Raw genomic sequence first — 72,089 nt, 5'->3', positions numbered from 1 at the left:
TGCTTTTTAACTTGTTTAATAATGACCTTGAGGTTGGGATCAAGAGCAAAGTCTCCATCTTTGCTGATGATACGAAAGTGTGTAAGGTAGTAGAATCCGAGCCAGATGTAATTTCTCTTCAGAGGGACTTGGAGAGAGACTGGAAACGTGGGCAGGTAAATGGCAGAGGAGGTTTAATACAGATAAATGTAAGATTATGCATTTGGGAAGCAAGAATAAACAGGCGACTTAACAATTAGAAGGGGAGAAATTGGGGGAATCCTTGATGGAGAAGGATTTAGGAGTGCTTGTAGACAACAGGCTTAGCAATAGTGCCCAAAGTCAGGCAGTAGCTGCAAAGGCAAACAAGATCTTATCTTGCATTAAACGGGCAATGTATGGAAGGGAAGTAAACATACTTATGCCCCTTTAAAAGGCATTAGTAAGACCACACCTTGAATATGGAGTACAATTTTGAGCATCACTCCTTAGAAAAAACATTATGGAACTAGAGAGAGTGCAGAGAAGAGCCACCAAATTAATAAAGGGGATGGACAATCTATTGTAGGAGGAGAGGCTAGCTACATTACATTTATTTACATTAGAAAAGAGGTGTTTAGAAGGGGATATGATAAGTACAGTATATACAAATATATTCGGGGACAGGACAAGGAGATTTTAAAAGAACAATTTATCCCAAGGACAGTACAAAGGACTCTGGGTCATCCCTTAAGGTTGGAAGAAAGGAGATTTCACCCGCAACAAAGGAAAGGGTTCTTTGAAAAAGGGCAGTTACAGTGTGGGATTCATTACCCATGGAGACTATGATGTCAGGTACAATAGATTTGTTCAATAAAAGTTGGACATCTTTTTAGATAGGAAACGTATACAGGGATATCAAATAAGTAAACATGGGAAGGATGTTGATCCAGGGAGTAATCTTATTGCCCATTCTTGGAGTCAGGAAGGAATTTATTTTCCCCTTATGAGATATCATTGGATGATATGTCACTGGGGTTTTTTGTTTGTCTTCCTTTGGATCAATAAGTAAGTATAGCTTTAGGATAAAGTATCTGTTGTCTAAATTTAGCATACAGTACGTTGAACTTGATGGACGCATGTCTTTTTTAACCTCATCTACTATGTAACTATGTAACTATATAATATATGACCTATAGCTCTGAAATACAATAGCTGTGTTTATCTTACCTCTGAACCAGGCTTCCAAATCACACCAATTTACAGGAAGATTGTATATTGTTCAACCAGATCTCAAACCCATTGATGGTGCAGTAGGTCTTTGCTGGAAATGGTCAGCCAGGCAATAGTGCTGCAGGGTAGCAATTGAAGATCAGAAGACATCTCTTGAGGATTCCCTGTGAGTTATTAAGAGGAGACATACAGGTACAGTAGGACTTGAGCACAATGTCTGAGGCTGTAACTGCTTCAGAGACCTTTATACCTTTCGTGAGCAGGTTTTTCACTTGAGACCTTTTGTGTATTTCTGGATGATGAGAACACCTGGGGCTGGTATTGTATAGAGAATTCCATGATGTCCCCATGTGGGCAATAAGGAACAGTTTGATGACAAACAAGGCAAAGTTCCATGAATACATTAACCAATGGGAAAACTTTGCAGAATTTAGTATGTCTGATTAACTTTTCCATTGCCTGAGAGATCAGCAAAATGCTATCAGATATATTTGTGGAGCAAGAAGGCCATTATACACCCGAAGTGGTGCTGCATTGTATATTTATTTATATATAGAGCCAACCAAATCCACAAAATGGTGCTAGAGCTATTCTTTAGCTTTCAAATGAATAGGAGTAACATCATGCTAATGCTTAGCACCCTTTTTCTGACCGGGGCCCATCTATTCAGCTCTTTACATATATATTACACAATGCAATATATTATTGTTATTATTAATAATAATAATAATAAAAAATAAAAAATAATAATTGTATTTTAATAACAAGTGTACAGTATAATGTGATTTAATCAGATTGTTCTTACTGTCACTGCGATTGAGCAAAGCAAGAGATAAAATATATTGTGGTGGCCTTTCCCGCCATCTGATACGCATGACGGAGGTTATCTTGGAGTTGTTGTACATATTTATAGTGCGTCATATTCGGTACCCCATTGGTAGATACTCGTAGACAAATATCCACAGGTAGTCGTGCCTCTCTACCGAATATCAGGAAATAGGGTGTTTACCCAGTTGATTCATGTCTGGTGCAATTGTAGGTATTCACTAGTGGCTCAACATGCTTGCTCCAGCTGGCCTTTTAGGATGGTTCGATTGAACCTTTCCAAAAGGGCGTCTCCTTCAGGGTGTATGGGAGTTGTGCGAGAGTTATCGATATTGAGCAAGTTCAGAAGCTCCTTGATCAAGTTGTTCTCGAAGTCTCTCCCTTGATCAGAGTGCATCGGATTTGGCAACCCGTAATTGCTGAAGTGCTTTTCCCACAGTACTTTGGCTATGGTGAGCGCTTTCTTGTCCTTGGTGGGAAACGCTTGGGGCGTATCGGGTGTAGTGATCAGTCTCCACCTGGACATTCCCGATACCCTTTGAGTCTGCCTCGATACAGAGGAAGTCCATACAGACTATGTCCATGGGACGAGAGCTCTTTAAATGGCCAATTGGGGCTGCGTGTGGGCAGGGCTTTTCGCTGTATGCACAGCAGATATTTAGCCAATGGCGCTCCACTGATTCCCGAACCTTGGGCCAGAAGAACCTGTCTCTTATTACGGCGAAAGTCTTGTCCACTCCCAGGTTTCCGTGATCATCATGCAGAGATCGTAGGACAGGGTACTGCAAGCTTCTGGGCAGGATGAGTTGTTTCCTATCGGGATGGTTATGATACTGTAGGGGACGACCCGGTGGAGAAGGCCATGATCCATGCGGACCTTGTACCATTCCCTCATGATAACAGCGACTGTGTCGGTAGGAGCATGTTTCACTAAGGAGGGGTTATTCTCTTGGATGGCCAGGCGTATGGCTCTGGCCACCGTGTCTCGCATCTGTATCAGCAACTCTTTCCATCTCATGATGGTATCTTGTGTGATGGACATGCCTTTGGGATGTTGGGTCTAGTTTAAGGCAAGCTTAAGGCATGTATCTAGCATGTACCTGGGTGTACCTGGGTCTTTTGGCGATTGCCACTGGTTTGTGTTAGTATAGTCGCAGTCTCTGCTGTACATATGACTAAATGCACCCACCCTACGCGTTTCGTAAAGCTAAACTCTACTTCCTCAGGGGTTTCACAGATTGGTACAGCAGGTACCTTTTTTGTTAGCGTGTAAGACTTGTTGTTTATTTGATGTAGTGCCAATGTCTACTCTGATCCATCTGTCTCCTAGGTTACAAGCTCTCCTAGAACAGAAACGTGGTTCATTTTTAAACAGGTGAGACATTGTCTGATCCTTATGTAGTATGTGCTAATTTCTTTCTATGATAGCACTGCTATTGGGTGACTGCCTATTGTATGTTGGTACACAGGGTATTATTTTATCTTTCATTTTTTTTAGTTTTGCTGTTAAGAGAAGTTCTCTGTCCAGTTAAAGCTGCAGTTCAGTCAATATCCTGCATGTTTGTTTTTTTAAATAAATTAGTTCTGTAGAAAGAAAAAATACTTTTAGCATTTTCTGTTTTAAAAAAAACAACTTTTAAAGACCAATTTTCTTGTATTCTATTTTAACAGCCATTTGCTAAGGCACAGCCCCTTCATGTCCTGTCACAAGCCCTGGCACACCCCTTTGTCAGCTCTGCCCTCCCTCTAGCACATGTCAGTGCAGGAATGCTCATGAATATTCATGAGCTTCCACTGACAGACAAGCAGATTATAAACAAATCCCAGCTTTTAATATGTCACCAAATTTCGACCTATCAATACACGGAGAACGAATTGACCTGCAGCTATACAGTTCTTTAGGTAATTAGAGATTGCACACATGAAGCTATTGAAGTAAAAAACTAAATGTAAAAAAAAAAAAAAAAAAAAAAAAAAAAAGACTGAACTGCAGCTTTAAGACACTTTTTCTGCACATTCTTCTAATTTAGTTCTTGGGTTCTCTCTACTGATAAATGTGTTAACCATTGTTGATGCATTTTTTCTAAAATGTCTCATCATCTCCTGATAACAATTCTCAGCATCGCCTCTTTTTACCATCACACATCACAGTATAAATTGGTCTGCATATAAATCGACATAGTTATATGTATATATGCTATAACTCCTCCTATTACCCCATATAACCGCTCCCTATAACTCCTCCTATTACCCCATATAACCTCTCCCTATAACTCCTCCTATTACCCCATATAACCGCTCCCTATAATTCCCCCTATTGCTTCTCTCCCTCAGACACTCCGTATACGACATTGACAACTAAAAAATCCCCAAACACATCCCCAAACCGATCGAGTCAATTTCTCACTCAGCAAACCGGACACACAAAGAATCAGACAGGGACATGTGCGGTAGAGATATATATATATATACATACAGTGCTATTTCGGCTGTGTACCAAAATAAATTCAAGTTACAGTTAAATAATGAATATGGGCTTAAAGTGCAGTCTATCAGCTTTAATGTGAGGGTATGCACATCCAAATTGGAGGAAGGGTTTAGGAATGACATCTCTTTAATATGTAGCCCCCTCTTTTTCAAGGGACCAAAAGTAATTGGACAATTGACTCAGACGCTGTCTCATGGACAGGTGTGGGCTACTCCTTCCCCGGCATCCGGATCCAGTAAGGAGTCCGCGTCGCTTCACAACTACGGCAGCGGCATTTCACTGCGCAGTGAGACGCACATCTAACTGAGTGACAGGACTCTAGAGACGGCTACCAGAGAAGGAAGGGATGTGACCTCCTCGCCTGGTCTGAATCAACGTGACCGGATGCATTTGCTGTTGCTGATGTGGTAACATGTCCCAAACATGTCATGCTATTATATGATTTAATTGATGTACGTGTAATACTCACCCGCTGATATACCAATATAATTTATATTTTACTACACTATGAGGTATTGCGCTGTTTTCTCTTTTTGTTTTTTTGCACTAATATCATTATCCAAGTCTACCATAAAGAGAAGACTTCACAAGAGCAAATACAGAGGGTTCACCACAAGGTGCAAACCATTCATAAGCCTCAAGAATAGAAAGGCCAGATTAGACTTTGCCAAACAATATCTAAAAAAAAGCCAGTCCAGTTCTGGAACGGCATTCTTTGGACAGATGAAACTAAGAACAACCTGTACCAGAATGATGGGAAGAAAAAAGTATGGAGAAGGCTGTGAATGGCTCATGATCCGAAGCATACCACATCATCTGTACAACACGGTGGAGGCAGTGTGAGGGCATGGGCATGCATGGCTTACAATGGTACTGGGTCACTAGTGTTTATTGATGATGTGACAGAACACAGAAGCAGCTGGATGAATTCTGAAGTGTATAGGGATATATTGTCTGCTCAGTTTCAGCCAAATTCAGTGAAGTTGATTGCACGGCGCTTCACTTTACAGGTGGACAATGACACAAAACATACTGCGAAAGCAACCCAGGACTTTTTAAAGGCAAAGAAGTGGAATATTCTGCAATGGCCGAGTCAATCACCTGATTTCAACCCGATCGAGCATGCATTTTACTTGCTGAAGACAAAACTTAAGGCAGAAACACAGCGTTTGATGATGTCAACCCGTTCCAGACTTCAAGCAGTCATTGCCTGCAAAGGATTCTTGACAAAGTATTAAAAATGAACATTCTATTTATGATTGTGTTAATTTGTCCAATTACTTTTGAGCCCCTGAAATAAGGGGACTGTGTATGAAAATGGTTGCAATTCCTAAACGTTTCATACAATATTTTTGTTCAACTCCTTGAATTAAAGCTGAAAGTCTGCACTTCTATTGCATTTCGGTTGTTTCATTTCAAATCCATTGTGGTGGCGTACAGAGCCAAAATTATGAAGATTGTGTCAGTGTCCAATTATTTCCGGACCTAACAGTAATTATGCCATAATACATACATGTAACAAAACAAAAAAAAATAACAACAAAAAGAGTTAATCAGTCTGGATCACGCAGATCTGTCTGCCCCGGTTTTTATCAGTTTCTTTGTAAAATAGGTTAGTTTTTTTTTTTTGTACATCTAAATAGTGTATGGTTTTCAAATTGTGTTATAAAGAACATGTTATGGTTGGGGTTGGGCGTGCAGTGTTGACCAATTCCATCATCTTCTCCAATTTGGGGGTGCTACCTAACCAAAGGAATAAGATGTCGTTGATGTAGCACTCCCAATGGAGAATGTGGGTATTGAATCTGTCATTTTTAAAAAATAACTCAATTTAACGGAGTGCGGTAATGTTACATACGCCTATAACATATATTATCTGTAACTGTCCATCCAATGTCTTTACATATAAGGCATAACCCTGTTCACTTAATGTAACCGTGTATTGTTATTATAACTCTGTGCTCAGGACATACTTGTAAACGAGAGGAAACTCTCAATGTATTACTTCCTGGTAACACATTTGATAAATAATGAAATAAATACCACAGATTAGATTGTAAGCTATGTGGGACAGAGATTCTCCTCATACTATGTTTCCAATGATGTGTGTACCACTTATAATGTATATTATATTTAGTACAGTGCTGTGCAGAACATTAGTTTATTATGAGAATAAATCATAAGAATTATTGTAATGGTGGCTGTAAGAGATATGTGCAGAGGTATGCAATAGAGACCATTTTTAAAGTGAAATTAAAATAAGGCTTTATTGCGCCTGTTCCTTTAAACACTGCAAAAACCAAACATCAAAGAAAAATCTACTCCACTTTGGAGAAATCACTACACATTTTAACTCCAGCCCTATCTAACAGGGTGGGTAGCTAAGCTGCTTACCACCCCACACATATATATGTATACACTCACAACAGTGCAAAAAGAAAGTCTCTTATCTGTATCTGGGGTTTCTGTAGAGGAAGACCTCTCTGTTCTCCTGGGTCAGCACCCTTGTGTGCTATGGCACTCTCTGTGTTCAGGTATAGAGGGACTTGTCCCCATTTCTTGCGAATGCAATCAAACCCCTCTTTTCCTTGGTTAGCTCCCTTGTGAGCTAAGGAATCTCCTTCCTGTTTCTCAGAACAGGCTTTTTCTAACAGTTTTAATCAGCCAGGTAGAGTCTGGTTGACTGCTGGTGTGCAACTAAACAGCACACTGCTGGATTAGAGGCACGTTTTCTCCAACAGTGATAAGTCCCTGTTACTGTGACATTAACATTTTTGTTGAACATGTTGAGCGTTTCAGAGATAGGGGCCTCTTCTCGTAGCGCCGAAGTTGTCATTGCAAAACTGCGAGGTTTGCCATGTTCAGAAATAACGGTATGAAATGTGAGAAAACAATCTATTCTCTATTCAGTAGGACCAGACAATGAGGAGACGTGGAACACAATCAGACCGATTATTTCCTCACAGGACAAATTTAGTGTGATAGAAGGTTACATGAATAAACTCTCGTAAACGATTGAAAATTATAATATTGATTAGGGGTGTGGCTTATTGCATGCCTAATACAATGCATAGCACATAGTAATTAATAGTGTCTAGGTTTATTGGGTTCATACATTTCTTTGTGAGGGTTTTCACCCTGCGGTTTTCCCTCGTCTTTTTGTGCAGTAATAACGTTCTAATGTGAGACAGGTCCTACACTTCCATCTGATTGTACTCACCCTTCTTCTGTTGGGATTTCCCATTTTTATTACTACAGCCATTTATACAAATGATTGAACTTTAATTGTCACAGAAACAAGCTCAAATGTTGTTCTCTCTATTGAGATGTATTTAAATAGAAGAACTTCTCCTTAATTAGAGGCATTTTCCCAGAGCCAACTTGATCTCCTGATTTCTCAGACTATATATAATTGGGTTGAAAAGGGGAGTCCCCACGGTGTACAGAAGGGATAGGACCTTATTTACATTAAATGACTGTCCTCGGGATGGTACCATGTAAATAGCTATTATAGTCCCATAAAATGTGCCCACGACTGCCAGGTGGGAGCTGCAGGTGGAGAAGGCTTTCTGTTTCCCAGTGGTGGACGGGATCCTGAGGATGGTGAGGGAGATGGAGACATATGTGGAAGTGATGAAGACAAATGGGAAGAGTACTACAGGGATGGCTAAGACAAAATCTTCTAGTTTCACAATGGAGGTGTCTGAACATGACAGCTCCAGAAGAGGATCAAAATCACAGAAGTAATGGTCAATGATATGGGGACCACAGAAATGTAACTGGCACATAGGAATAACGATGGATATCATTAACAGAAATGCAATCAGCCAAGTCCAGGTAACGAGGTGGAGACTAAGTCTGAAGTCCATGATGGAGGTGTACCGCAGTGGGTTGCAGATGGCCACATATCGGTCAAGGGACATCACTGTGAGAAGAAGAGTCTCTACAGCTGTTGAAATGCCAAAGAAGTAAATTTGTGTGATGCAGCCAGTAACATGTATGGTGCCCCCACCGTTCAACACAACATATAGCATGTTAGGGGCTATGTTTGTGGTGAGTAACATGTCAGACAAGGACAGGTGACAGAGGAAGATGTACATGGGAGATTTAAGGCTTTGGCTGTTTGACACCAGTATGATAATCAGCAGGTTTCCAGCTAAGGTCATGATGTAGATCACGAGGAACAGAATGAAGAGGGCGACATTGAAGGGTTGGAGACTTGGAAATCCCAGGAGCAGAAATTCAGTGACTGTTGTCTGGTTCTCCTGAAACATATCCTGGAGAGAAGAGAAGGGGCAGGACAAGAAGAGAAGATTTAGTGGTTCTTTGCATCACATAATGTCTGTTTCAGAAGGTTATAGTTTCACATAATACTAACTAAGCATCAGAAGAAGATAGGAGGTACAGAAACTCCTCTCATGTTGGTTCATTACAATAATATTAATACATTTACTTATGTTTTATATTATAAAAACTGAATGATCTCCTAGTGTAGAACGGCATCAACCTTACAAGATAAGACCACTTTTTTCTGAAGATACTTAAAAAAAAATAAAGATTTGAAGTTACTGTACTGTGAATATCTGGCCTCCATGGTACCAAGCGGTTTCTAAAAACAGGGACAGTAGGAGGGGAAGGATGGAAAGGATGGAAAGGATGGAAAGGATGGAAAGGAAGGAATGGAAAAAAAGGAAGGAAAGGAAGGAAAGGAAGGAATTAAGGAATAAAAAAATGCAAACCTTATCGGTTGTCTTGTTCTCCTCAAACATATCCTCGACAGAAGAGAAGTGAAGAGATGATTTAGTACTGTAGCTCTTCACAGCCAATAACATCTGTTTCAAAAGGTTATAGTTTTACATAATACTAACTAAACATCTGGAGAAAGTGGATTTGAGATCCAGAAAGTTACACCCAAGAAAACCTCTCATGTTGATCCATTGAAACAATAATATCAATCAAAACATTTACTTGTATGTTACAATATGTTATCACAGCTGAAGGATCTCCTTTTTTTCCCCTATTTTTTTTTTTTTTCAACAAAAGTTTTTTTATTAAGCACTTGATACAGGCATACAACAATTTTCAACACATTGTCTGGAAATCAGTATCCACAGCACTTGTTTTAGGTAACATCTGTAATAACTGGACAAACTGGGAAGACGTACAGACAAACCGACTTACAACAGGAGACGAGGGGGATGGGGAAGGGGGGGTTCTGCAGTCTTGAGTCTCTCCGTCAAGGTGCCTATATAGCTGGTCCTACTTGTGGGGGATCCGATCGGATTTGTATTTGCCTATTTTGTCCGTGTCCCGTCCTGTTTGTGGTCAGCCCTACCTGTCTCTTGCTGCCTATTGTCAGTTCTGGCCCATCCAAGGAGAATGCATTTCCTATTATCAGAGCAGTATTGTAGTGGCATCTATCCCTGGGATATCTGATTGGGTCAGCCATGGGGCCCACACTTTGAGAAATTTTGTGCCGGAGTCATTGACCATGCTCGTCAGCTGTTCCTTTCGGCAAACGTACCAGATTCTATTCCGAATTTTTTGGATATTGGGTTCTTCCGGTTACTTCCACAATGCGATTTCGCACCGCAGGGCCGTGGTAAAATGTGCAATCAATTTGTGTTCAGATCTGTTTAGTCCCTTGGTGCGCCTGCCCAATAGGAGCAGCCAAGGGTCCAAAGGGACCTCTCGGCCGAGTAAAGTCTGCAGCCAACTTCTGTCTTCCCAAATCGGGGCCACCTTGGTGCAACCCCACAGCATATGTAGCAAGTTTGCCTGCTCCCCACATTGTTTTGGGCACAAGGGGGGGTAGTCCTTGACAAACGTAGCAAATCTTTTCAGGGTAAGATACCACCTCATGAGGACCTTATATGCATTCTCCTTCAATGTGGTGCAGATAGTGCTCTTTGCTGCTGCCAGAACTATAGTGTCACAGTCCTCGTCCTCTAATGTCTCCCCTAAGTCTTCTTCCCATCTAGTCCTGTAACTCAATTTCATTTCAGCGTCTTTTGCAGGACAGACCACCTCCCTGTAGATGCCAGAGATAAGTCCCTTGGTACCTGTCCCTCTGGTACAGAGCTGCTCAAAATGAGTACGCCTGGGGCGTTTTGGAATTTTATTATAAAATGCTCGGATCTGGAGGTATCTAAATAATTCTGAGTTTGGTATGCCTTTTTCGGATTTAAGTTGTTCAAATGATTTGATTGATATTCTACCCTCCAGATGTAAGAGCCTTGTGAGGCCTTTCTGTTTCCAGATTGTGAAGTCCTTACTCAACAGACCAGGAGCAAAATCAGGGTTCCCCAAGAACGGGGTTAATAAGGAGTGCTGCCCTGAAAGGGCATATTTATATCTGCTGCTCTCCAAAACCACCAACGAGCTGCCCAGCGCGGAAAGCGGTTCACTGACGTTATTAAACACTTTTTAGGAAGCCAAATTATGTCCTGCAGCTCTACTGGTGCGCAGCACGCTTTCTCCAGTTCTACCCATCGCCTAAGGCTAGGGTGAGTATGCCAGAGAGTAATTTGGGATAATTGGGCTGCTCTGAAGTATGAGAACAAGCAGGGTACCCCCAGCCCCCCTCTAGTCGTGGGTCTAACTAACGTGCTTAATTTTATACGTGCAGTTTTATTACCCCAGACGAATTTCACCATAGAGGACTGCCGACGGAGGATGTCATCTCTTACTAACTGTATGGGTAGTGTTTGGAATAGGTACAAAATTCTGGGGAGAAAATTCATTTTGACACTCTGGATAATACCTATCCAGGATATGCCACTCCCTGACCATCTTTTGAGGTCCTCCTTCAGGGTCCTTATTATTCTGTGGTAATTTGCCTTATACAGGTCTCCTTAGTTCTTTGTAATATTAACCCCTAGGTATTTAATCTGGGTGGCTTGCCAATTGAAGTTGAAGTTTATCTCGAGTAGTTTTGCTGTCGGCTTGGGCAGGTTTAAGTTTAGGGCTTCTGATTTTGTTTGGTTAATTTTGAAACCAGATAATTTGTTAAATACCCCTAACAGGTTTAAGACATTCGGCAGCGAGGTAAGGGGCAGTGACAATGTTAAGATAACATCGTCTGCATACAGGGCCACTTTATGTGACTGTTCTCCTATCTGAATTCCTGCTATGTTGGGGCTGAGTCGAATATGCACTGCTAAGGGCTCGGTGCAAAGTGCAAAAAGGAGCGGAGACAGGGGGAAACCCTGTCTGGTGCTACTCTTTATCGGGAATTTCTCTGACGGGAAGCTCTGATGCTTGACCCTCGCCGTCGGTCCCCGTTAAAGAGCCAGAATGGCACCCAGCATTCTCTCCCCAAAGCCCATCTGTTCAAGCGTTGCCTTCATGTAGGGCCAATCTACTCTATCAAAAGCTTTTTCTGCGTCTAGACTCAATACCAGTGACGGAATATTCTTCCTCTGTGCCAAATTGATTAAGTCTATGATCCGACTGGTATTGTCTGACGCCTGTGTACCACATATGAACCGTACTTGATCAGGGTGGACCAGCCTAGGCATAACCCGATTAAGACGGTTAGCCAATAATTTGGAGAATATCTTGGTATCCGAATTAATGAGGGAAATGGGTCTATAACTTTTGCAATCTGCTGGGTCCTTCCCTTGTTTGTGGATAACTGATATGGACGCTTGCAGCATTGGGCAAGGGATAGGGGCACCCTCCAAAAAGGCGTTATATAGTTTTAGTAGCTGGGGGGCCAACATTTTCCCAAATTTTTTATAATAGAGGTTAGAGAAGCCACCGGTCCCGGGGCTTTGGATGCCTTTAGTGACTTTAATATCTCCGTCAGCTCCTCCATCGAGAAGTCTTCCTGTAGCGCCTCCCTTTCCTCTCTGCTTAAGCTAGGTAGTTTAGCATCTTCTAGGAATGTCTTTAGGTGTCTACTAGTGTTTGGTCCCTGGGTGACTTGTGCCCCATCATATAGTTTTTCATAGTACTTTTTGAATTCTGCTTCTATGAGTTTGGGGTCCGATGTGAGATCACCCCTCTCATTTCTAATCGCCTGAATGTGGAAATTTTGGGCTCTGTTATTAAGTTTTCTGGCAAGGGGAGTATCCAGCTTGTTCGCCTTCTCATAATATTTCCGCTTTGTCCAAGACAGCTCCCTCTCAGCCCGGGAGGCCAGCAACAAATTTAGTTTGGTTTTGGTGTCTAGCAGTGTCTTTAACGATGCCGCTTGTTTCTTATCTTTATGTAAGGAGGACAGGACAGATAATTCAGTTTGTAATTGCTTAATTTTCTATTCCTTCTCCCTTTTGCGCCTGCGTGCTAGCCCGATGAGTACTCCTCTCAGAGTTGCCTTATGGGCCTCCCAAAGGGTAGATTGTGAAGTGATACTGCCGGCGATCTCCTTAAAATAATCCCTGATGCTATTTCCCACGCTCTGTTCAATCTCGGGGATTTTTATCAAGAGTTCGTTAAGTTTCCAGTTCGCTCGTGGTCTGTCCAGTCTATAGTCAAAGCCCCGCAGCTCAATGGGCGCATGATCGGACCATGAAATATCATGGATACCCGTGTGGGCGATCTGAGAAACCATGCTGTTAGCCACAAAGAGGTAGTCTATCCTGCTGTATCTGTCGTGTGGGTGGGAGTAGAAGATTAACCCCTTGTCACCTTGGTGCTGTTCCCGACAAATATCTGTGAGATTATTCATCTGTAACCCCTGGAGCCACGCGGAGCGCGCCCTCGGTCTCTTATATCCTCCTGGTGTACATCTGTCCAAGGTCGGGTCCAGTTTTTGGTTGAAGTCCCCGCCCACCACTACCCCTCCCTGTGTCAGTTTTTTAAGAGTAAGGAAAAATGTGGTCATGAAGGCCTCCTCGTGTTCGCTTGGTGCCTACACCGTAGCAAGAGTAACAGCCTGCCCCTGTATGTCCCCCACCACAATCAGGAATCTGCCATTCTTATCTCTCTTAATGTGCGTGACAGTCAGGGGCAGGCGACTGTGGATGAGGATCGCTTTTTATTAGCAGAGGCTGCATACCCTTGCCTGTACCTGTCGTCTATATATTTTGGAGAACAGTTTTTTGAAAAGTGTGACTCTTGGATCATGATGATGTCTGGATCCAATAGTCTGTCATGGCAATTTTCCTTTTTTGCGGGCTGTTAAAACCCTTAACGTTGTGGGAAATTATTACTATGTTCCTACCCATTTGTAGAACCTTTGAGCGACTCTATATAGCCGACCCTCTGACTGCATGCGGCTGCCCTGTGTGAGGAACGTGATACCTGTGTCTCCCTCTTTTTTTTTGAGGTACCTGGACTGCAGAGGGGAAAAACAAAGGAACACACATGAGGGAAACACATTAACATGGACGTATAAAGCAATGCTGGTGGGTGTGCGGGTTTCATCTCCTGTCACTGGTGTGGACCAGTCAAACACAGTGGGACATGTTGCGTTATTCCATTTATCCCACACTGTCCATGATATCTCCTTTGTAACAGGGCATTGGGCTGCTCTGGCTACTATATCCATATGTTGGTGCCAGAGTATACTGTATGATGGTGGGCTATATATGCATTGACGTTGTGGCCATAGTAGAATCACTTGTCAGCCAATGATCTACACTGGCGACACACTTTATTCGAGCTCGGCTAGTCCCACGAATTCAGGTATACCCGGGTGTATTGAGGTTTGTGACTGTTTTCTGCCCGAGTATATTGGGTTATTTTCCAGGCAGGGATTGAAGCATTTTATTCCCGCTGGCTGCAATACTGCACAGTATATATATATATACTGCATTACAATTCATGAATTTATGCCATCTGGTAGACACGCGAAGCATTGCAGCCTATTAAATCCTAATCATTATCATTTAACAGATCAGCCGCCCGTCAGCCAGGCATGAACCCAGGATGGGAAGGCAAACGCAACGGGGCTTGTCAGAGGTGAGGAGCGGCGCATTCCAGGTATCTGCCAGGTACATACTGGGTATTTGCTCGAATAAAGTGTGTCGGTGCAGTATTTGGTATGTTTTACTCGTGATTCTGGTTCTTAATGCCCAGTCCGTCGTGCTGCATTACTAGTTACTTACAGGTAACTGTTTGACTGGTCCACACCAGGACAGGGGTATACTCTTTGATTTGGGCTGTGGTGCTTATCACGCCGTATACCCGAGCCACCAAGTGGACATACGCATGATGCACTTTAATTACCTCATCTATTTCCACTGTCACTACTGTCTGGTTCTAATTTATTTTATTAACTATTGTTATTAAAAGGATTTTAAGACAACCATATTGCAATACACATTGGACCAGTACTTTGCTTCTTACTGCACATCCACGGCTAATTCAGGTACTACTCCCCTTCCAGACATAGAGTGCATTTTTAGGGACTTATCCAGACGGCAGTGTCTTTGCTACACCTGGTGTTTTTTCACCCATTGTTTAGTCCAAAGACGGCACAAGATTTATCGGAGAAAGAAAATCCCCTCTCACAGCCAGATTATTCCACAAACGATTTAAAAATCCAAATCCTCAACGGATTGTTTAACAGCATCAAGAGTGGAAACCGTTATAACTCAAAATGATAAGACTCTTTGACAGTAGAACAAGAGGATTTAATGCTGATGTGTTTTTTTTTTGTACACTTCTATTCAGAATGTTTCATAATGTTTCTCCCTTTCTGCAATGTTTAGGATAGATTGTAAGGGAGACAGATAAGAAGCAGGAAGTCAGGACAGCAGGAAGTTACAGTAGTCGAGAAGGGAGAGAATGAGGACTTATGTCAGAGTTTTAGCAGTCAAGCAACAGAGGAAAGGGCGTATCTTTGTAATATTGTGGAAGAAAAAAACAACAGGTTTAAACAACTTTTTGAATGTGAGAGGAGAATGTGAGAGAGGAGTCAAGTGTGACTCCTAAGCAGTGTGCTTGGGCTACTGGGTGAATGATGATACTTCCAATAGTAATGTGTAAGGAGGTAGTGCGGCCACGTTTGGGAGGAAATATGAGGAGCTCCGTTTTTGACATTTTAAGTTTAAGTCGGCGGAGGACCATTGTCACGCTTGTGCTCCTACACACAAGCACAGAGAATGGAAGGGAACCGATAGCGAGGTGGGGAATCCGCAGGAGAGACGAAAGGGAGTGAGTTGCCACAAAGCTGGGGATCGGCGCACGTAGTCACGTGAGCGCGCCGCGCGCAGGAGAATGAGCGACACGTCCGGAGGTGCAGAGCCAAGCTCAGGGACACGACTAGTCCAGCTGCATGTGTGCGCATGCTCTGGCAGCAGAGCGGGGATGCGCGCATTCTCAGGCACCAACGCGGGGGAAAACTAACGCTTCAGCACAGGAGTCTGGAACAGGCCTCTGCGTGGAGATAAGCAGCAGACCTAGGAACTCAGGAACACAGGCATAGCGTGGGAAGTAGCAGCACTGACCTCTGCATGGAGTGTAGCAGCAGGTCTCAGGAAACACAGGAACACATGCCTCTGCATGGAGAGTAGCAGCAGGCCTCAGGAAACACAGGTACACATGCCTCTGCATGGAGAGTAGCAGCAGGCCTCAGGATACTCAGGTACTAATAACGAGAATTAGAGAGGAGCAGGGGAGGATAGAATCCAGAGCACAAGGACACATCAACAAGGGAATAGCTTCTTGGAGGACGTCCAGCCTCCTTAAAGGCATAGTGCCAGAAACAGCAGAGTGCAGCAAAACTAAATACAACGTAAGGGTCCTTATTTGAATACTTTGGCCAAGGTATTGTAAGCCTGCTACCACGTCAAGGTAAACCCTACGCAGCAGGTACTACACTACCCTACAGTAAACTAACCTCAGTGGTGGAATGAGTGACTGTCCCAGTCTTCCGGAATCCAAAGGAGATGAGTACAGGTCCCAGAGGAAGTTCAGGCAGGAACAGAATAGAGAACTGGGGTAGTTCTTTGCAGGACCCTGGGAAGGTAGCCACTGAATGCTTTTAAAAGGAAGTGTCAGCTGTTAGCAATGAGAAAGTCAGAGAGAGGCTTACTTCCTGTCAGGAGGAAGAGGGCAGGATTTGCCAGGAAGCAAGATGGCGTCGCTTGCTTCAGAACACTTAAAGACACAGGATCTTGACTCGGAGCTATAGGGTGGTGATCAGAAGTTAAACAGGTAAGGAAGGAACATGATGCAGGGGGCGTGTTCCGCGCATCATAACAGCCATCCAGGATGATATCGCAGAGAGACATTCAGAATTTTTGGTATATACAGCAGATGAAAGGTCAGGGGTAGAAAAGTAAATTTGTATGTCATCAGCATAGAGGTGATATTTGAACCCAAGAGATGTGATTAGGTCAACTAGAGAGAGTGTGTAAAGAGAAAAGAGAAAAGGTCCCAAGACAGAGCCCTGGGCATCCCCACAGAGAGATCGAGAGAGGAGGAGGTGTTAGCAAAAGAGACACTGAAAGTATGATGGGAGAGGTAAGAGGAGATCCAGGATAGAGTTTTGTTACGAATACCAAGAGTAAGGAGAATGTGGAGGAGAAGAGGGTGGCCCACGGTATCAAATAGTGCAGCGAGGTCAAGTAATATGAGCAGAGTGTAATGAACTTTGTCTCTGGCAGCATGGAGGTCATTAGTTATTTTAGTGAGGGCTGTTTCATTGGAGTGAGCAGTGCGGAAGCCAGATTGTAGAGGGTCTAGGAGAGAATAGGTGGTATGAAAATGGAGCAAGTGAGAGAATACAAGACGTTCAAGTAGTTTAGAGGCAAAAGGCAGGAGGGAGACAGAACAATAGTTAGAAAGACAAGTAGGGTCAAGTTGGCTGGTTTTGAGTATGGTATAACTGTTGCATGTTTGAAGGAGGAGGGAAAGGTACCAAAGTAGAGGGAGGAATGAAAAAAGTGTGTGAGTGTAGGGATTATAGTAGGAGCAAGAGGTTTTAGGAGATGGGAGGGAATGGGGTCAAGATGGCAGCTGGTAGAGGGAGAAGAGGAGATCAGCATCTGTGACAGCAGAAAAAGAGAGTTGAGGAAGGCAGGAGGAGAGTTAGAAAGAGATGTAGGATTGGAAGAGGATACATAGGGGATGTCCTGACGTATGGATTCCACCTTTTCCTTGAAATAGTCAGAAAAGTCCTGAGGTAAGATGAAGGAAAAAAAACAAGCAGCAGAGGGTGATCTGATTAAGGAGTCAAAGACAGAGAAGAGTCACGTGGGTTAGACTTGTGTGTGTTGATTAGTAAAGAAAAGTAGGTTTGTTGAGCCTGAGAGAGGGCAGAGTTGAAACAGGATAATATACATTTGTAGTGAAGGAAGTCTGTGAGAGTGTGAGATTTCCTCCAGAGGCGTTCAGAGGAACGAGTGGAGGAACGCAGCATGTGCGTGTGGAAATTTAGCCAGGGTCTGGTGTTAGAAGGGCGAGAATGGTAGAAAGAAAGCGGGGCATGTAGATCAAGAGAGGAGGATAGGGCAGAGTTGTAGTTCCTGACCAGGTTGACAGGGTCTGTGGCAGAGCTGAGAGAGGAGAGGGAGGACTAAAGAGTGGAATCAAAAGCTGGTAGGTTAATAGAGTGCAGGTCTCTGCAGAATCATGTAGTAGGGAAGGGGAGAAGCGAGAGAGAGAGAAAATGAGATGAGATGATGGTCAGAGAGAGGAAAAGGGGAAATGGAGAAATCAGAGAGCGAAAAGTTTAGTGTAAATCAGGTCTAGACAGTGGCCATCCTTGTGGGTGCTGGCTGCAGTCCATCGGTGAAGGCCAAAAGAAGAGGTTAGAGAGGGAAAGAGGGAAGCCCAAAGGAGAGAGGGGTCATCAATATGGCAGTTGAAGTCCCCAAGGAGAAGTTCAGGGGAGTCAGAGGAGAGAAAGAAAGAGAGTCAGTATTCAAAGAGAGAGAGAGAAAGGCAGAAGGGGGGTGAGTAGGAATAGGTGTTGATTGATGACTGCCATGTGGACAGGGAGAGGAGAGAAAAGTGTGGGAAAAGCAAGAGAGGGAGGAATAGGAAGGGTTTGGTAGCGGCAGAGAAAGATGAGGAGGAGCCCCACACCCCTGCCATCAGGGTGTGGAGTGTGGGAGAAAGAAAGGCCATCATAAGTGAGAGCAAATTCCAGAGCAGAGTCGGACAGAGAGAGGCTAGTCTCAGTTATTTATTTATTTATAAAATATTTTACCAGGAAGTAATACATTGAGAGTCACCTCCCGTTTTCAAGTATGTCCTGGGCACAGAGTTAAGACAAATAATACATGGTTACAAATACAGTTACATAAATGAACAGGGTATGCATTATATACAAAGATTGAGCAGAGAGTGAGATAAAAAGAAGTCATGCACAGAGGGGAACTTGTTAGAAAGGGAATTCCAAAGGGCACAGGAGAAAGGGAAAGAGGAGGGAGGGTGGCAGGGGATGGGTATGACGTTATAGGGGTTGACACCAGAAGGAGTAGAGGTTGCATGTGGGAGGTGAGGACTAGCCCATATAGGAATAAGGCAGGGACCAGGATTGGGAGAGATATCCCCAGAAGCAAGGAGGAGAAGCATGGATAGAAAGAGGATGTGTGGTGAGGATTTGTAGGGGTGTGTTTTGGTGCAGGGGGTATAGCTGTGTAGTGACAGAGGGCACAGGTAAGAAAGGAGTTCATGTGAACTGAGAAGGGGTGAAGGAAGGAGAGATGGAGATATAGGAATAGCTTTAGAGACATAATGAGGCTGGTAGAAAGAAGTGCGTATTTTGAAAAGTAATGAGGTCAGAGAAAAAATAAATAGTAGAGGCGGCATCACAGCAATAGTTTAGTGCTGAGATGTGATGTCTGGGGTAGATAATGTCCTCCTTTCCAGCGCAGTTTGAATTCAGGACTCAGGGCCAGTAGGTGTTGTATTGTCCACTTGTTCCACTCCTGTTGAACTCCCTGTTAAACTCCCCACTGCTTGCCACTTAAAAAGGGCCACTTTAAAGATGGGCTTCTTTACATGTAGACTTCTCCACTCCCCTGCTCCCTCCTCTGTGTTAAACTCATGGGATCTCTCTAAATAAGTGTCGCTCGTCCTGAGGAAGAGAGAAAACTCAGAAATCTTGTCCTATAATGTCAATTGTTCGTCCAAATAAAAAAAGGTATCACCTAATACTGACACACTCCTAGAAAATACATTATAGGGCAACTCCTTCTATTTTATAACCCTGGTGCAGATTGTTGTGCTGATTTTATTCTATGTTTGCATGTTGGGAGACTTTGATAAATGGATATAACAATCCCCTTAATAAAACCAATACTAGGACAGACCTCCTACTACATGGAGTAATCTATTTGTATTGTAAGGAGAACATGTCTTCAAGAGGTGTTAGATATTAATTATTTTATTACTGTACATAAATCAGTTTGAGTTTAGCAGAACTGTAAGACTCAGATAAATGGATGCAGTGGTCCCCTTTCTAACACCTACCCTAGGACAGGTCTCCTACACCATGTATTATACTTAAAGCGTCATCTTCTCCTACTGAACTTTCAGCCAGGAGAGGAGCAATACTGGATTTGGTAATATCAAACAATGTAGAAGTAATAACAAATATTCAAGTCCTGGAACATTTGGGTAACAGTGATCATAACATGGTCTAATTTGAAATAAATAATCAAAAAACAGATTACTTGGGTTCCACAAAGACCTTAACTTTAGAAAGGCAGATTTTAATAAACTGAGGTCTAATCTACAAGTAATACACTGGGATGATATTTTAGCAGGGAAAATGTAGAAGATAAATGGGCAGTCTTTAAAATATTGTTAGAAAAGCACACTTATCAGTGTATACCCTTGGGTAATAAGTATAAAAGAAATAAGTCAAAACCAATGTGGCTAAATCAACAGGTAGGGGAGGAAATGGACAAGAAAAGGAAGGTGTTTAGATTCTTGAAGTCAGAAGGGACGGAGACATCGTATCAGAATTATAATGAATGTAAAACAAATTGCAAGCAGCCAATCAAATTAGCAAAAATGGATAATGAAAAAAGGATTGCAATAGAAAGTAAGGTCAACCCTAAAAAGTTTTTCAAGTACCTTAATAAAAAATATCAGGAAAGAACATATAGGACCCTTTCAGTGTGAGATGGATAGACAGATTATTGGAGATAAGGAAAAAGCTGAGGTATTAAACAAATATTTTGCCTCTGTGTTTACCAGGGAAGAATCAATTTCATAGTAGTGCCGCAGGAGGAAGCCACAACCTCCATATTAATGAACAATTGGTTAACTGAGAAGAAGCTCATAAGCGACTTGAAATAATTCAAGTAAATAAGGCACCTGGCCCCGATGGCATACATCCAAGAGGTCTCAAGGAGTTAAGTTCAGTAATAGCCAAACCATTTGTCACGGGAGACTCCTGTGGCGGGTATGATCTCGGTGGCTGAAACAGCAGGAGCGTAGTAGGGGTCACAATCAGAGGGTCCGAGGCAGGCGGCAGACAGCGCAGTCGGGTGACAAGCAGAGGTCGGCAACGAGGAGACTGGAACAGGACAGGGGAGCAGGGACAGGTCTGGGAGCAGGGACTGAGAACAGGGAGCAGAGGCTGAGAACGGGGAGCAGGGACTGAGACTAGGGAACAAACAGGGACAAGCCAGATTACCAGCAAGGGCCTTTACTGAGAACAGAATCAAATACAGGTACAGGAACAGATCAAGATCAAAGTCAGAGGCATGTGCATAGGAGTCTGACTTGAGGCAAAGTCAATGGGACAAACAGGAAGCAGAGCTATAAGACAGAGAGAGGAGTAACAAGAGGACAGACAGACAGAGGAACCCAGAGGAAACAGAAGGCAGCAGCACACCCAGTGGACAAAGAAGAACTATGGCTAGGCAGGAGGTCTAGGAGACCCTGAAACCATTACATGTAATATTCAAGGACTCTATTTCCAAAGGCTCAGTACCACAAGATTGATGTAAAGCAGATGTGTGCCTATATTTAATAAGGGAGCTAGATCAAAACCTGGGAATTACAGACCTGTAAGCCTGACATCAACTGTGGGGAAGCTACTTGAAGGTTTAATACGGGATAATATTCAGGAATACCTAATGGAAATCAAAATTATTAGTAATTGTCAGCATATTTTATAAAAGATAGATCATGCCAAACTAAACTTATTTGTTTCTTTGAGGAGGTAATTAGCAATTTAGACCAGGGTAATGAAGTTGATGTAGTCTAATTAGACTTTGCAAAGTTTTTTGATACGGTTCCACACAAGAGGTTGGTGTACAAAATAAAGAAAATTGGACTCATTAAAAATATACTGTATGCACCTGGATTGAAAACTGGTTGAAGGACAGAAAACAGAGGGTTGTCATAAATTAATCTTTTTCAGGTTGGGCTAAGGTTGTGAGTGACGTACCTCAGGTATCGGTACTGGGACCCCTGCTTTTGAACTTGTTTATTAATGACCTTGAGATTGGCACAGAGAGCAAGTCTCCATCTTTGCTGATGTTACTAAAGTGTGTAAGGTAATAGAATCAAAGCCGGATGTAATTTCTCTTCAGAGGGACTTGGAGAGACTGGAAACTTGGGCAGGTAAATGGCAGATGAGTTTTAATACAGATAAATGTAAGGTTATGCATTTGGGAAGCAAGAATAAACAGGCGACTTAACAATTGGATGGAGATATATTGGGGGAATCCTTGATGGAGAAGGATTTAGGAGTGCTTGTAGACAGCAGGTTTAGCAATAGTGCCCAAAGTCAGCAGTAGCTGCAAATGCAAACAAGATCTTATCTTGCATTAAACGGGCAATGGAAGGAAGGGAAGTAAACATACTTATGCCACTTTACAAAGCATTAGTAAGACCACACATTGAATATGGAATACAATTTTGAGCACCACTCCTTAGAAAAGACATTATGGAACTAGAGAGAATGCAGTGAAGAGCAACCAAATTAATAAAGGGGATGCTAGCTAAATTACTAGCTAGCTAAATTACATTTATTTACACTAGAAAAGAGGCGTCTAAGAGGGGATATGATAACTATATACAAATATATTCGGGGACAGTACAAGGAGATTTCAAAAGAACAATTTATCCCAAGGACAGTACAAAAGACTCTGGGTCATCCCTTAAGGTTGGAAGAAAGGAGATTTCACCAGCAACAAAGGAAAGGGTTATTTACAGTAAGGGCAGTTACAGTTTGGGATTCATTACCCATGGAGACTATGATGGCAGGTACAATAGATTTGTTCATTAAAAGGTTGGAAATCTTTTTAGAAAGGAAAGGTATACAGGGATATACCAAATAAGTAAACATAGGAAGGATGTTGATCCAGGGAATCATCTGATTGCCCATTCTTGGAGTCAGGAAGGAATTTATTTTCCCCCTTATGAGATATCATTGGATGATATGTCACTGGGATTATTTGTTTGTCTTACTTTGGATCAATAAGTAAGTATAGATTTAGGATAAAGTATCTGTTGTCTAAATTTAGCATACAGTAGGTTGAACTTGATGGACACATGTCTTTTTTAACCTCATCTACTATGTAACTATGTAACTATGTATGTAATATATGACCTATAGCTCTGAAAGACACTAGCTGTGTTTATCTTACCTCTGAACCAGGCTTCCATATCACACCAATTTGAAGTAAGTCTTTATATTGTTCAACAAGATCTCAAACCCATTGATGGTGCAGTAGGTCTCTGCTGGAAATGGTCAGCCAGGCAATACTGCTGCAGGGTAGCAATTGAAGATCAGAAGACATCTCTTGAGGATTCCCTGTGAGTTATTAAGAGGAGACATACAGGTACAGTAGGACTTGAGCACAATGTCTGAGGCTGTAACTGCTTCAGAGATCTTTATACCTTTCGTGAGCAGGTTTTTCACTTGAGAACTTGTGTGTATAACTGGATGATGAGAACACCTGGGGCTGGTATTGTATAGAGAATTCCATGACGTCCCCATGTGGGCAATAAGGAACAGTTTGCTGCAAACAAGGCAAAGTTCCATGAACACATTAACCAATGGGAAAACTTTGCAGAATTTAGTATGTCTGATTAACTTGTCCACTGCCTGAGAGATCAGCAAAATGCTATCAGATTTATTTGTGGAGCAAGAAGGCCATAATACACCTGGAGTGGTGCTGCATTGTATATTTATTCATATATACTGGAGCCAACCATTGCTCAGATCCACAAAGTGGTGCTGGAGCTAATCTTTAGCTTTCAGCTGTTTATCAAGCGGCGCCAAACCATAAACAGACAACAATTAGAAAGGTATACTTATTGTCCCGCAGCGAGAGTCCAATGGACTCCCAAAATAGACAGTAGAGAAAATATATGTTGTGTACCCCCGTGATTTCTTCTCCTCTGTGGATATGAATATAGCAATCTTAGAAGAAAGCATGAGCATTTTATGGTAAACACAAGACTGCCTGCTCCTGTTTGTACAAGTTGAATGCAGCCAAAAGCGTGGACGCAAGCAGTATAAGTATGATATACAATCAGTGAGCCCACACACCACTGAGGAAGCCTTTGGCGAAACGCGTTTGATTGATTTTGGACGTGGACGTGACGAACGTCAGTTTGTGTAGCTGGTGGAGCCCTACCTGCCACGAGGAGCACAAAGGGGAATTTTAGTGCATAAGGTCTGTTTTTTCTATAACATCCTGCATTCCTAGCACCTCTCCTTCCCTGTCACAATCTAGGGTTGTGCATTTGGGTGTTTACATCCATTATTCCTGTGTGGCTAGGGCTCGTGCAAAGTTTATTTGTGTCAATTTAGACAAGGCTATTATCATATTATTGTATTATGTGTATTTTTTGTATGATGAATGATTTTTCATGATAAAAATATATGTATTAATTCTGGTTTCTTCTGGTTTCATTTTCATGCGCTCCTGTTTTTGTTTTTTGGATTTTGGACGTTGTAAGCCACCGTACTTGGAAGGACCAGGACTCTGCCCAATCAGCACGAGAAACGGTGACGCATGCGCAGACCGAGTCCCAAGTGAGGGACGCAGCTAGTGAGGTGAACCAAGGCTATGCGCAAGCATTGAGGAACCTCTGCATGCAGTGAACCGGAAATTGGAAGCGGCGAAGGCGTTCACGTGGGCAATACCAGGACTGGGTATAACGTGGAGAGACTGTACCTGAGGAGATACGCTGGAAGCTTATCCATAAAGCATACACACATGGCCGTTTGTGAGTAGGATTTTAACTGTGTATGTTCATTTAATAAAACGTTATTATGCCATGCTGTTTTTTTTTCTCCTCTAAGACACTGCTGAAGAGAATATGGAGAAGTGCATCTGATGAGAGGAAGACACAGGCAAGGGTCAAGCTCCATAACTCTAAGGTTATTCTGATTTTCTACAATATCAACGTGTATTATACCTTTGCCTTTGTTCTTTGTTTTCTCTATATCTCTCGTCGACACATATTGAGGAGAAGAAGCATACTTAAAGTCTTCGCGCTGGAGGACTCTGCTTTTTATCTACAATCTTTAGCTTTCAAATGAATGGGAGTAACGTCATGCTAATGCTTAGCACCCTTTTTCTGATCTGGGCCCATCTATGCAGCACTTTACATAGATATTAAACAATGCAATATATTACTGCTTTTTTTATTAATAATAGTAATAATAATAATGGATAAGAGTTGATTGAATGGGATCTGAAAAGCTAAGGACAATGGAATGACCATGTGGAGAAGTTGTCTTTGTCTTCTGATTTATTTATATATATGTAGCCCCCTTCCCCTATGACTAAGGGAACTGCGCGTGCTGATATACCTGTTGCTCACAGGAGGCCTAAGCCGCCGCCACTGGGAGCCTGGAGCAAGCTCTTTCTCCTCTCGGTAATGCGCCTCCACCCATGAGGGATCCCAGCATTTGCAGAATAACCCCTCACAGGAACCAATTGCAGTGAAGAATAATACACAAACAGGTATATAACTAATATTTACTGACACACGCACATACAATAACAATAACAATATCTCAATGCAACCCACACACAACACCCAACACACGAGTGGGATTCCCCCAAAGTACTGAGGGTGTCGTAGGCACCTAAACACCTGGTGTCCATAGAACAGTCCCACCCAAAGTGTGAGGTAACACTACACCCCATTGTGCTGTGATGGTGCACGGTGGGTACCTCCCTGGCTATGACCAGGGAATTATGGGGATCCTCTAGTAGCAGAGATTTAAACCTAGACATGCTCTCCTGTCCGTGCAATACTACTCAATGCTGACCTTTTTGTCTTCCTTCTCCATGGTACCTGTCCCCCGCTCCACTGCTGTGTGAATACGAGATGTACAGTGTCGCCGGTGCTGGTAGGTTTAACCATACTATGAAAGCTTGAACAAGATACCCGACTAAAGTGGGAGAGGTATTTAATGTGCCAATGAGCCCGGCACGGCAAGTAAGGATTTAACCCCCAAATATGGAACACACACTGAAAACCAATGGCCTTCATTAGGGTAGTTTCCCCGGGAAGGGTGGTTAGGCCTCCCATGTGGGTAGCTGGCAAGGTTAACCCCTTAATTACTATAGTGCTTACTAACTGCTAAGGTAATTAAGGGGTTAGTGGCCAGTAGGTAGTTTTTTTTTCATTTTAATGTTACTGCCCATGGAGGACGAGGAGGATGAAGATGAAGATGAGGATGAGGTAAGCCTTCATCCTTACAGGGGTAAGTACAATGTTAATTTATTATATGCTGGCTGGGTAATGTTTTAGTTTTAATGGGCAAATGCACTATTATCCAGATCTGGATAATAGGGAATTTGCCCATTACTGTACTGTATATGTTCGGAAAAAGGTTTGTTGGGGGTGGGTTGTAGGGTGCCCATTCATTGCCATTGGGGCTATCTTTCTCCCATTTAGGGCATAGGTAACCACGCTGGCAATCACTGGGTGTCTTGGATAGTATGGGTTGTTGTATTGTATTTTTTAGTGTTTATTGGGGTTAGAGGGGATGGGTGAAGGTGGGATTTGGCCCATGGTGTGTGGTTAGGTATACCGGGTGGGTAGCGGGAAGAGTTAACCCCTTAATTACCTTAGCAGTAGTAACATGTGTCTATCTCAGGCTCTACCTCCAACCCCTTGGATTTCAACTGCGTTGTCTGCAAGGCCCTGTTCTTGGGCCCCAACTCTTCTCAGTGTCATTAATGATATTTCTACAGCTTGTAGACTCTACTTGAAGCTACTATCTAGAAGCCACTGCTTCTTTCCGAGGGGACCCTGAGCCATGGTTGTTCCCTGCATCAGTGGAGGGGGAAGCCGTAAAAGCCACGGTGGATTCAGAATCTGGAAAAACCCTTATCCTACAGGGCCTACTCCCAAGCGAATTACTGTCTTATGACTCTCCTATGACTCTCCATGGGGTTTCGAGTGTATCCATGGCGATACAAAGAGAAACCTGATGGAGGACATCCCCCTACAGGTCAACGGTCGAGAGTCTAGACTTCAAGAAGGAGTTGCTCCCTGACTACCTGCCCCTGTTCTACTTAGCCGAGGCTGGCGATACTTTGGAACATTGTTGGCCCCTGCTCAAGAGCAGCCTACTTCTTCTGTACCGAAGAAACCCGGTAACTTGTTCCCATTTTCTTCAGAGATGTTCCCCCGTAGACATCGGATTCTGAAGACTCGTAAACAAAGACGTTCTGAAAAAGAGCACTGATTAAAAAGGTCTGGAACTACCGGTAACCTTAGTCAGACACCCAGACTACAAGTAATTACGGGGAAGGACCAGGAAGAGGGAGAGACAGGTGGAGGAACTTTGCCAGACATGGCACTTCCTGACTTCCGCCAGAGGCAGAGGGATGACCCGGCCCTGGCTAGGCAATATGAGAAGGTCGTATGGGTAATGATAAAGTAGTAGATGAACAAGGTGCAAAGGTGTTTCCACATTTCAAACTTGTAAATGACATCCTATATAGGGTGAATAAGGTTTCACAAACATGGGGAGGTCATTCAACAAATATTGGTCCCTAAGGTCCTTATTAAACAAGTGTTTACACTAGCCCATACTCTCCTGTGAGGGGGGGTCATCTGGACAGAAATTAGACCAAGGAGCACATCTCATCCCGGTTCTACTGGCCAGGCATACATGGTGATATCCAGAAATGATGTCAGACATCCTGAATGCCAGTTGACCGGCCAAAAGGGACACAAGCCGGCCACCTTGATTCCTCTGCCCTTGGTCTCAGTCCCATTCGAGAGGATTGGTGTAATCTGGTAAGACCTTTAGAACCCTCTGTGAAGGGACATAAATTCATACTAGATGTTGTGGATTATGCCACCAGATATCCTGAGGCCTTCCCTATGAGAACTGCAACTGCTAAATAGGTGGCTCACAGGCTGTTAGAGCTGTTCTCTCGGGTTGGACTAACAAAGGTAATGTTGACCGACCAGGGAACAAAATTCATGGTGAATATAATGTAAGATGTCCTGAAATGATTAGAGGTTACATCCATCATGACGTTGGTCTACCAACCTCAGACTTATGGACTGGTAGAGAGGTGTAACCGAACTTTAAAAACCATGCTTAGAAAGTTTGTAGACACTGAAAAGCGAGCTTGTGATGATCTTTCCCTTTCCTGCTGTTTGCGCTACGAGACATTCCCAAAGCCTCCACAGGTTGCTCCCCGTTTGAGCTCTAAAATGGTCGCCAACCCCGGGGTATTCTAGACCTATTAAAGGAAACCTGGGAGGAGGAGCGCTCCCCCTCCAAGAATGCCCTTCAATACTGTATGTAATAGATCTTAGAAACCGACAAGATATGTTAGGTTAGTTTGCTAAGGAAAATCTTAGGTCTGCTCAAGAACGTCAAGGGAGGCAGTATAACCAAAATGCTCGCATAAGGGTCTCCCAAACTGAGGAAAGTGGCAGGGTCCTTTCCAAGTTCTCCGCCGCATCTGGGAGGTGAATTATGAAATCTCTCAACCGGGGTCCAGGAAGGGTAAACAAATCTACCACGTGAACCTACTGAAACCCTGGAAAACTATGAGATCTCTATTCATCCGCCCTCTGGAAGGGGTGACAGATCTGGGTCCACAGCCTCCACAGGGTAGTACTTGTAATGTCCATCAGGTCCCTATGGGAGGTCAGTTAACCACGGAACACAGGGCAGACCTACAGGAATTGTGTAACCAATTCCCAGATATGTTTTCGGAGTTGCCAGGGCAGACTGATTTAGTGTCCCATAGGATTGACAAAGCGTAAAAGTACGGTCCTGTCCCTACAGATTGCATGAAGGCCACAAAGCCCTTCTAGAGAACTAAATACTAGACATGTTGGAATTGGGCGTGATTGAGGAGTCCCACGTGAATTGTGTAGCCCTATAGCCTTGGTCCCTAAACCAGATGGGAAAGTGAGGTTTTGCGTGTACATCCGAAAGGTAAATGCGGTATCCACATTCGATGCATACCCAATGCCAAGTGTGCACAAATTGCTTGACTCCCTTCATATAGCAGAGAATATCTCCACCATGGATCTCATGAAAGGATAATGGCAGATACCATTAGCGGAGGAATCAAACGTCAAAACTTCCTTCGCCACCCCTCTCGGTTTATACCAATTCGTCACTATGCCGTTTGGGCTACATGGGGCTCCAGCCACCTTCCAAAGATTAATGTACAAGGGGCTATGACCCCATAGGGCATATGCCGCCATCTATTTGGATGACATCGTTGTCACAGGAGACCAGTACTTTTTACAACTTTTACCACTGGGATCTTGAGTGGTTTCTGGTGAATAGCAAGTGATGACGTGTGACAATGGGATGAATGGATCAGATATGTGTATGTTTGTATGTATATGTTCATTTATATAGTGACATCAATGTACACAGTGTCACGGGGGACCAGTACGTTTAACACCTTTTACCACCGGGATCACTGTCACGAGACAGGATACAATAATTGAATAAACGAAAGTTAATTCTGGCAAGCCAGCAAACACACAACATACACAATACCAATATACATTCACCAACTGGAGTTCTAATGGGGAAGTCCCTAGGCTCAACTAGGTGCACAAGCCTATCCTGTCCGCTTCATGTTCCAGGCTTCTCCTCATTCTGCTTAGGTCAGTGCTTGTGTGGGCTCTTTTGCACAAAGCACTTTTGAATCTCCCGCCTGCGTGTCTGGGATCAGCTCCAAACTTTGTCTTGTCTCCATGTCTCTGATCGGATGCTTCCCTTTCATAGACCTGGGTCTTCTATTTTTTGCTGGATCAGAGCCGCTGACCAACCAGAGCACGGATTGTGATGGTGCACCAATCAGATAAGGGGGCCGGCCCAAGGACTCTTGACTACCCACCAGGGCGTGAGCTACGGGTGAGTGGGAAATTAGAACTGGCCAATGGGAATCGAGCCTACGGGGCATAGACCTCAGCGTCTAATGGGAACAAACACGCCCGCCTGCGTGTCTGGGATCAGCTCAGGCTCATTCTAAAAATCCCAGTGAATTTAAGATTATGGGCATTGAGACTATACCTGAAACAAAACTGGGTGGTGATAGATTTAAAGCACTTTGTGCCAGGGAATCCTTCTGGATTTATTCCCCTGACACGCTCTCACCCACAGGTTTAAACGAGTGCATAGATACGAGTTCACTGGTCTGAATCTGTTCTTCTTTTGCTATCTGTGTTCTCCCCGATCGGGTTACTACTTCTCTGTTCTTATGGGGTCATCCCCATTTTGTTATATCCAATACCACTATTTGTGGGTCCAGATGGTATCTCCATATCCCTGGGGTTTGTTGTTTTCTACCTTCCCCTTTAGTATATAGTTGCTTATAACCCACCCCTATATCTACATGGTTCATTCAATTTTATTCAAACATATTGTCCCTATATAGGTTTACACTTGTTTAATAGTTTTTAAACTGCGTTTATTCATTTTTAATTTATTAAATAAATTGTTGAGTTAATCCTTAAAGTCACCTTCACATATTAGATTAGATTAGTTTAGGTTAATATAGTTATCATTAATGGGCACCATTATTATATGCATCACCTGGTATTGCCAGTGGTAATTTATATACACTTATCACCAATGTATTTACATTAAGCATTTACACTGGTTTATTTTTGTTAGTTATGAATAGTACACCTTGTATTCTATGCCGTTTTATTATTTATTACTTTTTCGAACACTAACATTATACCATCCCTAGCCGTTTCGAATGTGTGTTGAATCAGCAGCGCTGATTCCAGCCTTTTTTTGAGCATTGTTGCTGTGTTTACGTGGACTTTGCCCTATATAAACTGGCTATGTTACACCAAGTAATTATTTCTCCTGAGGAAGTCCCGCAACGTGACGAAACGCGTAGAGACGTGGTGACGTCATCTTAGACGGACGTGTGGAAGGAGGTCCTGAGTTCCCTGATACTGTCTTCAGCTGATCCGCCTTCACTTCCGGCAGTGTACTACACATGGAAGTGTTCTGAGCATTGGAGACGCTGAAATGCTGCAGGACTCGTGGCAGGAGTGGCAAACAGCCACATCAGGTGCAAAGTATCATTGTCGGACCTCCCCGCTCCTGTAGATGACGCCCCTTACAGATTCTCTCCAATGTTTGTGTTATTTTAGCATCCTGTAAGTGTATCTCCTAGGGACACTTTCCTTTAAATAAATTCACCCTATTTGTACACAGTTACGCGCTATGGAGCTTGCACTTTTTTTGTGTTTTGTTCTTCTAGGTGTATAGTGGGGGGCCACACCACTTTTTCTGAAGCAGCAGGGAGCTCCTGGGATCATTGTGTTGTTGGGATCCTCCCCTCCTCTGAACCATCACTAAGTGGAGACATTTGGACTTTATATTGTTATGTTTATTGCATCTTTTGATTATATTTACTATTAGAACATCACATTCACAATTTATGTGTTTATATTTTAGTTTCACATTTATTCACGTCACTTAGCAGCGCTACTTTTTGTGTGTGTTTATAGATATTGTGATGTCCACACCCCGTTGCAGTCTCTTTTATCCAGATCAATGGCAGGGAAACGTAGTGTTGATGCACAGGAGGGTTTATTTGCCAGGTACAAAGCAGGAACAAGGTTAACTTATAACATAAAACAGAAACAAAAAACCTAACTCCTTTTCAGAGTTCTGACTAATACAGCTTAGTCCCTAACTAACTGTGGGGGAAACTAAGCTCTTTCCCCACTTTAGACACTGTACATGCAGCTTCCCTTTGCAGTATCTCACACGGCTGTCTGTGTGTGTGCCTTCAGATCGGCACAGCAGCAGCACAGGAAGCTGTCTGTGCTGCCTTTTAACCTTGCAGCTCATTAATTAGGGCTCAGGTGAGAGTGAAGGGAACACACCCTGGAAGGTGCTGGGTCCTAAGTACCTCCCCTCAAACACCTTTTGCTTCAATATATCACATATCCCCCCCCCCCCTTGCTCAATCATTATCGGGTGAGCACTTGAAAATAGGGAGGTGTATACTCGGGACAATGCATCAGCATTTCCATGTTTGGAGCCTGGCCTGTGTTCAACTGTGAACTGGAACCCCTGGAGACTCAAAAACCAGCGAGTTACCCGAGCATTCTTTTCCTTATTTTGTTGCATGTACTTAAGGGTGCATGGTCCATTATTAGGGTAAATTTTCTCCCTAACAAATAATATTTTAGAGTCTCTAATGCCCGTTTGATGGCCAAGCCCTCTTTCTCAACTACGGCATATCTCTTCTCATGGACTATTAGCTTTCGGCTGATATATATGATGGGGTGTTCCTCCGTTCCGACTCTTTGTGACAGGACCGCTCCTATCCCTACATCGGAAGCGTCACACTGAACCTGAAAGTCCCTGGTAAAGTCCGGGGTGATCAGGACGGGATGAGCACATAAGGCGTTTTTTAAGCTTTGGAAAGCTTTCTCCTCCTGGTCAGACCACTTCACCATGACCGAACTCTTCCCTTTCATTAGGTCGGACAGAGGGGTTGAGAGGGTGGTAAAGTCTGGTATAAAGCGACGGTAGTAACCAGCTAGGCCGAGGAAGGCTTTAACCTGTTTCTTAGTTATTGGTCTCGGCCACTCCCTAATTGTCTTCAGCTTTGCCACCTGCGGTTTCACAAGCCCTCTACCAACCGTATACCCTAAGTACTTGGTCTCTTCTAAACTGATGGCACACTTATCAGGGTTTGCTGATCAGACCCGCTTCCTCCAAGGAGTCTAGAATTGCATGTACCTTTTCCAGGTGAGAGTCCCAGTCATTACTGTGAATGATCACATCATCCATGTAGCTCGAGGCATAGTCTGTATGGAACTTCAACAACCGGTCCATCAATCTCTGAAAGGTTGCTGGAGCCCCATGTAGACCAAAGGGTAGGACCTTATATTGGTATAGACCGCCTGGTGTGGAAAATGCCGTTTTTTCTTTAGCAGCCTGTGTTAGAGGTAACTGCCAATACCCCTTAGTCAGATCAAGGGTAGTTAAGAATCGGGCATCACCTACCCGGTCTATCAGTTCATCCACCCGTGGCATAGGGTATGTATCAAATTTGGAGACTGCATTTAGTTTCCTAAAATCATTACAGAACCTGATCAAGCCATCCGGTTTCGGAACCAACACGATAAGGCTCGACCAGTTACTGAATGATTCCTCGATTACGTCGAGGTCCAACATTTTCTGTACCTCCTCTTTAACGGCCTGTTGCCTAGCCTCAGGTAATCTATATGGCTTAAGATGTATGACCTTCCCAGGTTCTGTATGGATGTTATGTTCAATAACCGAGGTTGTCCCGGGTACAGGGGAGAAAACTCGGGCATTGCGCACAAGAAACTCCTTTACCTCCTGTTTCTGAGGGCCAGACAAGGTGTCAGCAATTTTCACTTCAGGAACAGAAGGTTCCCTAGATGGTACAGTCCGAACTAGAGTAACCAACGCTTCCCTCTCTTTCCAGGGCTTTAAGAGATTCACATGATACAACTGTTCTGGCTTCCTCCTTCCGGGCTGTCTAACTCTATAATTGACCTCTTCTACTCTTTCTAGGCCTTCGTAGGGTCCCCGCCAGGTGGCCAAAAATTAACATTCTACTGTAGGTACCAGCACTAACACCTTATCTCCCAGCCCAAACACCCTAAGTCTGGCATTCCTGTTATAAGAGTTCTGCTGTGAACTCTGGGCTTGCTGCATGTGTTGTCACACAATCGGTAACACTGCTGCAATGCGATCCTGCATCTGGGAAATATGCTCGATTATGCTACGGTGGGATGTCGACTCTGTTTCCCAGGACTCTTTGAGCATATCAAGTATACCTTGTGGGTGTCTCCCATACAACAACTCAAAAGGGGAGTAACTTGTAGATGCCTGAGGGACTTCTCTTACGGCAAACATTAAATACGGCAAGAGAAAATCCCAGTTTTTACCATCTCGTTCTATTGCCTTCCGTAACATATGTTTAAGAGTCTTGTTAAACCACTCCACTAGGCCGTCGGTTTGCGGGTGATAGACCGAAGTGTGTAAATGTTTGATACTCAACAACCTGCATAGCTCTTTCGTAACCTGGGACATGAAAGGGGCTCCTTGGTCTGTTAATATTTCCTTGGGGATCCCGACCCGAGTAAACAACAACATTAATTCTTTGGCTATGCCTTTAGCGGATGTATTCCGGAGGGGAACCGCTTCCGGATATCTTGTGGTCTACAATGACTAGAATGTGTTGATGGCCCCGTGCTGACTTTGGTAATGGGCCTACCAGATCCATTCCGATACGTTCAAAAGGAACTTCAATAATGGGCAAGGGTATTAACGGACTACGGAACGATTTTACTGGTGAGGTCATTTGACACTCTGGACATGTCCCACAATAACGTTCAACGTCTTTGTGTAGACCCGGCCAGTAAAATCGCGCTTCTATTCTATCAGTGGTTTTCTTTACCCCTAGGTGTCCTCCCAGGATATGGCTATGGGCCAGGTCCATTACCTGACTTCTAAAGGGCTTTGGCACCAGTAGCTGCTCTAACCTATCAGGGTCTTCTTTTTCTACCTTATAAACTACTGTAAGTCATTGTTGTAGACAAAGTAGGGTGGTGATGGCGTAACCTCATGGTTAACTGGTACCCCATTTATGCTCACTACTGTGGCTTTGGCGTTTACTAGCGTCAAATCGTCAAGTTGGGCAGAGGCAAACTTTACGGGAGCAACCTGTAAATCCTGAAAATCTAGTTCTGGGGGGTCCTCAACCTCAGGTCCTTCACCTGCCATAACCTCTAACAGAGAACCAGGGTCTACTGGGTCGGGAATACAAAAAACAAAAATAGGAGCGCATGAAAATGAAACCAGAAGAAACCAGAATTAATACATATATTTTTATCATGAAAAATCATTCATCATACAAAAAATACACATACAGTAATACAGTAATATAATAATAACCTTGTCAAAATTGACACAAATAAATTATGCACGAGCCCTAGCCACACAGGAATAATGGATGTAAACACCCAAACGCACAACCCTAGATTGTGACAGAGAAGGAGAGGTGCTAGGAATGCAGGATGTTATAGAAAAAACAGACCTTAGGCACTAGAATTCCCCTTTGTGCTCGTCGTGGCAGGTAGGGCTCCACCAGCTACACAAACTGACCGTCGTCACGGACGTGCGTCGCTGCGTTATGACGTCACCAACATGTTTCATGTCACATGAAACTTCATCAGGGCTTGGCCATAGACACTCAGAGAGGCACTAATATACCTCCCCTGGTTCCTATATTAACCAATAGGGAACCATGTCTATTTCAGGCTATCAGACCATCCAATCAACTGCTCACATACTAATTGACAAATCAATATAACTAAATGCTAACAGTAAATTAGAAAAATGATAATAAATACATAACACTTACAAAATAATACCCACACAACTACATAACATGACAAAGCTTAAAATGATCAACTATAATTGATTTAAAAATGACACATAAATAAAAACGATTTGAAATACTTTGAACCAAAGCAATGACTATTAATTAGTCTATTGTTCCTCATGATGCAACATACTTATAATGAATTAATGTGTAAACATACAAATATTCAGAGCTATATGAGCTCTAGACTCCTTATAATTACATCATTGTCCATACCTTAAAAAATAAAATAATACTGTATATATTATAAAGAACAAGAGATAAACAACATTATCGCAGCTTGTCCTGATTAACCTATGAGTGTCAGAGTAAAACCTCGCAGGACACCCTTAAGAAGGTACAAAGATAAATCCCCCCTTAACTAGATTATTTTTTTTTAATTAAAATTAGAACCATATGGACATAAATCTACATTCATCACACACTGAGTACTTATGTAATCCATAAAAATTAATTATATGTTACTATCTAATGTGATAAAAGCCTTAGTAGGAGAAGTTAGAGATGACATGTGTTTATACATACATCGCAGCCTACTGTATAACTAGATGAGTCAGAACTATGCTCGCAGGACTCAATAGCCTTATATCAAAATCTGTTCCATATTATCATTAGGTGAATAAATTTCACAAATAACCATATTATATATATTAGCACAAAGCCTAGGACAATAACCTCATTAACCCCCTGGAGAAACAATGAACTTAGTGACTATTCTCATACTACCCCAGGGGAATTTGATATCATTTTTGAAGTTATTTGGAAGTTATTGTAGAAAGTTATTTTAGAAAAGGGGCCAATTCTATCTGCTCATTTAACCCACCGGGTGACTTGCTTTCCAGTGTATAAATCCAGAATTGTTCCCTTTGGAGCAGGAAATTCTCCCTATCACCCCTCCTGGGATCTCTGGATACTACTTCAATTCCCCTAAAGCGTAGGGTATCCACCTCTCCTTTATGGTGGGTTAAAAAATGTTGAGCTAGATTATGGATAGTTTTGCCCTTCTCTAAATTTAGTCGTGCATTTTTAATCCCATTAATGTGCTCACCAATACGCACTTTAAGTGGTCTGATGGTTTTCCCTACGTAAATTAATGGACATGAACAATTGATAACATATACAACAAACGTAGTTGAACAGTTTATAAAATGGTTCACCACAAATTCCTTCCCATTGTTGCTATTACATATCACTTTATCCTTGCTCATATGTTTGCAAACCACACATCTGCCACATGTATAGTTGCCCATTGGTTAAGCAAGAAAGTTGCCACTTACAGTAAGATTTTTATTGTTTTCGCTAGTGGCCTTCTTCAGAGCCCTAGGTGCCAGACGATTTTTAATATTTTTGGCTTTTCTGAAGGCAACTTTGGGCCTAGAGGGCAACGTTTCCTTTAGAATGGGATCCATTTTCAGGATATCCCAGTGTCTATTAAGAATCCCTCTTATCTTATTTTCCTGTCTGCAAAAACCTGTCTCGAAAATGGGTGCATCACTAAAAACCTTTTTCTTTTTAACAAGTTGTTTAGATTTTGGAATAAGTAATTCTTTCCGGGAGAATCCTCTACACTTTTTAATAGATTTACTTATAAGTTCCTCATCATATCCTTTTTCTTTAAACCTAGTAGCAAAACTTAGTGTTTGTGTGTCAAAATCAGTGATTTGTGAACAATTCCTACGGACACGCAACACTTGCCCATACGGAATATTATCTAACCAGAAGATGGAATGGTTGCTGTTGCGGTCCAAATAGGAATTGACATCTACTGTTTTGAAAAACGTTTTGTGACAATATTGTTATCCTGAATGGTAATTTTCAGGTCTAGGAAATTAATTTCACTATTATTATTTTCCCCACTGAAAGTCAGATTTCTCTCATTATTATTTATACTTCTAATAAATGAATCCAGGTCATCCTGTGTACATGACCAGATGATCAAGATGTCATCTATATACCGTCGATAATATTTAAGATATTTTCCATAGGCATTGTTGTTCCAAATAACATCTAGTTCCCACTATCCCAAAAACAAACCAGCGTAATTGGGAGCGAAACATGTCCCCATGGCCGTCCTAGTGGTCTGGAGATAGAATTGTCCCTCAAAAGAAAAATAATTATGATGAAGTATAAAATTAACACTATCTATAATACATTTCTGTTGTACATCGGTTAAAGAATTATCATTGTGCAAAAAATGGGTGATTGCTTCCAAACCTTGGTTGTGACGTATGCAGGTATAGAGAGAGGCTACTGTACATCTAAATTAACCCAGATGTAATTCTCCTCCCAAGTAATATTTTGTAAGGAATTTAATACATCCATACTGTCACGTAAAAAAGATGGTAGTGCTGCAGTAAGGGGTGCCACAAAATAATCAACATATTGTGATAAATTAGCAGTGATGGAATCAATCCCCAACACAATGGGACGGCCAGGGGGACTCTCTAATGTCTTACTGCACCGACACACTTTATTCGAGCAAATACCCGGTATGTACCTGGCAGATACCTGGAATGCGCCGCTCCTAACCTCTGGCAAGCCCCGTTGCATTTGCCTTCCCAGCCTGGGTTCATGCCTGGCTGATGGGCGGCTGATCTGTTAAATGATAATGATTAGGATTTAATAGGCTGCAATGCTTCACGTGTCTACCAGATGGCATAAATTCATGAATTGTAATGCAGTATATATATATGTACTGTGCAGTATTGCAGCCAGCGGGAATAAAATGCTTCAATCCCTGCCGGAAAATAACTCAATGCACTCGGGCAGAAAACAGTCACAAACCTCAAAACACCCGGGTATACCCGAATTCGTGGGACTAGCCGAGCTCGAATAAAGTGTGTCGCCAGTGTATGTATCTTTGGTATGTGATACAGAATGGGAACACGTGGACAGACCTTATACATATAGGAAAATTCTTTACCTGACAGTACCCCTAGATTGAGTGCTTTACTTAGGAAATCTTTAATAATGCATTGATATTTCAGTGTGGGATCACCTGGTAATTTTTCATAGGAGATACTATCATTCAGAAGGCGATGTGCTTCTTTAATATAGTCCTCCCTATTTTGCAGGACTGTCCCACCCCCCTTATCCGCTTGTCGTATGATAAGGTCACCATTCCAATGTAATTCTTTTAAAGCTCGTCTTTCTTGGTGGCTTAAATTGTCATTAACCATTCATAAACGTTTGTTTTTACACATTAACTGCAAATCCTTTTCTACAAGTTTACCAAAAAGCTCCACATAAGGACCCTTGGATTCATAGGGATAAAATAAACTGTTAGGTCTATATGGTGTATGCATAATGGTTTTAGCATCTTCACTTTCCAAATAAAGACCCAACAGACCCTGCAGAGTATCTATATCTTGTGATGCTTGTGAATTCCCACAGCTAGAGTTGTCTATATTGTCAATAGCCCTAACCCTACTGTTATCTTCCACATGTTCCAGCATATCACAATAGAATGATGAATCTACATTCATTGCCGCACCTATTACACCTTCATCCATCAAATCATTATCAATGATGATTGATGGTGTAAAGGTATCCCCCATTATCTGTATAGATTCCTGTCGACCTCCACACAATTTGTTATATTTTTAAGGCTTTGTGCTAATATGGTTATTTGTGAAATTTATTCACCTAATGATAATATGGAACAGATTTTGATATAAGGCTATTGAGTTCTGCGGGCATAGTTCTGACTCACCTAGTTATACAGTAGGCTGCGATGTATGCACAAACACATGTAATCTCTAACTTCTCTTACTAAGGCTTTTATCACATTAGATAGTAACATATCATTCATTTTTATGGATTACATAAGTACTCAGTGTGTGATGAATGTAGATTTATGTCCATATGGTTCTAATTTTAATCTAGTTAAGGGGGGATTTATCGTTGTACCTTCTTAAGGGTGTCCTGCGAGGTTTTACTCTGACACTCATAGGTTAATCAGGACAAGCTGCGATAATGGTGTTTATCTCTTGTTCTTTATAATATATATTATTTTATTTTTTAAGGTATGGACAATGATGTAATTATAAGGAGTCTAGAGCTCATATAGCTCAGAATATTTTTATGTTTACACATTAATTCATTATAATTATGTTGCATCATGAGGAACAATATCCAGAAAGGAGAGTTGGAGCACAGCTATACGAAATAAATTTGCTAGAGAGCGTGTCCCAAAAATTAGAGGTTTATTATTTGTCAGAACATGGTAACAAGAAAAAAATGAGCCCTCAGGCCCCCACCGACATGTTTCGAGCTTCCGCTCTTTATCAAGGTGTACCTTTTTTTCATAATCAATGATTTGGCTGGACACTAGCTAGTGTGAGTATTTACCTATCTGGGTAATACTCTTCCGGTTTATTGATAACTGGTGGAATTAGGTGTTTATGCTATAGATGGTCACCATTTATATGTGGGATACTTCAAGGATACAACTTACAATATATATTTGAACTTGCTGAGTCTACGTTTAGAGCACCACACAGTCTGGCTTTTTTTTTTTTTTTTTTTTTTCATGAGGAACAATAGACTCATTAATAGTCATTGCTTTGGTTCAAAGTATTTAAAATCGTTTTTATTTATGTGTCATTTTTAAATCAATTATAGTTTATTATTTTATGCTTTGTCATGTTATGTATTTGTGTGGGTATTATTTTGTAAGTGTTATGTATTTATTATCATTTTTCTAATTTACTGTTAGCGTTTAGTTATATTGATTTGTCAATTAGTATGTGAGCAGTTGATTGGATGGCCTGATAGCCTGAAATAAGACATGGTTCCCTATTGGTTAATATATGAACCAGGGGAGGTATATTAGTGCCTCTCTGAGTGTCTATGGCCAAGCCCTGATGAAGTGTCATGTGACATGAAACATGTTGGTGACGTCATAACGCAGCGACGCACGGCTGTGACGACGGTCAGTTTGTGTAGCTGGTGGAGCCCTACCTGCCACGAGGAGCACTAAGAGGAATTCTAGTCACTAAGGTCTGTTTTTTCTATAACATCCTGCATTCCTAGCACCTCTCCTTCCCTGTCACAATCTAGGGTTGTGCGTTTGGGTGTTTACATCCATCATTCCTGTGTGGCGAGGGCTCGTGCATAATTTATTTGTGTCAATTTAGACAAGGTTTTTATTATATTACTGTATTATGTGTATCTTTGTATGATGAATGATTTTTCATGATAAAAATATATGTATTAATTCTGGTTTCTTCTGGTTTAATTTTCATTCGCTCCTATTTTTGTTTTTATATTGCTGATTATGCCCCGCTGATCACGGGAGATTGGGAGCTGCGGGGTGACACCGTGTAGCCGTGAGAGGGGGGTCGTTTGGAGAGACAGCGCACTCAATACAAATTTTCTACTGGGTCGGGAACCTCAGACCTCAAGGGCAAATCCTGAACACAATCAGACTTCCTTTCCCAGAGTTCCCAAAACCATGGGAAATCCTGACCCACTAGTACCTCATACATCAGATTCGGCACTACCCCGACCTGATGATGTACTGGGCCGATGGGGTTTTCTATGTACACTCGTGCAGCCGGGTAAGTGCGATCATCCCCATGGATACAGGTTACCTGTAAGATGACCCTTGGTAGAAACCCCGACTGGACTAGACGTTCAGCGACCAATGTAACTGTACTACCAGTGTCAAGCATTGCACTTACAGGTATCCCATCCATTGTGACTTCACACATCCTATTCCTCTCTAAATGACCTTTCACTATCACAGTCTGCTTAACAGCAGGAACCCCGCCTGAAAAATACCCCACAGAAATGTCACATTGCATTCGGTCAAGGTTCAAAGGGCAAACTGCTGCCACATGTCCAAGTTCATGACATTTGTAGCACTCGGTGTACTTCCCAAAACTGGGTCGGGGTTTTTTCTCCAGTCTATTGGAAGGAGTGGGGCTAGAGTCCCTTCTATGGGCTGTGGGATTTGCACCTCCTTTATGGGAGTCTATGAGTCCCTGTGGCCCATTAGGCTGAGGAACAGTCATACCGGACCTCCTGATGTGCGGGGACCTGCGACCGGGAAACTCGTCGGGACTTGTATTCCGGGCCTTCTCCTGAGCGTCAAAGTGGCGTTCCACTAAAGCGACCAACTGCTCTGCGCTTTGGGGGTCATTCTGGCTGACCCACTTCTGGACGGTGCGAGGAAGACCCCGCAGGAACCGGTCTATGACGACCCTTCTACTACGGCGGCGGCTGTACATTCGTCAGGCTGGAGCCAAGTGGATGAGGTCGTAGAGTTGGGAGCGTGGAGCCTTTTCTGCATCGTAACGCCAGGAGTGGAACCGCTGGGCCCGAACTGCGACAGTGACACCTAGCCATGCCGTAATCTCAGCCTTCAGGGTTTCATAGTTTTCCGCTTGCTCTGGCTCCAAGTCATAATAGGCCTTCTGTGAGTCCCTGACCAGGAAAGGAGCAATTATTCCAGCCCACTGCTCAACTGGCCACCATTCACGCACTGCGGTGCGCTCGAAAATTGACAGGTACGCCTCAACGTCATCGCCCATCGTCATTTTCTGAATAAGGTGCGATTTTACCTGGTGAGTGACCTGTTGGGCCACGCTAGTCTGGGCGGTAATTTTCTCCCCCAAGACATGGAGCTCCTGGTGTAGGCGAAGTTGCGCCTCATGTTGCTCTTCTTTTAGCGTCTGATGTAGGGACAGCGCCATCTGTTGTACTAACACCGCAGTACTTTCAGTTTGTGACTTTGTCATCTGTTGTAAGCTCTCATTATTGGATTTTGACATCTCCTGCAAACCCTGCAATAGGATAGCAGCATTTTCTGTTTGCTTGTACTGGAGCGAGTTTAGAATTGCTCGCATTCTCCACCAGTTGTGATGTCCACACCCCGTTGCAGTCTCTTTTATCCAGATGAATGGCAGGGAAACGTAGTGTTGATGCACAGGAGGGTTTATTTGCCAGGTACAAAGCAGGAACAGGGTTAACTTATAACATAAAACAGAAACAAAAACCTAACTCCTTTTCAGAGTTCTGACTAACACAGCTTAGTCCCTAACTAACAGTGGGAGAAACTAGGCTCTTTCCCCACTTTAGGCACTGTACCTGCAGCTTCCCTTTGCAGTATCTCACAGGGCTGTCTGTGTGTGCCTTCAGATCGGCACAGCAGCCACACAGGAAGCTGTCTGTGCTGCCTTTTAACCTTGAAGCTCATTAATTAGGGCTCAGGTGAGAGTGAAGGGAACACACCCTGGAAGGTGCTGGGTCCTATGTACCTCCCCTCAAACACCTTTTGCTTCAATATATATATATATGTATATGAAAATACAGAGAAAGAAACCTCTAAAAAGCACTCAGACAAATTATGCAAAATAATGATAATAATTTATTAAATCAAAAAATAATGAAAAACAAAAACAGCTGACTGAAGACCTGCCTGACTAAACAGAAAATACATTAAATATGGACAGACCTGAGGAAAACAAAATTAAGATATAAAACCCAAACATAATATGATCAGTACCTAAGATGATATGACCACTATGGGGACAGAGTACCCATAACGATCTACAACCGGCCGGTCGTTAATACAGATACTGAGCAAAAAAACAATAAAGGAAAATAATAATAAACCTTTACAGAAAATACATAGAATATGGTAAAAAGTAATTAGCAGGCATGCTATACCAGTGTGTGGGGCACTTGATAAAGAAGACCTATAAGCATGAAACTATACATATAGTACATGACATCAAAGAAACATTATTTGAAACGTACTTCAGTGACCCAAACACAGATGTCAAAAAGATGGATTAATAGGAAGATACTCAGCTCCTGTGATAGTATGACACTGCAGACTCTGGTAGACAAAGCCACGATCCAAGAATAACTTCCAGGGGTAAACAACGGAAATATAAGGTCCAAATAAAGTGCTAGCAGGCAGGGCCAGCAGCGTGAAAGTCCCACCAACGCGTTTCGCCCACTAAGGCTTCTTCTAGGGTATATATATAATGCTAGTCTATATAATTGTATTAGTTATTTCCAGTTGATAAGGAGCTGACACTCCTGCTATTGTCCCAGCCTTATCTTGCTTCAGTGCCCCACGCTTAGTCTGTAGCGCTATACTTCAGTAGGACAATTGAAATGCAAAAACACAGTAGATAAAGCTGGATCAGCGCTGGGAAGCTGCTAAACCAAGGTCAGGATGGGTGATATATTTCAGTAGAACCAGACAATGAGGAGACGTGGAACATAAACAGACCAATTATTTCCTCACAGGACAAATCTAGTGCGATAGAAGGTAACATGAATAAACTCTCGTAAATGATTGAAAATTATAATATTGATTGGGGGTGTGGCCTATATGCATGCCTAATACAATGCACTTAGGAATGAATAGTGTCAAGGTTGATTGGGTTCATACATTTCTATGAGTGTTTCCATCCGGCGGTTTTCCTGGGCTTTTAGTGCAGTAATAACGTTCTCACTTGGGAAAGGTCCCACACTTCAATTTGATTGTACTCACCTTTCTTCTGAGAGTGCTGGTACTTACATAGGTGTATTTATACAAATGGTTCAACTTTAATTGTAAGCAGCAGAAAGCTTACGTGCTGTTCTCTCTATTGAGTTTTATTAAAATAGAAGAACTTCTCCTTATATAGGGGCATTTTTTCAGAGCCAACTTGATCTCCTGATTTCTCAGACTATATATAATTGGGTTGAAAAGGGGAGTCCCCACGGTGTACAGAAGTGATAGGACCTTATTTACATTAAATGACTGTCCTCCGGATGGTGCCATGTAAATAGCTATGATAGTCCCATAAAATGTGCCCACGACTGCCAGGTGGGAGCTGCAGGTGGAGAAGGCTTTCTGTCTCCCAGTGGTGGACGGGATCCTGAGGATGGTGAGGGAGATGGAGACATATGTGGAAGTGATGAAGACAAATGGGAAGAGTATTGTAGGGATGGCTAAGACAAAATCTCCTAGTTTCACAATGGAGGTGTCTGAACATGACAGCTCCAGAAGAGGATCAAAATCACAGAAGTAATGGTCAATTATATGGGGACCACAGAACTGTAACTGGCATATAGGAAAAACCAAGCATATCATTAACAGAAATGCAATCAGCCAAATCCAGGTAACGAGGTGGAGACAAAGTCTGATGTCCATGATGGAGGTGTACCGCAGTGGGTTGCAGATGGCTAGATATCGATCAAGGGACATCACTGTGAGAAGAAACGTCTCTGCAGATGTTGAAATGCCATGGAAGTAGAATTGTGTGATGCAGCCAGTAACATATATGATGCCCCCTCCATTCAATACAACATGAAGCATGTTAGGGGATATGTTTGTGGTAAGTAACATGTCAGACAAGGACAGGTGACAGAGGAAGAAGTACATGGGAGATTTAAGGCTTTGGCTGTTTGACACCAATATGATGATCAGCAGGTTTGCAGCTAAGGTTATGATGTAGATCATGAGGAACAGAATGAAGAGGGCGACATTGAAGGGTTGGAGACTTTGAAATCCCAGGAGCAGAAATTCAGTGACCTTTGTCTGGTTTTCCTGAAACATATCCTGGAGAGAAGGGAAGGGGCAGGACAAGAAGAGAAGATTTAGTGGTGCATTGTATCACATAATGTCTGTCTCAGAAGGTTATAGTTTCACATAATACTAAATAAGCATCATAACAAGAAGATAGGAGGTCCAGAAACTCCTCTCATGTTGGTTCATTAAAATAATATTAATACATTTACTTATATTTTATATTATAAAAACTGAATTATCTCCTAGTGTAGAACGGCATCAACCTTAAAGATAGGTCCACGTTTTTCTGAAGATCCTTTTTTAAAAAAAATTAAAATTTGAAGTTACGAACTGGTGAATATCTGGCCTTCATGGTACAAAGGGATTACTGTAGAATTTTGTAAAAACAGAGACGAAGGAAGAAAGGATGGGAAGGATGGAAGGAAGGAAGGAAGAAAGAAAGGATGGGAAGGAAGGAAGGATGGAAGGCTGGAAGGAAGGAAGGAAGGAAGGAAGGAAGGAAGGAAGGAAGGAAGGAAGGAAGGAAGAAAGGAAGGAAGGAAGGAAGAAAGGATGGGAAGGAAGAAAGGATGGAAGGCTGGAAGGATTGAAGGAAGGATGGGAAGGAAGGAAGGAAGAAAGGATAGGATTGAAGGAAGGAAGGTAGGAAGGATGGAAGGAAGGAGGGCAGGAAGGTAGGTAGGAAGGATGGGAAGGAAGGATGGGAAGGAAGGAAGAAAGGATGGGAAGGAAGGAAGGATGGAAGGAAGGATGGAAGGAAGGAAGAAAGGATGGGAAGGAAGGAAGGATGGGAAGGACGGATGGAAGAAAGGAAGGAAGGAAGGATGGGTGGGAAGGAAGGAAAGATGGAAGGAAGGAAGGATGGGAAGGAAGGTAGGTAGGAAGGATGGAAGGAAGGATGGAAGGGAAGGATGTGAGGATAGAAGTAAGGATGGAAGGATGGAAGGAAGAAAGGATTGAAGGAAGGAAGAAAGAATTGAAGGAAGGAAGAAAGGATGGGATGGAAGGAAGGAAGGAAGGATGGAAGGAAGGATGGAAGGAAGAAAGGATGGGAAGGAAGTAAGGATTGAAGGAAGGATGGAAGGAAGGAAGAAAGGATGGGAAGGAAGGATGGGAAGAAAGGAAGGATGGAAGGATGGATGGATGGAAGGAAGGAAGTATGGTAAGGTAGGTAGGTAGGAAGGATGGAAGGAAGGAAGGATGGGAAGGAAGGATATGAGGATGGGATGGAAGGAAGGATGTGAGGATGGGATGGAAGGATGGAAGGAAGAAGGGAAGGAAGAGAGGAAAGGAAGAAAGGAAAGGAAGAAAGGAAAGGAAGAAAGGAAAGGAAGAAAGGAAAGGAAGAAAGGAAGAAAGGAAAGGAAAGGAAGAAAGGAAAGGTTAGGAAAGGAAAGAAGGAAGGAAGGAAGGAAGGAAGGAAGGAAGGAAGGAAGGAGAGAGACTAAAAAAATGCAAACCTCTTAACTGTTGTCTTGTTTTCCTCAAACATATCCTGGAGAGAAGAGAAGTGAAGGGATGATTTAGTACTGTAGATCTTCACATCCAATAACATCTGTTTCAAAAGGTTATAGTTTGACATAATACTAACTAAACATCTGGAGAAAATGGATATGAGGCCAGAAAGTTACACCCGGGAAGACCTCTCATGCTGGTCCATTGAAACAATAATATCAATCCAAACATTTACTTGTATGTTACAATATGTTATCACAGCTGAATAATCTCCTAGTGCAGAAAGGCATCAGCCCTACAAGAAGTCCCTCTTTGTTTTTTTTTGTTTTTTTTGTTTTTATTTCAAACATTTTTATTGTTTTCTGACAGGGGTACATTCACATCACATGGTTGTTTATAGACAGTAAACTTAATTAACATATACATTTAAAAGTGAACAACCCGAAGCATCTCAAGGTTGATTGATCGAGAAGAGGCGATCTGCCCCTAGTATTTTGTAACCTCCTATGCATTTAGATTCTACTATGTAGATCCCGTCCGGGAGAATTAACAGTTTTAGGAGGATCTTAGATCAAACCCCTTATATTAGTACTGTAAAGGATAGGCAGAGAGAGAGAGGGGGAGAAGAGAGAAGAACAGAAGAAGGGGGGAGAGAGGGGATAGGAACGGGGAGAGCTAAGGGAAGGGGTGTAGTTGTCCTCCCCTCCACCTTGTCAAAAGACCCTGAGTAGACATGAACTCCCCCTTAGAGGGGTTAGTGGTCTAATGCAGAGTCCAACTGAAGCATCCATATCTCATTTTTAATCTCTTTAATTATAAGGCCACTGTGCCCAAACTTTCTCATATTGTACTATATTCTGTTTCAGGAGCGCCGATAGGTATTCCATAAGCTTGACCTCGCTTACCTTGCGAAGGACCATTTGCTTAGAAGGGGGTTTAATCTTTTTCCAATTAGCTGCTATTGAGCAGCGAGCCGCAGTCAGAATGAACGAGGCCAGTTTTTTAAGAGGGACAGAGATATCTTCGATGGGTTTCGCGAGTAGGCATATCAGCGGGTCCATCCGGACCTCAACTCCTACCGTCTCCTCAACCAATGAGCATATCATATTCCAGAAAGTCTGGATCTTTGGGCATGTCCACCATATATGCACCAGATCTCCTCTCTGGCCGCACCCCCTCCAACAGAGGTCAGACAGGCCAGGGAAGATCCGGCTCAGCCTACTCGGGATTAAGTACCATTGAAATAGAATCTTATATATATTTTCCTTAGTAGTAGTGCAAATAGAAGTTTTGGCTGCTGCTTCCCAAATATCCTCCCATTCATCTCTGTCTATAACAAGATTGAGGTCTTCAGCCCATTTCAACATATAATTGTGGTTGACGGGACTCCTGGACCGTGCTAGCCCTGCGTAAATCTCTGAGATCAGACCCTTCCGGTATGTGCCCACCATACACATCTTTTCAAAAGACGTTGGACCTTCAAATTTGGATGTTTGGGAAATTGTTAGGAGAAAGTGTCTGATCTGAAGATAACCATAAAGTGGGAGTTTCATGGGGAGGCATTTCTCCTGTAAATCAAGTAACGGAATAAGAGTCCCTTTGTCTATTAGATCTCTTGCTGATTTGATGTTAGCCAAACTAAATGCTTTAAGGTTCCCTGGGACACAACCCGGAGGGAATTCAGGGTTACCAAAAATGGGAGTGAGTATGGAGGGGGAAGACGTCAGTTTATATTTATTTCTTGTTTTTGTCCAAATTTTCCACGTGCATCTCATTGCTCCCAGGCCTGTTCTGTCCGATATTATCTTCTCTCCCCCTCCGGACCAAAGTATTGCCCCGAGTGAGAGGGGAGCGACACAGGAGGACTCAATTTCCAACCAGCCGCAAGACACTGGATCGTTGTTCCAAACTATCTCTTGTTTTAGGTGGGTCGCTTGATAATAATTAATTATATCTGGTACTCCCAGACCTCCACATTCCCGTGGTGCCAACATTACCGATCTAGCCACTCGCGGCTTTTTGTCCTTCCAGATGAATTGGAAAATACTATTTTGAATGCTTTTGAGGTCTGCCAGCGGAACACAGACCGGGAGGGTCTGGAAGACGTACAGTAGCCTGGGAAGGATGTTCATCTTAACAGATGTCACTCTTCCGAGCCATGAAATGTGGTACTTGTTCCAGCACTGTAGGTTTTTTTTAATTTCTGTAAATAAGGGGGGGAAATTATATTTAAATAAGGCAGCATAAGAATTTGCGATTCTGATCCCTAGGTATTTAATGTTGTTAGGGCTCCATTTATAACTAAAATTAATTTGCAATAGTTTTACCTCGGGGGCGAGAAGTGATAGGTTCAGGGCTTCAGATTTATCGCTGTTAATTTTATACCCTGATACCCGACCAAAATTTTCCAGCTGTGACTGGAGGTTAGGCAGAGTCGTCATTGGGGACGACAATGACAAAATGATATCATCTGCAAAAAGAGATATCTTGTATTCTCGCGCTCCAATAACAATCCCTTTTATATCATCGTCATTTCTAATTGTGGCCGCGAGTGGTTCAATCGACAATGCAAACAGAAGTGGGGACAAGGGACAACCCTGCCTTGTACCATTCGTAATTTTTATGGGACTTGAGTCTCCTCCCGGGAGTTTTACAACCGCTGTTGGGTTTTTGTACAGAGCTCTGATCCCCTCTAAGAAGGGGCCCCTGAAGCCAAATTTAATCAATGTTTGGTCTAAAAAGTCCCACCTAATTCTATCGAATGCTTTTTCGGCATCCAAGCTCAACAAAAATGCTCTTGTACCTGAGAGATGCACGTGGTCCACAATGTTTATTATTTTCCGAGTATTATCTGAAGCTTGTCTGCCCGAAATAAATCCAACCTGGTCTTTATGAATCAAGCTCGGAAGAATCGGGTTTAGTCTGTTTGCTAAAATCTTACTATATATTTTTAGATCAGAATTTAGAAGAGATATCGGCCTATAATTGCCACACTGCAGTGGGTCTCTACCTTCTTTGTGAATTATTGCCAGGTTGGCTGTTGACATAGAGGCCGGGACATCTTCACCCCCCATAAATGCGTTGAAAACTTCTACTAGGTGCGGAGCCTAGTTTTCATTTGGTTTTCATTTGGTGCATAGATGTTCACCATGGTGATCGGCACCCCTGAAAGAGAACCCAATAGGATTAAATATCTTCCCTCCGGGTCTGCAACGGATTTATCTATCGCATATATATATATAGTCCCTCTTTGTTTAATGAAATACTTAGATAAAACAAGATGAGAAGATGCTTACTGGGGGATAACTTGCCTCCGTGGTGCAGAGGGATTATTATAGAATTGTGTTAATACCGGGAAGGAAGGAAGATCATAAAGGAAAGAATATAATCAGGGGAAACTTCTCAAGTTTCTTCATTCCCCCTCAGAAAATCAATGCTTCTAATACCAGAGCAAACACAAAAATCTATTAAAAAGAGCAAAAATGGTCAAATTATAGAATTTGTAAATAACTCTCCCATCATTTAATGCAACTCACTATAAAATTGCATCCGCATTGTCCAGATCACAATAGACAATAGAGGTGAAAAAAGAGAAGGGTGTTCTGGTAAGTGCGTCTGCAGGGGGCCAACGTTTATGTATGAGGTGTAAAGTATCAGCCACGGAGCTACTCATATGTTTTGTTAAGGAGGTGTGTCTTAAGGTGGGTCTTAAAGGTGGATAGAGAGGGTGCTAGTCAGATATTGAGGGGAAGGACACTTCAGAGGTGTGGGGCAGTCAGTGAGAAAGGTTTAAGGTGGGAGAGGGCTTTAGTTACAAAGGTGGTAGAGAGAAGACATCGTTTATCAGAATGCAACAGTCGGGATGGTGCATAGCGAGAAATTAGGGTGAGATGTAAGGTGGGGAAGAGGGGGGTATAGTGAGATATTGGAGTGAGATGTACTGTAAGGAGGGGCAGAAGAGTGTAAAGCTTTAAAAGTGAGGAGGAGAATTGAGTGTGAGATGCGGGATTTGATCGGAAGCCAGGAGAGGGATTTCAGGAGGGGAGGCGCTGAGACAGATCTAGGAAAGAGTATAGTGATTCTGGCAGCAGCGTTTAGGATAGATTGTAGGGGAGACAGGTGAGAGGCAGGAAGGCCGGACAGCAGGAGGATACAGTAATTGAGGCGGGAGAGAATGAGGGCCTATGTCAGAGTTTTAGCAGTCGAGCAACAGAGGAAAGGGCTTATCTTTGTTATATTGCGGAGGAAAAAGCGACAGGTTTAAGAAACGTTTTGAATATGAGAGGAGAATGTGAGAGAGGAGTCCAGTGTAACCCCTAAGCAGCGTGCTTGGGCTACTGGGTGAATGATCATACTTCCAACAGTAATGTGGAAGGAGGTAGTAGGGCCAGGTTTGGGAGGAAATATGAGGAGCTCTGTTTTTGCCATGTTACGTTTAAGTCTGTGGATGGCCATGCAGGAGGATATCGCAGAGAGACATTCAGAAACAGCACAGCAGGTGTAAGGTCAGGGGTTGAAAAGTACATTTGTGTGTCGTCAGCATAGATGACTACGTGTGCTGATCCCCAGCTGGGCGGCAACTCACTCCCATTCGTCTCTCCTGCGGATTCCCCACCTCACTGTCGGGCAGGAGGAGAGTTAGGAAGAGGTGTGGGATGGGAAGGGGATACAGAGGAGATGTCCTGACAAATGGATTTCACCTTTTCCTTGAAATAGTCAGCAAATTCCTGAGGTAAGATGGAGGAAGAAAAACAGGCAGTAGAGGGTGGTCTTATTAGGGAGTCAAAGACAGAGAAGAGTCGGCGTGGGTTAGACTTGTGTGTGCTGATTAGTGAAGAAAAGTAGGTTTGTTTAGCTTGCGAGAGGGCAGAGTTGAAACAGGATAGCATAAATTTGTAGTGAAGGAAGTCTGCGAGAGTGTGAGATTTCCTCTAGAGGCAGAAAGAAAGCGGGGCATGTAGATCAAGAAAGGAGGACAGGGCAGAATTGTAGTTCCTGACCAGGTTTTTCAGGGTCTGTAGCAGGGCTGAGAGAGGAGAGGGAGGAGCTTAAAGTGGAATCAAAATTTGGTAGGTTAATAGAGTGCAGGTCTCTGCAGAAACATGGGGGAGATGGAGGTGGGGAGAAGCGAGAGAGAGAAAATAGAGGAAAGAGAGGAAGAGGGGAAATGGAGATATTGGAGAGCGAGAAGTTTAGTGAAAACCAGGTCTAGGTAGTGGCCATCCTTGTGGGTGCTGGCTGCAGTCTATCGGTGAAGGCCTAAAGAAGAGGTTAGAGAGAGAAAGCAGGAAGCCCAAGGGAGAGAGGGGTCATCATTGTGGCAGTTGAAGTCCCAATGAGACGTTCAGGGGAGTCAGAGGAGAGAAAAAAGGAGAGACAGGATTCAAAGTGAGAGAGAAAGGCAGAATGGAGATGAGTAGAGGTAGGTGGTTGATTGATAACCACCATGTGGACAGGGAGAGGAGAGAAATCTGGACAGTGTGAGTCTCAAAGGAGGGAAAAGCTAGAGAGGGAGGAATAGGAAGGGTTCGGTAACGGCAAAGAGAGGAGAGCAGGAGCTCAACGCCACAACCCCTGCCATCAGGGCACAGAGTGTGGGAGAAAGAAAGGCCACCATAAGAGAGGGCAGCTTCCAGAGCAGAGTCAGACTGAGTGAGCCAAGTCTCAGTTATAGCAAAGAGGAGCAGGGAGTGAGAGAGAAAGAAGTCATGTACAGAGAGGAACTTGTTAGAAAGGGAGCGAGCATTCCAAAGGGCACAGGAGAAAGGGAGAGAGGAGGGAGGGTGGCAGGGGATGGGTATGAGGTTGGAGGGGTTGACACCAGAAGGAGTAGAGGATGCATGTGGGAGGTGAGGACAAGAGAATGTAGGAATAAGGCAGGGACCAGGATTGAGAGAGATATCCCCAGAAGCAAGGAGGAGAAGCATGGATAGAAAGAGAATGTGTGGGGAGGATTTGTAGGGGTGTGTTTTAATGCAGGGGGTATAGCTGTGTAGTGACAGAGGGCACAGGTAAGAAAGGAGATCATGTGAACTGAGAAGTGGTGAAGGAAGGGGAGATGGAGATCTATGAATAGAGTTAGAGACATAATGAGGCTGGTAGAAAGATATGGGCAATTTGAAAAATAACGAGGTCAGAGAAAATATAAATAGTAGCGGCGTTGGCATAGCAGCAATAGTAACGTGCTGAGATGTGCGGTCTGGGATAGATAATGTCCTCCTTTCCAGCGTAGTTTGAATTCAGGACTCAGGGCCAGTAGGTGTTGTATTGTCCACTTGTTCCACTCCTGTTGAACTCCCTGTTAAACTCCCCACTGCTTGCCACTTAAAAGGGGCCACTTTAAAGATGGGCTTCTTTACATGTAGACTTCTCCCCTCCCCTGCTCCCTCCTCTGTGTTAAACTCATGGAATCTCTGTAAATAAGTGTTGCCTGTCCTGAGGAAGAGAGACAACTCAGAAGCTTGTCCTATAATGTCAATTGTTCGTCCAAATAAAAAAGGTATCACCTAATACTGACACACTCCTAGAAAATACATTATAGGGCAACTCCTTCTATTTTATAACCCTGGTGCAGTTTGTTGTGCTGGTTTTACTCTATGTGTGCGTGTTGGGAGACTTTGATAAATGGATATAATTATCCCTTTAATAATACCTATACTAGGACAGACCTCCTACTACATGGTGTAATCTATTTGTATTGTAAGGAGAACTTGTCTTCAAGAGTTGTTAGACAGGTGAAGAATTTGGGGTGCTCAAACCCACAGTAACTCCATCCAGAGGTATAAATCTTAATCACCCCTGGAGATACCAATGGGAGTGGGTAGGCATAATAAAGACATGTAGGTATAATAATGACTGTTTACTGTCAAACCCAACTATAATAGTCTAAGCCAATAAGCCCCACTCACGTCATCTCCAGGTTTTTTCTGCCGGCGTGCAAGCCTAGAAGGATCCAGAGTCCAGAGATATCCAGTAGAAAAAAAACGAATGGCGCACAGCCAGGGAGCCAGGTGTGGAGTAAAAAAACTTTTCTTTTATTGCAGCATGATGAGAGACAAATTCACCCCCTTGGGGGACACAGATAGGGACCTCCTACGCGTTTCAGACCAACAGGTCCTTTATCAAGGAGTATGGGGTATGTTTAGACTGGGCACCTTATATATCCAAGATTTAATGAGCAAATTACAGAAATCTGTGGGTAATTGCATCACGGACCCACCGCGCATGCGCATGACGTCACACGGAGCGTCGCTCCAACAACCCGAAGGATTGTGGGTAAATACCGCCCCCAAGTGACGCCCGCGCATGCCCCTGGTGTTCCGTGAAGGCAAGATTCTATTCCCTTACTCTCAGCCTCCCTTCCTGCCCCTCGTGACGTCACGAAGTGCTCCGACTGGCTGAAGCCCACCGCTGTGCCACCAATGACTGTATTGGGGCAGACGGGACAGCTCCAATCACACGGAGCCCCGCGCAGCCACAATATGAGCTGGAAGGGACAGACAGAGAGAGAAAAAGTGTTAGCTAAGTTCACAGTAGGAGTAAGCTAAATAATACAGTGAACAAAATCATTTTAAGCTCCTATTACACATGGTGCCCATTCTAACATAAAAACCCACTTAAGACAAAACATACAAATGGATACATATCAGGGATCTAAGATCCTTATCAGCACAAATGCTGGCAAAACTAACATACAGCAGCGGCAGCTCTTATTCGAGCAAAAGCCGCTGGCTGTATGTGGCTGGGAAGCGGGTAGCCGCGGCGCGTGGCGGCGCACTGTGACGTCACAGTCACATGCGCACCCGGCTTCCCCGTCTTCCCCGGCTTCCCCAGGCTTCCCCGACACCCCTGGAGATGACATTAAGGTAAGCGGGGGTTCGGGGAAGCAGAGTGGCAGAGCAGAAGGGGTACAGGGGTCCGGAAGCGTGTGTAAATTGCGCGCGATGGAGGAGGGGGGGTGAGTGGGGGAACGCGGCGGCGCGCGTGCATTACTGGCGGCAGCTGGGGCAGATCCCGGCATGCCGCCGGTATTTAGTTCAATAAGATATGTCGCTACTGTACACATATAAAATTGATTAAAAACAAAATGAATCAGATCAGCAAGACTTAGATATAATGTCTTGTTTTTCTGGGTCCTCCAAAGGCGAAGGGGAATCAATTATGCTATTCCTGCGATTACTCATTTATCTATCACAGATTATAACCTGGAATTAATCCATGGCTCATAAAGGTAGTTGCTAAACAATAAGCTCAGGTATTGATCTGTGGCAATGCCACCTCTATTATAAGGGCATCACCCGTCTGTCTGGGTCTAATACAAGACACAATATATAAAGGAACTGCCACAATATACTGTCAGAAACATGGTACTAAGCAACTGAATAATTCATGCAATTTTTTATTATATTTTACATCTAACATGTAAAATATAATAAAAAATTGCATGAATTATTCAGTTGCTTAGTACCATGTTTCTGACAGTATATTGTGGCAGTTCCTTTATATATTGTGTCTTGTATTAGACCCGGACAGACGGGTGATGCCCTTATAATAGAGGTGGCATTGCCACAGATCAATACCTGAGCTTATTGTTTAGCAACTACCTTTATGAGCCATGGATTAATTCCAGGTTATAATCTGTGATAGATAAATGAGTAATCGCAGGAATAGCATAATTGATTCCCCTTCGCCTTTGGAGGACCCAGAAAAACAAGACATTATATCTAAGTCTTGCTGATCTGATTCATTTTGTTTTTAATCAATTTTATATGTGTATGTTAGTTTTGCCAGCATTTGTGCTGATAAGGATCTTAGATCCCTGATATGTATCCATTTGTATGTTTTGTCTTAAGTGGGTTTTTATGTTAGAATGGGCACCATGTGTAATAGGAGCTTAAAATGATTTTGTTCACTGTATTATTTAGCTTACTCCTACTGTGAACTTAGCTAACACTTTTTCTCTCTCTGTCTGTCCCTTCCAGCTCATATTGTGGCTGCGCGGGGCTCCGTGTGATTGGAGCTGTCCCGTCTGCCCCAATACAGTCATTGGTGGCACAGCGGTGGGCTTCAGCCAGTCGGAGCACTTCGTGACGTCACGAGGGGCGGGAAGGGAGGCTGAGAGTAAGGGAATAGAATCTTGCCTTCACGGAACACCAGGGGCATGCGCGGGCGTCACTTGGGGGCGGTATTTACCCACAATCCTTCGGGTTGTTGGAGCGACGCTCCGTGTGACGTCATGCGCATGCGCGGTGGGTCCGTGATGCAATTACCCACAGATTTCTGTAATTTGCTCATTAAATCTTGGATATATAAGGTGCCCAGTCTAAACATACCCCATACTCCTTGATAAAGGACCTGTTGGTCTGAAACGCGTAGGAGGTCCCTATCTGTGTCCCCCAAGGGGGTGAATTTGTCTCTCATCATGCTGCAATAAAAGAAAAGTTTTTTTACTCCACACCTGGCTCCCTGGCTGTGCGCCATTCGTTTTTTTTCTTCAAGAGTTGTTAGACATTAAATATTTTATTACATACATACATTTGAGTTTAGCAGAACAGTAAGACTCAGATAAGTGGATGCAGTGGTCCCCTTTCTAATACCTACCCTAGGACAGGTCTCCTACACCATGTTTTATACTTAAAGTGTCATCTTCTCCTTCTGAACTTTCAGCCAGGAGAGGGGCAGTACTGGATTTGGTAATATCAAACAATGTAGAAGTAATAACAAATATTCAAGTCCTGGAACATTTGGATAACAGTGATCATAACATGGTCTCATTTTAAATAAATGATCAAAAACAGATTACTTGGGTTCAACAAATACCTTAACTTTAGAAAGAGTTTTTAATAAATTGAGGACTAATCTACATGTAATACAATGGGATGATGTTTTAGCAGGGAAACATGTAGAAGATAAATGGGCAGTCTTTAAAACATTGTTAGAAAAGTATACTCATCAGTTGGGTAATAAATATAAAAGAAATAAGTTAAAACCAATGTGATTAAATAAACAAGTTAGGTAGAAAAAGAATGTAACAAAAAATGCAACAATTAGCAGAAATGGATAATGAATAAATGATTGCAATAGAAAGTAAGATCAACCCTAAAAAGTTATTTAAGTACGATAATAACAAAAAAAAAAGAAAAGAACATATAGGACCCTTTCAGTGTGAGATGGGCAGGCAGATTATTGGAGATAAGGAAAAAGCAGAGGAATTAAACACATTCTTTTCCTCTGTGTTAACCAGGGAACAATCAATTGCAATAGTAGTGCCGCAGGAGGAAGCCACAACCTCCATATCAATGAATAATTGGTTAACTGAGGAAGAAGTTAAAATTAAAGTAAATAAGGCACTTAACTCCTTGAGAACTCTTGGATATATGCCATCGTGGCGATGGCATATATCCAAAAGTTCTCAAGGAGTTAAGTTCAGTAATGGCCAAGCCATTACATTTAATGTTCAATGACTTCATTTCCACAGGCTCAGTACCACAAGATTGGCGTAAATAAGATGTGGTGCCTATATTTAAAAAGGGAGCTAGATCACAACCGGGGAATTACAGACCTGTAAGCCTGACTTCAAAAGTGTGGAAGCTACTTGAAAGTTTAATACGGGATAATATTCAGGAATACCTAATGGAAAACAAAATTATTAGTAATTGTCAGCATGGATTTATGAAGGATTGATCACGCCAAACTAACCTTATTTGTTTCGTTGAGGAGGCAATTATGAATTTAGACCAGGGTAATGCAGTTGATGTGGTTTACTTAGATTTTGCCAAGGCTTTTGATACGGTTCCACACAAGAGGTAAGTGTACAAAATAAAGCAAATTGGACTCAGTAAAAATATATGCACCTGGATTGAAAATTGGTTGAAGGACAGACAACAGAGAGTTGTCATAAATGGAACTTTATCAGGTTGGGCTAAAGTCGTGAGTGGAGTACCTCAGGGATTGGTACTGGGACCCCTGCTTTTTAACTTGTTTATTAATGACCTTGAGGTTGGCATCGAGAGTAAAGTCTCCATCTTTGCTGATGATACTAAATTATGTAAGGTAGTGGAATCAGAGCAGGATTTAATTTCTCTCCAAAAGTATTTGGAGACTGGAAATGTGAGCAGGTAAATGGCAGATGAGTTTAAATACAGATAAATGTAAGGTTATGCATTTGGGAAGCAAGAATAAACAGGCGACTTACAAATTAAATAGGGATGTATTAGTGGAGTCCTTGATGTAGAAGGATTTAGGAGTGCTTGTAGACAGCAGGCTTAGCAATAGTGCCCAATGTCATGCAGTAGCTGCAAAGGCAAACAAGATCTTATCTTGCATCAAACGGGCAATGCATGGAAGGGAAGTAAACATAATTATGCCCCTTTATAAGGCATTAGTAAGACCACACCTTGAATATGGAGAACAATTTTGAGCACCACTCCTTAGAAAAGACATTATGGAACTAGAGAGAGTGCAGAGAAGAGCCACCAAATTAATAAAGGGAAAGGACAATCTAACTTTTGAGGAGAGGCTAGCTAAATTAGATGTATTTACATTTGAAAATAGGCATCTAAGAGGGGATATGATAAATATATACACAAATAAATTCGGGGTCATTACAAGGAGCTTTCAAATTAACTATTTATTCCAAGGGCAGTACAAAGGACTCGGGGTCATCCCTTAAGGTTGGAGGAAAGGAGATTTCACCAGCAATAAAGGAAAGGGTTCTTTACAGTAAGCGCAGTTAAAATGTGGAACTCATTACCCATGGAGACTGTGATGGCAGATGATGAACAGTGATGAACAGATTTGTTAAAAAAAAAAGGTTGGATATCTTTTTGGAAAGGTATACAGGGATATACCAAATAAGTAAACATGGGAAGGACGCTGATCCAGGGAGTAATCTGATTGCAAATTCTAGTAGTCAGGAAGGAATTTATTTTCCCATTATGAGATATCATTGGATGATATCACTTTGGGGTTTTGTGTTTGCCTTCCTCTGGATCAATAAGTAAGTGTAGATATAGGATAAAGTATCTGTTGTCTAAATTTAGCATAGGTTGAACTTGATGGACGTATGTATTTTTTCAACCTTATCTACTATGTAGCTATGTAACTATGTAATATATGACCTAAAGGTCTGAAAGACAATAGCTGTGTTTATCTTACCTCTGGTCCAAGCTGCCGTATCACACCAATATGCAGGTAGATGTTATATTCTTCAACCAGATCTCAGACCCATCGATGGTGCAGTAGGTCTCTGCTGGAAATGGTCAGACAGTCAGTAGTGCTGCAGGTTAGAAATTGAAGATCAGAAGATATCTCTTGAGGATTCCCTGTGAGTTATTGAGAGGAGACATACAGGTGCAGTAGGACTTGAGCACAATGCCTGAGGCTGTAACAGCTTCAGAGGTTTTTATACTTTCCTTGAAATCGTTTTGCACATGGGACCTTGTGTGTATATCTGGATGATGAGAACACCTGGGGCTGGTATTGTATAGAGAATTCCATGACGTCCCCATGTGGGCAATAAGGAACAGTTTGCTGTAAACAAGGCAAAGTTCCATGAACTCATTAACCAATGGGAAAACTTTGCAGAAGTTTAGTATGTCTGATTAACTTGTCCACTGCCTGAGAGATAAGCAAAATACTATCAGATTTATTTGTGGAGCAAGAAGGCCATTACACGCCTGGAGTGGTGCTGCATTGTATATTTATTTATATATACTGGAGCCAACCATTGCTCAGATCAACAAAATGGTGCTAGATCTAATCTTTAGCTTTCAAATGATTGGGAGTAACGCCATGCTAATGCTTAGCACCCTTTTCTGATCTGGGCACATCTATGCAGCACTTTAAATAGATATTAAACAATGCAATATATTCATGTTAATAATAATAATTATTATTATTATAAAAAAATAATAATAATAAAAATAATAATGGAAAAGGCTCATGATTGAATGGGATCTGAAAAGCTTAGGACAATGGTCTGACCGAGTGGAGTAGTGGTCTTTGTCTTCTGATTTATTTATATATATGTAGCCCCTTTCCCTATGACTAAGGGAACTATGCATGCTGATATACCTATTGCTCAAAGGAGGCCTAAGCCTCCGCCATTGGGAGCCTGGGACAAGCTCTTTCTCCTCTTGGTACTGGGCCTCCACCCATGAGGGATCCCAGCGTATTACCTAGCAAATTACTGTCTTATGACTCTCCTATGACTCTCCATGGGGTTTCGAGGGTATCCATGGCGATACAAAGAGAAACCTGATGGAGGACATCCTCCTACTGGTCAACGGTCGAGAGAATAGACTTCTAGAAGGAGTTGCTCCATGACTACCTGCCCCTGTTATATTTGGCCGAGGCTGGCGATACTTTGGAACATTGTTGGCCCCTGCTCAAGAGGAGCCTACTTCTTCTGTACCGAAGAAACCCGGAGACTTGTTCCCATTTTCTTCAGAGATGTTCCCCCGTAGACATCGGGTTCTGAAGACTGTTAACAGAGACGTTCTGAAAAAGAGCACGGATTAAAAAGGTCAGGGACTACCGGTAACCTTAGTCAGACACCCAGACTACAAGTAATGACGGGGAAGGACAAGGAAGAGGGAGAGACAGGTGGAGGAACTTTGCCAGACATGGCACTTCCTGACTTCCGCCAGAGGCAGAGGGATGATCCGGCCCTGGCCAGGCAATATGAGAAGGTCATATGGGTAATGATATAGTAGTAGATGAACAAGGTGCAAAGGTGTTTCCACATTTCAAACTTGTAAATGACATCCTATATAGGGTGAATAAGGTTACACAAACATTCAACAAATATTGGTCCCTAAGGTCCTTATTAAACAAGTGTTTACACTAGCCCATACTCTCCTGTGAGGGGAGGGGGTCATCTGGACAGAAATTAGACCATGGAGCACATCTCGTCCCGGTTCTACTGGCCAGGCATGCATGGTGATATCCAGAAACGATGTCAAACATCCTGAATGCCAGTTTACCGGCCAACAGGGTCACAAGCCGGCAACCTTGATTCCTCTGCCCTTGGTCTCAGTCCCATTCGAGAGGATTGGTGTAATCTTTAAAGACCTTTAGAACCCTCTGCGAAGGGACATAAATTCATACTAGATGTTGTGGATTATGCCACCAGATATCCTGAGGCCTTCCCTATGAGAACTGCAACTGCTAAATAGGTGGCTCACAGGCTGTTAGAGCTGTTCTCTCGGGTTGGACTGCCCCAGGTAATGTTGACCGACTAGGGAAAAAAATTCATGGTGAAGATAATGTAGGATGTCCTGAAATGATTAGAGGTTAAAACCATCATGACGTTGGTCTACCAACCTCAGACTGATGGACTGGTAGAGAGGTGTAACCGAACTTTAAAAACCATGCTTAGAAAGTTTGTAGACACTGAAAAGCAAGCTTGTGATGAGCTTTCCCTTTCCTGCTGTTTGCGCTATGAGACGTTCCCAAAGCCTCCACAGGTTACTCCCGGTTGGAGCTCTTAAATGGACGCCAACCCCGAGGTATTCTGGACCTATTAAAGGAAACCTGGGAGGAGGAGCGCTCCCCCTCCAAGAATGCCCTTCAATACTGTATGTAATAGATCTTAGAAACCGACAAGATATGTTAGGTCAGTTTGCTTAGGAAAATCTTAGGTCTGCTCAAGAACGTCAAGGGAGGCAGTACAACCAAAATGCTCGCATAATGGTCTCCCAAACTGAGGAAAGTGGCAGGGTACTTTCCAAGTTCCCCGCCGCATCTGGGAGGTGAATTATGAAATCTCTCAACCGGGGTCCAGGAAGGGTAAACAAATCTACCACGTGAACCTACTGAACCCCTGGATAACTATGAGATGTCTTTCCATCCACCCTCTGGAGGACGTGACAGATCTGGGTCCACAGCCTCCACAGGGAAGTACTTGTAATGTCCATCAGGTCCCTATGGGAGGTCAGTTAACCACGGAACACAGGGCAGACCTACTGGAATTGTGTAACCAATTCCCAGATGTGTTTTCGGAGTTGCCAGGGCAGACTGATTTAGTGTCCCATAGGATTGACAAAGCGCAAAAGTACGTCCTGTCCCTACAGATTGCATGAAGGCCACAAAGCCCTTCTAGAGAACTAAATACTAGACATGTTGGAATAGGGCGTGATTGAGGAGCCCAACGTGAATTGTGTAGCCCTATAGCCTTGGTCCCTAAACCAGATGGGAAAGTGAGGTTTTGCATGTACCTCCGAAAGGTAAATGCGGCATCCACATTCGATGCATACCCAATGCCAAGTGTGCATGAATTGCTTAACTCCCTTGGTAAAGCAGAGTATATCTCCATCCTGGATCTCACAAAAGGATATTGGCAGATACCATTAGCGGAGGAATCCAATGTCAAAACTTCCTTTGCCACCCCTCTCGGTTTATACCAATTTGTCACTATGCCGATTGGGCTACATGGGGCTCCAGCCACATTCCAAAGATTAATGTACAAGGGGCTATGACCCCATAGGTTATACTGTATGCCACCGCCTACTTGGATGACATCGTTGTCACGGGAGACCAGAACCTTTAACACCTTTTACCACTGGGATCTTGTGGGGTTTCTGGTGAATAGCAAGTGATGACGTGTGACAATGGGATGAAGTGATCAGATATGTGTATGTTTGTATGTATATGTTTATTTAGATAGTGACATCAATGTACACAGTGTCACGGGGGACCAGTACTTTTAACACCTTTTACCACCGGGATCTCTGTCACGAGACAGGATTCAATAATAGAATAAACGAAAGTTAATTCTGGCAAGCCAGCAAACACACAACATACAGAATACCAATATACATTCGCCAACTGGGTGTCTATGGGGGAAGTCTCTAGGCTCAAATAGGTGCACAAGCCTGCTTCAGAATGCTTATCCTGTCCGCTTCATGTTCCAGGCTTCTCCTCATTCTGCTTAGGTCAGTGTTTGTGTGGGCTCTTTTGCACACAGCACTTTTGAATCTCCCGCCTGCGTGTCTGGGATCAGCTCCAAACTTTGTCTTGTCTCCATGTCTCTACTCTGATCGGATGCTCCCCTTTCATAGACCTCGGTCTCCTATCTTTTTCTGGAGCAGACGCCGCTGACCAACCAGAGCACGGATTGTGATGGTGCACCAATCAGATAAGGGGGCCGGCCCAAAGACTCTTGACTACCCACCAGGGCGTCAGCTACGGGTGAGTGGGAAAAATCGAACAGGCCAATGGGAATCGAGCCTACGGGGCATAGACCTCAGTGTCTAATGGGAACAAAGGCTCTGTACTGCAGAAAACTAGTCTACAGACCTGAGTCACAGCCCTTCCTCCCTCACCATTGTCCAGGTACTTAGCTGCTTAGCTGCCTTTAGTCACAAACTGTTTTTTCCAGCTAAGTGAATTACTGTGGCTGCATGCAGGGAAATTGTAAAACCTAAATTACATTACTAGCTGCCTTTCTAATTGCATTGGAACATGCTACATTTCAATATGGGGAATACATTTTACAGGGAATAAAGTGCTTTTTTTTGTTACTTAAGTTTTATTAATAATTTTTCAGAATTTAGAGAAGGGGGATACATAAAAGAAAAGGGGGGGGAGGGTACATTGATACATACAATCCGGTAGAATCACAATTGGGGCGTAATTGGGAGAAAATGGAAGGGTACCTAGTGGCATTTAAAATTTGTGAAATCATTTTGGCTTCTTTTTTGTTTTGGTTGTCCATTGGTTTCCCTAGCTATATATAGTGGATCATGAGGAACAGTGATCCCCAAGATCCTATATATCAGGGCAAACACTTCCCCCCATAGTGGTTGGATTTTAGGGCATGACCACGCCAACATAATGGGGAGACACCTGGGAAAAAAGAATATAGCCTGGTAGGAATCATGTACCATCTGAATATTAGTTTGTAGATACTCTCCTTGATCACAACACACAATGAGTTTTTGGAGGTGGCCTCCCATATATCTTTCCATATATCCAGATCTAAAGTTATGTTTACATCTTTCTCCCAGGAGATCATATATTTATTAGGAGTTTGCTTGATATTAATGGGATCCAGGTAATGGTATAGCGCGGAGAGAATACCCTTTGTAAGGGATTGTTGTAAACACCAATCCTGGTACAAAGTGAGATCATGGGATCTATTTGCCTTGTAGTTAGATTGGATATAGTGTCTGGAGAAATTTAAACAATTCAGAGGAGGGAATATCATGACTAGTTTTTAATAAAGTAAAGGAGGGGACCTTCCCATGAATAAGAATATCGTTGAATCCTAAGAGTCCTTTTTGAGTCCAAGGGTTGGCTTCGTGGTTATCCATATAAAAAGGAAGGGAGAGGTCCATAATCAGAGGTTGCATGAGGGAGGCAAGGCCAGCTAACTGGAACCTGGATTTAAGAGAGTCCCAGAGATTGCAGGCAAGAGATATCACTGGATTTCTGGAGATCTCAGCTGGTCTAGAAGTTCTGTAAAGCCAAAGGAGATTCTTCATTTCAAATGGCGAGCAAATCAAATTCTCTCGCTCAACCCATTGTTTAGCCGCTGGGTTTGCATGCCAACTAATTAATTGCCTCAATTGGGCAGCTCTATAGTATTTTTGTAAATTCAGGAGAGCTAAACCTCCTTCTGATTTAGATTTATAGAGAATGTCTTTGCGAATTCTGTGGCCTATATTTGGCTATACAAATTTCAATATTTTCTTGTGTACATTATTTAGATCTTTCTGGCAGATATTAACTGGAAGAGTTGGAAAAAGATAGAGGAGTCTACAGTATGTAGAATATTCATTTTAATTGTTGCTATCCTCCCAAACCAGGAGATCATACGTGGGTTCCAGGTGGCCAGATCTTTTGTTATTTGATTGATAAAGGGTCTAAAATACCAAGGAAGTCCCAACCCTGCAGACAAAGACGCAGGTTGGATCTTTTTTGGGGCTAGCAGGGTACTTCCGGCAGTTTGTACCTAATTTTTCAGAGATTACAGCACCACTAACCGACTTAACAAAAAATAAGTGCCCCGACCCAAGTGAAGTGGTCTGGGGAGTGCCAAAGAGCCTTTGATTCTCTATAGAAATGCCTATCAGAGGGCCCCGCTCTTTGGAGCCCAGATTTTTAGGAAACTTTTATAATCCAGATGGATGCCTCAGAGGTAGGGCTGGGAGCAGTGCTATCCCAACAATTTGAAGGTATAGAACACCCCATAGTGTTCATCAGCCGGAAGCTGTTGCATAGTGAGGTGAGGTACTTTGTCATCCTGTATCATGTCTCACTCACCCCTTGCTGTGTGTATTTTAGTATTTGCGACTGTAACAATTCCTAGGTAAATCCCATATTTGTATCCTGTCTCCAATCAACATTAAATTAAATTCAGCTTTCACGCCAAAGCAGGGAACACCCGGTGTAGAAAAACCATCTTTTTTACTGTGCCTGACATGTGCTAATTAAGCAGGCTGAATTTAACTGTCAGGTGACTTTTTAGACCCATATAAACACAGACATAGCAGCACTTGCTGTCTGCAGCCCATGCCCAAGTAGCACATTGTAGGTAGCAAGAAATCTGAAGTTTAAAAGGAAAAGAAGTGGGAAACACCTACTGGCCCTGATTCCTGCATAAGATCGACGCTGGAAAGGAGGATATTATCTATCCCAAACTGCACATCTCAGCACTAAACTATTGCTGTGATGCCACATCTATTATTTATATTTGCATTGGCCTCACTAATTTTCAAACTGTGCACTTCCTTCTACCAGCCTCATTATGTCTCTAACTCTATTCATATATCTCCATCTCTCCCTCCTTCCCCACTTCTCAGTTCACATGAACTCCTTTATTACCTGTGCCCTCTGACACTACACAGCTATACCCTCTGCACTAAAACACACCCCTACAAATCATCCTCACACATCCTCTTTCTATCCATGCTTCTCCTCCTCGCTTCTGGGGATATCTCTCCCAATCCTGGTCCCTGCCTTATTTCTACATGCTCTCGTCCTCGCTTCCCACATGCAACTTCTACTCCTTCTGGTATCAACCCTTCTAACCTCATAACCATCCCCTGCCACCCTCCCTCCTCTCTCCCTTTCTCCTGTGCCCTTTGGAATGCTCGCTCCCTTTCTAACAAGTTCCTCTCTGTGCATGACTTCTTTCTCTCTCACTCTCTGCTCCTATTTGCTATAACTGAGACCTGGCTCACTCAGTCTGACTCTGATCTGGAAGCTGCCCTCTCCTACGGTGGCCTTTCCTTCTCCCACACGCCGCGCACTGATGGCAGGGGTGAAGGCGTGGGGCTCCTGCTCTCCTCTCTCTGTCGCTACTGTACCCTTCCTATTCCTCCATCTCTTGCTTTTCCCTCCTTTGAGGCTCAAACTGTCCAGATCTTCTCTCCTCTCCCTGTCCACGTGGTGGTCATCTATCACCCACCTACCTCTACTCATCCCCCCTTCTGCCTTTCTCTCTCACTTTGAATCCTGGCTCTCTTTCTTACTCTCCTCAGACTCCCCTGTTCTTCTCCTTGGGGACTTCAACTGCCACATTGATGACCCCTCTCTCCCTTGGGCTTCCCGCTTTCTTTCTCTAACCTCTTATTTTGGCCTTCAACGGTGGATTGCAGTCAGCACCCACAAAGATGGCCACTCCCTAGACCTGGTTTTCACTAAACACGTTTCTCTCTTTGATTTCTCCATTTCCCCCTTTCCTCTCTCTGACCATCACTTCATCTCATTTTCTCTCTCTCGCTACTCCCCTTCTCCCCTTCTCCACCTCTACCTACCCATCGTTTCTGCAGAAACCTACGCTCTATTAACCTACCAGCTTTGGATTCCACTTTACGCTCCTCCCTCTCCTCTCTCAGTTCTACTCCAGACCCTGACAACCTGGTCAGGAACTACAAGAAGAAGTAGTAGTTATTACTACGAAACGCGTTGGAAGAACCTTATCTATGATCTATGTGCTTTAGAGCATTGATTTTATTATCTGCATCACTGTGTGGAACATTTGTCCTGTGAAAGACTGTTTACATTCTTGCCGACGGATCGAAGGGTCGCGGACACAGTGACGTCATCACGTGGCGTCCCGGAACGAAGCAGCACTGTGTCGAGCCGCGGTGAAGCCTGCAGCAAACAGACTTCCCTATATGTGTGGCGGTTTCGAATAGGGAGCCCCAACAGCCACTTGTGGACACTACCAAACCCCTAGGGGTACCTCTGGGGGCTACCATCAGGAACGGAGCCCAGCTGTCTTGAAGGGCGAATCCCTATGGAGATGACGTCAGCATGAGAGGGATATCCTAGCAGAGTCCTGGTATACAGCTGCTGCTGAGAGTGCCCGCTGAGAAGAAATACTACACCAATTCCACACCAGTAACATCGAGTGGTAACCAGTGTGATTACACACTCAATGCATATTTAATCATACTTGATGTACGCAGTTTATATATAATTTTATTCAATACACACTTGTATTACCTACTTCACTATTTGCGTTGTGCGCTGTTTTTTGTTTCCATTTCTGTAGTGTGTTAGGGGGTGCTGAGCCACCCCCTATTATTATAGCAGCAGACGCCATCTTCACTGAACACACGGTTGTGTAATTTATTTTATTTTGAATTTCACTGTGGTTTTTTGTGGCCTTGATTTTGGGCTCCACAAATTAAAAGGGTATAGGTATTGCACTTCAATACTGACGTTTCTAGAGGTTAAGTAGTTGCGCACGGTTTATTTCCATTTATCAGGAACTACAACTCTGCCTTATCCTCCTCTCTCGATCTACATGCCACACTTTTTCACTGCCGTCCTCGCCCTTCTAACTCTAGACCCTGGCTAAATTCCCACATGCGCATGCTGCGTTCCTCCACTCGTTCCTCTAAGCGCCTCCAGAGGAAATCTCATACTCTTGCAGACTTTCTTCACTACAAATGTATTCAAGTCAGTAGCAGTTAATAGAGATTTTTGAGTACAGGCGTTTGTAAGAGAGTCATGGGGTTTTATTGATTAAACCTCGTTTCTGGTTAATGTACTCGAACCGGTGTTATCACCAATTCCAGTCAATGATGTGGACTAGAGAGAGTTAAATATGGAAAAGAGAGTTAAATGAGCACAAAATGTAGTATATTATATATACCATATTTGTCCGATTATAGGGCAACCCAGAATATAAGTGACCCTCTATGTTCAGTAGTAGCTGGAAAGAAAAATGTTTACACACACACACACATACACACACTGTCTCTCTCCCTGTCTGTGTCTCTGCCTGTCTCTCTCTCTCTCTCTGTCTTACTCTCTCTGTCTCTATGTCTATCTCTCTGTCTCTACTGTATATCTGTCTCTGTCCCTGTGTCTTTCTTTCTGTCTCTGTGTCTATTTCTCTCAGTTTGAGCTTCCTGCCACAAGCAACATGGCCGCTTCAGGATCCCAAGGTGGAGCTTCCAACGTTTTACCCGCCTACCTCTTACATCCGACTGCTGATGTGTGCGGAACCCGATTATAAGGTGTTACTTTTCAACTTAACTTTATTGGAAAAACCTTGCTTTATTATTGGACTAAACTATTATATATATATGATGCTAGTCTGTATATGTGCTGCTAGTCTACATTATTGTATTAGCTATTTCTAGTTGATAAGGAGCTGACACTGCTGCTATTGTCCCGGCCTTCTCTTGCTTCAGAGGTCCCCACTCTTGGTCTGTGGCGCTATAATTCAGTAGGACATTGAAATTTAAAAAAGGAGATAAAGCTGGATCAGCGCTGGGAAGCTGGTAAATCAACGTCAGGATGGGTGATATATTTCAGTAGGACCAGACAATGAGGAGACATGGAACACAAACAGACCAATTATTTCCTCACGGGACAAATCTAGTTTGATAGAAGGTAACATGAATTAACTCTAGTAAACTATTGAAAATTATAATATCATTAGGGGGTGTGGCCTATTTGCACGCCTGATACAATGCATAGCACTTAGGAATTAATAGTGTCGAGGTTAATTGGGTTCATACATTTCTTTGTGATAGAGTTTTCACCCGGCGGTTTTCCTGGGCTTTTAGTGCAGTAATAACGTTCTAACGTGAGACAGGTCCCATACTTCCATCTGATTGTACTCAACCTTCTTCTGTTGGATTTTCCATTTTTATTTCTACACCTATTTAAACAAATGGTTCAACTTTATTTGTAAGCAGCAAAAAGCTCACGTGCTGCTCTCTCTATTGAGTTTTATTAAAATAGAAGAACTGCTCCTTATGTAGGTGTATTTCATCAAAGCCAACTTGATCTCCTGATTTCTTAGACTATATATAATTGGGTTGAAAAGGGGAGTCCCCACCGTGTACAGAAGGGATAGGACCTTATTTACATTAAATGAGTGTCCTTTGGAGGGTATCATGTAAATAGCTATAAGAGTCCCATAATATGTGCCCACCACCATCAGGTGGGAGCTGCAGGTGGAGAAGGCTTTCTGTCTCCCAGTGGTTGACGGGATCCTGAGGATGGTGAGGAAGATGGAGACATATGTGGAAGTGATGAAGACAAATGGGAAGAGGACTATAGGGAGGGTTAAAATAATATCTCCTAGTTTCACAATGGAGGTGTCTGAACATGAGAGCTTCAGAAGAGGATCAAAATCACAGAAGTAATGGTCAATGATATGGGGACCACAGAACTGTAACTGGGATACAGGAATAACCATGGCTATAATTAACAGAAATGCAATCAGCCAAGACCAGGTAACGAGTTGGAGACAAAGTCTGAAGTCCATGATGGAGGTGTAATGCAGAGGGTTGCAGATGGCCAGATATCGGTCAAGGGACATCAATGTGAGTAGAAACGTCTCTGTAGATGTTGAAACACCAAAAAAATAAATTTGTGTGATGCAGCCAGTAACATGTATGGTGCCCCCTCCGTTCAATACAACATGTAGCATGTTAGGGGCTATGTTTGTGGTGAGTAACATGTCAGACAAGGACAGGTGACAGAGGAAGAAGTACATGGGAGATTTAAGGCTTTGGCTGGTTGACACCAAAATGATGATCAGCAGGTTTCCAGCTAAGGTTATGATGTAGATCACGAGGAACAGAATGAAGATGGCGACATTGAAGCTTCGGAGACTTTGAAATCCCAGGAGCAGAAATTCAGTGACTGTTGTCTGGTTCTCCTGAAACATATCCTGGAGAGAAGAGACGTGATGGAACGAGAAGATTTAGTGGCGCTTTGCATCACATAATGTCTGTTTCAGAAGGTTATAGTTTCACATAATACTAAGTAAGCATGAGAAGAAGATAGGAGGTCCAGAAACTCCTCTCATTGTAATTCATTAAAATAATATTAATACATTTACTTGTATTTTATATTATAAAAACGGAATGATTCCTAGTGTAGAACGGCGTCAACCTTACAGTAAGAGACCACTTTCTTCTGCAGATACTTTAAAAATAAAGATTTGAAGTTACGTACTGGTGAATAACTGGCCTCCATGGTACAAAGGGATTACTGTAGAATTTTCTAAAAACAGGGATGGAAGGATGGAAGGATGGAAGGAAGGGTGGAAGGATGGAAGGATTGATGGAAGGAAGGAAAGAAAGAATAGAAATAATGCAAACTTCTCAACGGTTGTCTCGTTCTCCTCAAACATATCCTGGGGAGAAGAGAAGTGAAGGGATTATTTAGTACTGTAGTTCTTCACATCCAATAACATTGGTTTCAAAAGGTTATCGTCTGACATAATACTAACTAAACATCTGGAGAAAAAGGATATGAGGCTGGAAAGCTACAAGTAGGAAAACCTCAAAACATTTACTTGTACAGTGTGTTACAATATGTTATCACAACTGAAGGATCTCCTAGTGCAGAAAGGCATCAGCCCTACAAGAAGTCGCTCATTTTTGTTAACTCAATTTTTATTGTTTTTTTCAGGATATAAGGGTACAAAAAAGAAAGGGTGAGGGGGTTAATGGGATGTGGGACGGTGGTGGACATTGAATGCTTACAGACTATCTTTGGTTATCGAGTCATAGTTATACAGTGTAGTCATAAAATACTGAGGTATGAATGTCGAAGTTACCTAGACTATACATAGTAACCATTTGGAGTAGTTTAATTAATATGTTAATGGAGGTTGGTCTCCCGATCTTCTGCAGAAGTCAAGCCAAGGCTGCCAGATCTCAGTGTATTTGTAAAAGTTGTCATTAACTAAGTGTGTGAGGTTGCTCATTTGGCAAGTGAACCAAATTTTTGCTTTAATTTGAGGAATACACTGTAGTCGGAACGGTTTGTTTCAGCCAATGGGAAGCTATTACGCACACGACAGCTGTGGCTATTTGCGTTTATCATTTCTGCTAAGTACATTTGAAGGTCTATTCAACAAAAATAGCCATGGGTCAAGGCAAAAATTCTGGGACATCATCCTCTGGAGCCATCTATGGTTCACCTTCCAAATCCTCTTGACTTTTTGACACTCCCACCACATGTAAAGGTAAGTACCTTGGTTACCACATTGTTTGGAACATAGTGGATATGTGCCTGGAGACATCTCCGGGGGAGTAGTGCCATCTTTATAGGAGTTTGTAGTCATTCTCCTTAATGGTGGTGCAAATGGAGCTCTTTGACACCGCAACGAATATGTTTTCCCAATCTTCCTCCTCTAGTGACTCACCCAGATCTCTCCCCCATTCTTTAATAAAACTTGGGGGTTTTGCCGTGGTTGTGCTGGGAAATGGATCATAGACGCTTGAGATTCTTACCTTGGTGTACCTTGGGTCTAGACACATTCTTTCAAAGTGGGTGAGGGAGTCTCTGGGTCTCTTTAGGTCAGAGAAGCTTCGGAGTTGTAGGAAGCGGAATACTTCTCTTTATTCGCTTGTTCCCTGTCTGGGAAAAATACGTCTAGGGGGGTTGTGTTGGTTCTCCTCCCTAAATCTGTAAGTTGGAAGACCCCCACCACTTTCCGTTGTTGGAACCTTGTTTCGGCGACCCCAGGATTGAAATAGAGATATATCATTGAGGAGTCAGGGTGAGTAAGACCTTTCTTAAATGCAAATAAATCCCAATATTTTAGGGAATGGGATATAGTAGGAAGAATACTCATTGTTTCCTTTCTTACCGAAGGAGTGAGCCACAAGATGGCCTGTGTACATAATGGGAACCAGGGGTCTAACTCCATCTGGACCCAGCGTCTGAAGTCACTCTACTTTTATGGTGATTCTTAGAAAAAAAAGATGAGAAGTTACTTACTGGTGGATAACTTTCCTCCGTGGTGCAGAGAGATTATTATAGAATTGTACTAATACCGGGAAGGAAGGAAGATCATAAAGGAAAGTAGAAAATCCGGGAACACGTCTCTTGTTGCTTCATTCCCCCGCAGAAAATCAATGCTTATACTGTAAAACAAGAGCAAACATAAAAATCTATTAAAAAGAGCAAATAGGGTCAAATAATAGAATTTGGAAATAACTCTGACATCATTTAATGCAACTCACTATAAAATTGCAGCCGCCTTGTTCAGATCACAATAGACAATAGAAGTGACAAAAGAGATCCTTACAAAGAATAGAAATGTTTGTGTTGAGCCGGGTACGGCAATAAGAACATCTCATCCTTGTATCCCGGGGGGGAATCTATTTATCAAACCATTCTGTCTGCAGAACTGGGGTCCAAAGACGGCACAAGATTTATCAGAGAAAGAAAATCCCCTCTCACAGCCAGATTATTCCAAAAACGGTTTAAATATCCAAATCCTCAACGGAGTGTTTAACAGCACCAAGAATGGAAACCGTTATAACTCAACATGATAAGACTCTTTGACATTAAAAAAAAGAAGAGGACATGATGC

The 72,089-nt window shown here is 42.8% G+C and overlaps 3 protein-coding genes across 3 annotated transcripts; all 3 read right to left on the bottom strand.

Moving 5' to 3' along the window:
- Positions 1–6,904: 6,904 nt before the first annotated feature.
- Positions 6,905–8,778, bottom strand: LOC142471414 (olfactory receptor 6Y1-like). Its single transcript, XM_075578219.1, has one exon. The coding sequence runs from the start codon at positions 8,776–8,778 to the stop codon at positions 7,861–7,863; it is 918 nt and encodes a 305-aa protein (XP_075434334.1). The 3' UTR covers positions 6,905–7,860.
- A 28,769-nt stretch (positions 8,779–37,547) lies between these two features.
- Positions 37,548–44,851, bottom strand: LOC142471152 (olfactory receptor 11A1-like). The gene is made up of 2 exons (XM_075577940.1): positions 43,948–44,851; positions 37,548–37,591 (listed from the first exon to the last, which is right to left on the bottom strand). Exons 1-2 carry the CDS (start codon positions 44,849–44,851, stop codon positions 37,548–37,550), a joined length of 948 nt encoding a protein of 315 aa, XP_075434055.1.
- Positions 44,852–68,453: 23,602 nt separating this feature from the next.
- LOC142471151 (olfactory receptor 6B1-like) lies at positions 68,454–69,425 on the bottom strand. Its single transcript, XM_075577939.1, has one exon. It carries the CDS (start codon positions 69,423–69,425, stop codon positions 68,454–68,456), a length of 972 nt encoding a protein of 323 aa, XP_075434054.1.
- Between the last annotated feature and the right edge of the window lie 2,664 nt (positions 69,426–72,089).

This window comes from Ascaphus truei, chromosome 20, assembly GCF_040206685.1.
Source record: "Ascaphus truei isolate aAscTru1 chromosome 20, aAscTru1.hap1, whole genome shotgun sequence".
NCBI classification, from domain to species: Eukaryota; Metazoa; Chordata; class Amphibia; order Anura; family Ascaphidae; genus Ascaphus; species Ascaphus truei.
The sequence above is the reverse complement of the archived record's forward strand: the minus strand, read 5'-3'. Positions and strand labels throughout refer to the sequence as shown.

Bases quoted from the DNA above. Each gene is read 5' to 3' on its own strand.
- LOC142471414 (XM_075578219.1), bottom strand. From the start codon at position 8,778: ATGTTTCAGGAGAACCAGACAACAGTCACTGAATTTCTGCTCCTGGGA.
- LOC142471152 (XM_075577940.1), bottom strand. From the start codon at position 44,851: ATGTTTCAGGAAAACCAGACAAAGGTCACTGAATTTCTGCTCCTGGGA. The intron at 37,592-43,947 runs AAAAATGCCCCT...ATTAAATTCCTT, and splicing joins GGAGATCAAGTTGGCTCTGA to ACAAAATATTACTTGGGAGG.
- LOC142471151 (XM_075577939.1), bottom strand. From the start codon at position 69,425: ATGTTTCAGGAGAACCAGACAACAGTCACTGAATTTCTGCTCCTGGGA.